The sequence below is a fragment of the Tachypleus tridentatus genome, chromosome 7 (assembly GCF_004210375.1).
Source record: "Tachypleus tridentatus isolate NWPU-2018 chromosome 7, ASM421037v1, whole genome shotgun sequence".
NCBI classification, from domain to species: Eukaryota; Metazoa; Arthropoda; class Merostomata; order Xiphosura; family Limulidae; genus Tachypleus; species Tachypleus tridentatus.
Genome location: NC_134831.1, coordinates 113074488 through 113146576, shown reverse-complemented (window position 1 = coordinate 113146576; position 72089 = coordinate 113074488). Strand labels below are relative to the sequence as shown.

The following is a 72089-nucleotide window of genomic DNA, read 5'->3' as shown; positions in this document are numbered from 1 at the left end:
AACACAACATTGTTTAACATTACTTCTAGAACACAACATTGTTTAACATTACTTCTAGAACACAACATTGTTTAACATTACTTCTAGAACACAACGTTGTTTAACATTACTTCTAGAACACAACATTGTTTAACATTACTTCTAGAACACAACGTTGTTTAACATTACTTCTAGAACACAACATTGTTTAACATTACTTCTAGAACACAACATTGTTTAACATTACTTCTAGAACACAACATTGTTTAACATTACTTCTAGAACACAACATTGTTTAACATTACTTCTAGAACACAACATTGTTTAACATTGTTTAACATTACTTCTAGAACACAACATTGTTTAACATTACTTCTAGAACACAACATTGTTTAACATTACTTCTAGAACACAACATTGTTTAACATTACTTCTAGAACACAACATTGTTTAACATTACTTCTAGAACACAACATTGTTTAACATTACTTCTAGAACACAACATTGTTTAACATTACTTCTAGAACACAACATTGTTTAACATTACTTCTAGAACGCAACATTGTTTAACATTACTTCTAGAACACAACATTGTTTAACATTACTTCTAGAAACATTACTTCTAGACACAACATTGTTTAACATTACTTCTAGAACACAACATTGTTTAACATTACTTCTAGAACACAACATTGTTTAACATTACTTCTAGAACACAACATTGTTTAACATTACTTCTAGAACACAACATTGTTTAACATTACTTCTAGAACACAACATTGTTTAACATTACTTCTAGAACACAGCATTGTTTAACATTACTTCTAGAACACAACATTGTTTAACATTACTTCTAGAACACAACGTTGTTTAACATTACTTCTAGAACACAACATTGTTTAACATTACTTCTAGAACACAACATTGTTTAACATTACTTCTAGAACACAACATTGTTTAACATTACTTCTAGAACACAACATTGTTTAACATTACTTCTAGAACACAACATTGTTTAACATTACTTCTAGAACACAACATTGTTTAACATTACTTCTAGAACACAACATTGTTTAACATTAAGAACACAACATTGTTTAACATTACTTCTAGAACACAACATTGTTTAACATTACTTCTAGAACACAACATTGTTTAACATTACTTCTAGAACACACAACAACTTCTAGAACACAACATTGTTTAACATTACTTCTAGAACACAACATTGTTTAACATTACTTCTAGAACACAACGAACATTACTTCTAGAACAACGTTGTTTAACATTACTTCTAGAACGCAACATTGTTTAACATTACTTCTAGAACACAACATTGTTTAACATTACTTCTAGAACACAACATTGTTTAACATTACTTCTAGAACACAACATTGTTTAACATTACTTCTAGAACACAACATTGTTTAACATTACTTCTAGAACACAACATTGTTTAACATTACTTCTAGAACACAACATTGTTTAACATTACTTCTAGAACTAACATTGTTTAACATTACTTCTAGAACACAACATTGTTTAACATTACTTCTAGAACGCAACATTGTTTAACATTACTTCTAGAACACAACATTGTTTAACATTACTTCTAGAACACAACATTGTTTAACATTACTTCTAGAACACAACATTGTTTAACATTACTTCTAGAACACAACATTGTTTAACATTACTTCTAGAACACAACATTGTTTAACATTACTTCTAGAACACAACATTGTTTAACATTACTTCTAGAACACAACATTGTTTAACATTACTTCTAGAACACAACATTGTTTAACATTACTTGTTTAACATAGAACACAACATTGTTTAACATTACTTCTAGAACACAACATTGTTTAACATTACTTCTAGAACACAACATTGTTTAACATTACTTCTAGAACACAACATTGTTTAACATTACTTCTAGAACACAACATTGTTTAACATTACTTCTAGAACACAACATTGTTTAACATTACTTCTAGAACACAACATTGTTTAACATTACTTCTAGAACACAACAACATTACTTCTAGAACACAACATTGTTTAACATTACTTCTAGAACACAACATTGTTTAACATTACTTCTAGAACACAACATTGTTTAACATTACTTCTAGAACACAACATTGTTTAACATTACTTCTAGAACACAACATTGTTTAACATTACTTCTAGAACACAACATTGTTTAACATTACTTCTAGAACACAACATTGTTTAACATTACTTCTAGAACACAACATTGTTTAACATTACTTCTAGAACACAACATTGTTTAACATTACTTCTAGAACGCAACATTGTTTAACATTACTTCTAGAACACAACATTGTTTAACATTACTTCTAGAACACAACATTGTTTAACATTACTTCTAGAACACAACATTGTTTAACATTACTTCTAGAACACAACATTGTTTAACATTACTTCTAGAACACAACATTGTTTAACATTACTTCTAGAACACAACATTGTTTAACATTACTTCTAGAACACAACATTGTTTAACATTACTTCTAGAACACAACATTGTTTAACATTACTTCTAGAACACAACATTGTTTAACATTACTTCTAGAACATTGTTTAACATTACTTCTAGAACACAACATTGTTTAACATTACTTCTAGAACACAACATTGTTTAACATTACTTCTAGAACACAACATTGTTTAACATTACTTCTAGAACACAACATTGTTTAACATTACTTCTAGAACACAACATTGTTTAACATTACTTCTAGAACACAACATTGTTTAACATTACTTCTAGAACACAACATTGTTTAACATTACTTCTAGAACACAACATTGTTTAACATTACTTCTAGAACACAACATTGTTTAACATTACTTCTAGAACACAACATTGTTTAACATTACTTCTAGAACACAACATTGTTTAACATTACTTCTAGAACACAACATTGTTTAACATTACTTCTAGAACACAACATTGTTTAACATTACTTCTAGAACACAACATTGTTTAACATTACTTCTAGAACACAACATTGTTTAACATTACTTCTAGAACACAACATTGTTTAACATTACTTCTAGAACACAACATTGTTTAACATTACTTCTAGAACACAACATTGTTTAACATTACTTCTAGAACACAACATTGTTTAACATTACTTCTAGAACACAACATTGTTTAACATTACTTCTAGAACGCAACATTGTTTAACATTACTTCTAGAACACAACATTGTTTAACATTACTTCTAGAACACAACATTGTTTAACATTACTTCTAGAACACAACATTGTTTAACATTACTTCTAGAACACAACATTGTTTAACATTACTTCTAGAACACAACATTGTTTAACATTACTTCTAGAACACAACATTGTTTAACATTACTTCTAGAACACAACATTGTTTAACATTACTTCTAGAACACAACATTGTTTAACATTACTTCTAGAACACAACATTGTTTAACATTACTTCTAGAACACAACATTGTTTAACATTACTTCTAGAACACAACATTGTTTAACATTACTTCTAGAACACAACATTGTTTAACATTACTTCTAGAACACAACATTGTTTAACATTACTTCTAGAACACAACATTGTTTAACATTACTTCTAGAACACAACATTGTTTAACATTACTTCTAGAACACAACATTGTTTAACATTACTTCTAGAACGCAACATTGTTTAACATTACTTCTAGAACACAACATTGTTTAACATTACTTCTAGAACACAACATTGTTTAACATTACTTCTAGAACACAACATTGTTTAACATTACTTCTAGAACACAACATTGTTTAACATTACTTCTAGAACACAACATTGTTTAACATTACTTCTAGAACACAACATTGTTTAACATTACTTCTAGAACACAACATTGTTTAACATTACTTCTAGAACACAACATTGTTTAACATTACTTCTAGAACACAACATTGTTTAACATTACTTCTAGAACACAACATTGTTTAACATTACTTCTAGAACACAACATTGTTTAACATTACTTCTAGAACACAACATTGTTTAACATTACTTCTAGAACACAACATTGTTTAACATTACTTCTAGAACACAACATTGTTTAACATTACTTCTAGAACACAACATTGTTTAACATTACTTCTAGAACATTGTTTAACATTACTTCTAGAACACAACATTGTTTAACATTACTTCTAGAACACAACATTGTTTAACATTACTTCTAGAACACAACATTGTTTAACATTACTTCTAGAACACAACATTGTTTAACATTACTTCTAGAACACAACATTGTTTAACATTACTTCTAGAACACAACATTGTTTAACATTACTTCTAGAACACAACATTGTTTAACATTACTTCTAGAACACAACATTGTTTAACATTACTTCTAGAACACAACATTGTTTAACATTACTTCTAGAACGCAACATTGTTTAACATTACTTCTAGAACACAACATTGTTTAACATTACTTCTAGAACACAACATTGTTTAACATTACTTCTAGAACACAACATTGTTTAACATTACTTCTAGAACACAACATTGTTTAACATTACTTCTAGAACACAACATTGTTTAACATTACTTCTAGAACACAACGTTGTTTAACATTACTTCTAGAACACAACATTGTTTAACATTACTTCTAGAACACAACATTGTTTAACATTACTTCTAGAACACAACATTGTTTAACATTTTAACTTCTAGAACACAACATTGTTTAACATTAACTTCTAGAACACATCATTGTTTAACATTACTTCTAGAACACAACATTGTTTAACATTACTTCTAGAACACAACATTGTTTAACATTACTTCTAGAACACAACATTGTTTAACATTACTTCTAGAACGCAACATTGTTTAACATTACTTCTAGAACGCAACATTGTTTAACATTACTTCTAGAACACAACATTGTTTAACATTACTTCTAGAACAACATTGTTTAACATTACTTCCAGAACATAACATCATTAACATTACTTCTAGAACACAACATTGTTTACCATTACTTCTAGAACACAACATTGTTTAACATTACTTCTAGAACACAACATTGTTTAACATTACTTCCAGAACATAACATCATTAACATTACTTCTAGAACACAACATTGTTTAACATTACTTCTAGAACACAACATTGTTTAACATTACTTCTAGAACACAACATTGTTTAACATTACTTCTAGAACACAACATTGTTTAACATTACTTCTAGAACACAACATTGTTTAACATTACTTCTAGAACACAACATTGTTTAACATTACTTCTAGAACACAACATTGTTTAACATTACTTCTAGAACGCAACATTGTTTAACATTACTTCTAGAACACAACATTGTTTAACATTACTTCTAGAACGCAACATTGTTTAACATTACTTCTAGAACACAACATTGTTTAACATTACTTCTAGAACACAACATTGTTTAACATTACTTCTAGAACACAACATTGTTTAACATTACTTCTAGAACACAACATTGTTTAACATTACTTCTAGAACACAACATTGTTTAACATTACTTCTAGAACACAACATTGTTTAACATTACTTCTAGAACACAACATTGTTTAACATTACTTCTAGAACACAACATTGTTTAACATTACTTCTAGAACACAACATTGTTTAACATTACTTCTAGAACACAACATTGTTTAACATTACTTCTAGAACACAACATTGTTTAACATTACTTCTAGAACACAACATTGTTTAACATTACTTCTAGAACGCAACATTGTTTAACATTACTTCTAGAACACAACATTGTTTAACATTACTTCTAGAACACAACATTGTTTAACATTACTTCTAGAACACAACATTGTTTAACATTACTTCTAGAACACAACGTTGTTTAACATTACTTCTAGAACGCAACATTGTTTAACATTACTTCTAGAACACAACATTGTTTAACATTACTTCTAGAACACAACGTTGTTTAACATTACTTCTAGAACACAACATTGTTTAACATTACTTCTAGAACACAACATTGTTTAACATTGTTTAACATTACTTCTAGAACACAACATTGTTTAACATTACTTCTAGAACACAACATTGTTTAACATTACTTCTAGAACACAACATTGTTTAACATTACTTCTAGAACACAACATTGTTTAACATTACTTCTAGAACACAACATTGTTTAACATTACTTCTAGAACGCAACATTGTTTAACATTACTTCTAGAACACAACATTGTTTAACATTACTTCTAGAACACAACATTGTTTAACATTACTTCTAGAACACAACATTGTTTAACATTACTTCTAGAACACAACATTGTTTAACATTACTTCTAGAACACAGCATTGTTTAACATTACTTCTAGAACACAACATTGTTTAACATTACTTCTAGTTTAACATTACTTCTAGACACAACATTGTTTAACATTACTTCTAGAACACAACATTGTTTAACATTACTTCTAGAACACAACATTGTTTAACATTACTTCTAGAACACAACATTGTTTAACATTACTTCTAGAACACAACATTGTTTAACATTACTTCTAGAACACAACATTGTTTAACATTACTTCTAGAACACAACATTGTTTAACATTACTTCTAGAACACAACATTGTTTAACATTACTTCTAGAACACAACATTGTTTAACATTACTTCTAGAACACAACATTGTTTAACATTACTTCTAGAACACAACATTGTTTAACATTACTTCTAGAACACAACATTGTTTAACATTACTTCTAGAACACAACATTGTTTAACATTACTTCTAGAACACAACATTGTTTAACATTACTTCTAGAACACAACATTGTTTAACATTACTTCTAGAACACAACATTGTTTAACATTACTTCTAGAACGCAACATTGTTTAACATTACTTCTAGAACACAACATTGTTTAACATTACTTCTAGAACTTTAACATTACTTCTAGAACGCAACATTGTTTAACATTACTTCTAGAACACAACATTGTTTAACATTACTTCTAGAACACAACATTGTTTAACATTACTTCTAGACACAACATTGTTTAACATTACTTCTAGAACACAACATTGTTTAACATTACTTCTAGAACACAACATTGTTTAACATTACTTCTAGAACACAACATTGTTTAACATTACTTCTAGAACACAACATTGTTTAACATTACTTCTAGAACACAACATTGTTTAACATTACTTCTAGAACACAACATTGTTTAACATTACTTCTAGAACGCAACATTGTTTAACATTACTTCTAGAACAACAACATTGTTTAACATTACTTCTAGAACACAACATTGTTTAACATTACTTCTAGAACATTACTTCTAGAACACAACGTTGTTTAACATTACTTCTAGAACACAACATTGTTTAACATTACTTCTAGAACACAACATTGTTTAACATTACTTCTAGAACACAACATTGTTTAACATTACTTCTAGAACACAACATTGTTTAACATTACTTCTAGAACACAACATTGTTTAACATTACTTCTAGAACACAACATTGTTTAACATTACTTCTAGAACACAACATTGTTTAACATTACTTCTAGAACACAACATTGTTTAACATTACTTCTAGAACACAACATTGTTTAACATTACTTCTAGAACTTGTTTAACATTACTTCTAGAACACAACATTGTTTAACATTACTTCTAGAACACAACATTGTTTAACATTACTTCTAGAACACAACATTGTTTAACATTACTTCTAGAACACAACATTGTTTAACATTACTTCTAGAACACAACATTGTTTAACATTACTTCTAGAACACAACAACATTGTTCTAGAACAACGTTGTTTAACATTACTTCTAGAACTAACGAACATTACTTCTAGAACACAACATTGTTTAACATTACTTCTAGAACACAACATTGTTTAACATTACTTCTAGAACACAACATTGTTTAACATTACTTCTAGAACCAACGTTGTTTAACAACATTGTTTAACATTACTTCTAGAACACAACATTGTTTAACATTACTTCTAGAACACAACGTTGTTTAACATTACTTCTAGAACACAACATTGTTTAACATTACTTCTAGAACACAACATTGTTTAACATTACTTCTAGAACACAACATTGTTTAACATTACTTCTAGAACACAACATTGTTTAACATTACTTCTAGAACGCAACATTGTTTAACATTACTTCTAGAACACAACATTGTTTAACATTACTTCTAGAACACAACATTGTTTAACATTACTTCTAGAACACAACATTGTTTAACATTACTTCTAGAACACAACATTGTTTAACATTACTTCTAGAACACAACATTGTTTAACATTACTTCTAGAACACAACATTGTTTAACATTACTTCTAGAACACAACATTGTTTAACATTACTTCTAGAACACAACATTGTTTAACATTACTTCTAGAACACAACATTGTTTAACATTGTTTAACTTACTTCTAGAACACAACATTGTTTAACATTACTTCTAGAACACAACATTGTTTAACATTACTTCTAGAACACAACATTGTTTAACATTACTTCTAGAACACAACATTGTTTAACATTACTTCTAGAACGCAACATTGTTTAACATTACTTCTAGAACGCAACATTGTTTAACATTACTTCTAGAACACAACATTGTTTAACATTACTTCTAGAACGCAACATTGTTTAACATTACTTCTAGAACACAACATTGTTTAACATTACTTCTAGAACACAACATTGTTTAACATTACTTCTAGAACACAACATTGTTTAACATTACTTCTAGAACACAACATTGTTTAACATTACTTCTAGAACACAACATTGTTTAACATTACTTCTAGAACACAACATTGTTTAACATTACTTCTAGAACACAACATTGTTTAACATTACTTCTAGAACACAACATTGTTTAACATTACTTCTAGAACACAACATTGTTTAACATTACTTCTAGAACACAACATTGTTTAACATTACTTCTAGAACACAACATTGTTTAACATTACTTCTAGAACACAACATTGTTTAACATTACTTCTAGAACACAACATTGTTTAACATTACTTCTAGAACACAACATTGTTTAACATTACTTCTAGAACACAACATTGTTTAACATTACTTCTAGAACACAACATTGTTTAACATTACTTCTAGAACACAGCATTGTTTAACATTACTTCTAGAACACAACATTGTTTAACATTACTTCTAGAACACAACATTGTTTAACATTACTTCTAGAACACAACATTGTTTAACATTACTTCTAGAACACAACATTGTTTAACATTACTTCTAGAACACAACATTGTTTAACATTACTTCTAGAACACAACATTGTTTAACATTACTTCTAGAACACAACATTGTTTAACATTACTTCTAGAACACAACATTGTTTAACATTACTTCTAGAACACAACATTGTTTAACATTACTTCTAGAACACAACATTGTTTAACATTACTTCTAGAACACAACATTGTTTAACATTACTTCTAGAACGCAACATTGTTTAACTTTCTAGAACACAACATTGTTTAACATTGTTTAACATTACTTCTAGAACACAGCATTGTTTAACATTACTTCTAGAACACAACATTGTTTAACATTACTTCTAGAACACAACGTTGTTTAACATTACTTCTAGAACACAACATTGTTTAACATTACTTCTAGAACACAACATTGTTTAACATTACTTCTAGAGCACAACATTGTTTAACATTACTTCTAGAACACAACATTGTTTAACATTACTTCTAGAACACAACATTGTTTAACATTACTTCTAGAACACAACATTGTTTAACATTACTTCTAGAACACAACATTGTTTAACATTACTTCTAGAACACAACATTGTTTAACATTACTTCTAGAACACAACATTGTTTAACATTACTTCTAGAACACAACATTGTTTAACATTACTTCTAGAACACAACATTGTTTAACATTACTTCTAGAACGCAACATTGTTTAACATTTCTTCTAGACAACATCGTTTAACATTACTTCTAGAACACAACATTGTTTAACATTACTTCTAGAACACAACATTGTTTAACATTACTTCTAGAACACAACATTGTTTAACATTACTTCTAGAACACAACATTGTTTAACATTACTTCTAGAACACAACATTGTTTAACATTACTTCTAGAACACAACATTGTTTAACATTACTTCTAGAACACAACATTGTTTAACATTACTTCTAGAACACAACATTGTTTAACATTACTTCTAGAACACAACATTGTTTAACATTACTTCTAGAACACAACATTGTTTAACATTACTTCTAGAACACAACATTGTTTAACATTACTTCTAGAACACAACATTGTTTAACATTACTTCTAGAACGCAACATTGTTTAACATTACTTCTAGAACACAACATTGTTTAACATTACTTCTAGAACACAACATTGTTTAACATTACTTCTAGAACACAACATTGTTTAACATTACTTCTAGAACACAGCATTGTTTAACATTACTTCTAGAACACAACATTGTTTAACATTACTTCTAGAACACAACGTTGTTTAACATTACTTCTAGAACATTACAACATTGTTTAACATTACTTCTAGAACACAACATTGTTTAACATTACTTCTAGAACACAACATTGTTTAACATTACTTCTAGAACACAACATTGTTTAACATTACTTCTAGAACACAACATTGTTTAACATTACTTCTAGAACACAACATTGTTTAACATTACTTCTAGAACACAACATTGTTTAACATTACTTCTAGAACACAACATTGTTTAACATTACTTCTAGAACACAACATTGTTTAACATTACTTCTAGAACACAACATTGTTTAACATTACTTCTAGAACACAACATTGTTTAACATTACTTCTAGAACACAACATTGTTTAACATTACTTCTAGAACACAACATTGTTTAACATTACTTCTAGAACGCAACATTGTTTAACATTACTTCTAGAACGCAACATTGTTTAACATTACTTCTAGAACACAACATTGTTTAACATTACTTCTAGAACACAACATTGTTTAACATTACTTCTAGAACACAACATTGTTTAACATTACTTCTAGAACACAACATTGTTTAACATTACTTCTAGAACACAACATTGTTTAACATTACTTCTAGAACACAACATTGTTTAACATTACTTCTAGAACACAACATTGTTTAACATTACTTCTAGAACACAACATTGTTTAACATTACTTCTAGAACACAACATTGTTTAACATTACTTCTAGAACACAACATTGTTTAACATTACTTCTAGAACGCAACATTGTTTAACATTACTTCTAGAACACAACATTGTTTAACATTACTTCTAGAACACAACATTGTTTAACATTACTTCTAGAACACAACATTGTTTAACATTACTTCTAGAACACAACATTGTTTAACATTAGAACTTCTAGAACACAACATTGTTTAACATTACTTCTAGAACACAACATTGTTTAACATTACTTCTAGAACACAACATTGTTTAACATTACTTCTAGAACGCAACATTGTTTAACATTACTTCTAGAACACAACATTGTTTAACATTACTTCTAGAACACAACATTGTTTAACATTACTTCTAGAACACAACATTGTTTAACATTACTTCTAGAACACAACATTGTTTAACATTACTTCTAGAACACAACATTGTTTAACATTACTTCTAGAACACAACATTGTTTAACATTACTTCTAGAACACAACATTGTTTAACATTACTTCTAGAACACAACATTGTTTAACATTACTTCTAGAACACAACATTGTTTAACATTACTTCTAGAACACAACATTGTTTAACATTACTTCTAGAACACAACATTGTTTAACATTACTTCTAGAACACAACATTGTTTAACATTACTTCTAGAACACAACATTGTTTAACATTACTTCTAGAACACAACATTGTTTAACATTACTTCTAGAACACAACATTGTTTAACATTACTTCTAGAACACAACATTGTTTAACATTACTTCTAGAACACAACATTGTTTAACATTACTTCTAGAACACAACATTGTTTAACATTACTTCTAGAACACAACATTGTTTAACATTACTTCTAGAACACAACATTGTTTAACATTACTTCTAGAACACAACATTGTTTAACATTACTTCTAGAACACAACATTGTTTAACATTACTTCTAGAACACAACATTGTTTAACATTACTTCTAGAACACAACATTGTTTAACATTACTTCTAGAACACAACATTGTTTAACATTACTTCTAGAACACAACATTGTTTAACATTACTTCTAGAACAACATTGTTTAACATTACTTCTAGAACACAACATTGTTTAACATTACTTCTAGAACACAACATTGTTTAACATTACTTCTAGAACACAACATTGTTTAACATTACTTCTAGAACACAACATTGTTTAACATTACTTCTAGAACACAACATTGTTTAACATTACTTCTAGAACACAACATTGTTTAACATTACTTCTAGAACACAACATTGTTTAACATTACTTCTAGAACACAACAAACATTGTTTAACATTGTTTAACATTACTTCTAGAACTTGTTTAACATTACTTCTAGAACACAACATTGTTTAACATTACTTCTAGAACACAACATTGTTTAACATTACTTCTAGAACACAACATTGTTTAACATTACTTCTAGACACAACAAACATTTGTTTAACATTACTTCTAGAACACAACATTGTTTAACATTACTTCTAGAACACAACATTGTTTAACATTACTTCTAGAACACAACATTGTTTTTAACATTACTTCTAGAACACAACATTGTTTAACATTACTTCTAGAACACAACATTGTTTAACATTACTTCTAGAACACAACATTGTTTAACATTACTTCTAGAACACAACATTGTTTAACATTACTTCTAGAACTTGTTTAACATTACTTCTAGAACACAACATTGTTTAACATTACTTCTAGAACACAACATTGTTTAACATTACTTCTAGAACACAACATTGTTTAACATTACTTCTAGAACACAACATTGTTTAACATTACTTCTAGAACACAACATTGTTTAACATTACTTCTAGAACACAACATTGTTTAACATTACTTCTAGAACACAACATTGTTTAACATTACTTCTAGAACACAACATTGTTTAACATTACTTCTAGAACACAACATTGTTTAACATTACTTCTAGAACACAACATTGTTTAACATTACTTCTAGAACACAACATTGTTTAACATTACTTCTAGAACACAACATTGTTTAACATTACTTCTAGAACACAACATTGTTTAACATTACTTCTAGAACACAACATTGTTTAACATTACTTCTAGAACACAACATTGTTTAACATTACTTCTAGAACACAACATTGTTTAACATTACTTCTAGAACACAACATTGTTTAACATTACTTCTAGAACACAACATTGTTTAACATTACTTCTAGAACACAACATTGTTTAACATTACTTCTAGAACACAACATTGTTTAACATTACTTCTAGAACACAACATTGTTTAACATTACTTCTAGAACACAACATTGTTTAACATTACTTCTAGAACACAACATTGTTTAACATTACTTCTAGAACACAACATTGTTTAACATTACTTCTAGAACACAACATTGTTTAACATTACTTCTAGAACACAACATTGTTTAACATTACTTCTAGAACACAACATTGTTTAACATTACTTCTAGAACACAACATTGTTTAACATTACTTCTAGAACGCAACATTGTTTAACATTACTTCTAGAACACAACATTGTTTAACATTACTTCTAGAACACAACATTGTTTAACATTACTTCTAGAACACAACATTGTTTAACATTACTTCTAGAACACAACATTGTTTAACATTACTTCTAGAACGCAACATTGTTTAACATTACTTCTAGAACGCAACATTGTTTAACATTACTTCTAGAACACAACATTGTTTAACATTACTTCTAGAACACAACATTGTTTAACATTACTTCTAGAACACAACATTGTTTAACATTACTTCTAGAACACAACATTGTTTAACATTACTTCTAGAACACAACATTGTTTAACATTACTTCTAGAACACAACATTGTTTAACATTACTTCTAGAACACAACATTGTTTAACATTACTTCTAGAACGCAACATTGTTTAACATTACTTCTAGAACGCAACATTGTTTAACATTACTTCTAGAACGCAACATTGTTTAACATTACTTCTAGAACACAACATTGTTTAACATTACTTCTAGAACACAACATTGTTTAACATTACTTCTAGAACACAACATTGTTTAACATTACTTCTAGAACACAACATTGTTTAACATTACTTCTAGAACACAACATTGTTTAACATTACTTCTAGAACACAACATTGTTTAACATTACTTCTAGAACATTGTTTAACATTACTTCTAGAACACAACATTGTTTAACATTACTTCTAGAACACAACATTGTTTAACATTACTTCTAGAACACAACATTGTTTAACATTACTTCTAGAACACAACATTGTTTAACATTACTTCTAGAACACAACATTGTTTAACATTACTTCTAGAACACAACATTGTTTAACATTACTTCTAGAACGCAACATTGTTTAACATTACTTCTAGAACACAACATTGTTTAACATTACTTCTAGAACGCAACATTGTTTAACATTACTTCTAGAACACAACATTGTTTAACATTACTTCTAGAACACAACATTGTTTAACATTACTTCTAGAACACAACATTGTTTAACATTACTTCTAGAACACAACATTGTTTAACATTACTTCTAGAACACAACATTGTTTAACATTACTTCTAGAACACAACATTGTTTAACATTACTTCTAGAACACAACATTGTTTAACATTACTTCTAGAACACAACATTGTTTAACATTACTTCTAGAACACAACATTGTTTAACATTACTTCTAGAACACAACATTGTTTAACATTACTTCTAGAACACAACATTGTTTAACATTACTTCTAGAACACAACATTGTTTAACATTACTTCTAGAACACAACATTGTTTAACATTACTTCTAGAACACAACATTGTTTAACATTACTTCTAGAACACAACATTGTTTAACATTACTTCTAGAACACAACATTGTTTAACATTACTTCTAGAACACAACATTGTTTAACATTACTTCTAGAACACAACATTGTTTAACATTACTTCTAGAACACAACATTGTTTAACATTACTTCTAGAACACAACATTGTTTAACATTACTTCTAGAACACAACATTGTTTAACATTACTTCTAGAACACAACATTGTTTAACATTACTTCTAGAACACAACATTGTTTAACATTACTTCTAGAACACAACATTGTTTAACATTACTTCTAGAACACAACATTGTTTAACATTACTTCTAGAACACAACATTGTTTAACATTACTTCTAGAACACAACATTGTTTAACATTACTTCTAGAACACAACATTGTTTAACATTACTTCTAGAACGCAACATTGTTTAACATTACTTCTAGAACACAACATTGTTTAACATTACTTCTAGAACACAACATTGTTTAACATTACTTCTAGAACACAACATTGTTTAACATTACTTCTAGAACACAACATTGTTTAACATTACTTCTAGAACACAACATTGTTTAACATTACTTCTAGAACGCAACATTGTTTAACATTACTTCTAGAACACAACATTGTTTAACATTACTTCTAGAACACAACATTGTTTAACATTACTTCTAGAACACAACATTGTTTAACATTACTTCTAGAACACAACATTGTTTAACATTACTTCTAGAACACAACATTGTTTAACATTACTTCTAGAACACAACATTGTTTAACATTACTTCTAGAACACAACATTGTTTAACATTACTTCTAGAACGCAACATTGTTTAACATTACTTCTAGAACGCAACATTGTTTAACATTACTTCTAGAACACAACATTGTTTAACATTACTTCTAGAACACAACATTGTTTAACATTACTTCTAGAACACAACATTGTTTAACATTACTTCTAGAACACAACATTGTTTAACATTACTTCTAGAACACAACATTGTTTAACATTACTTCTAGAACACAACATTGTTTAACATTACTTCTAGAACGCAACATTGTTTAACATTACTTCTAGAACACAACATTGTTTAACATTACTTCTAGAACACAACATTGTTTAACATTACTTCTAGAACACAACATTGTTTAACATTACTTCTAGAACACAACATTGTTTAACATTACTTCTAGAACACAACATTGTTTAACATTACTTCTAGAACACAACATTGTTTAACATTACTTCTAGAACACAACATTGTTTAACATTACTTCTAGAACACAACATTGTTTAACATTACTTCTAGAACACAACATTGTTTAACATTACTTCTAGAACACAACATTGTTTAACATTACTTCTAGAACACAACATTGTTTAACATTACTTCTAGAACACAACATTGTTTAACATTACTTCTAGAACACAACATTGTTTAACATTACTTCTAGAACACAACATTGTTTAACATTACTTCTAGAACACAACATTGTTTAACATTACTTCTAGAACACAACATTGTTTAACATTACTTCTAGAACACAACATTGTTTAACATTACTTCTAGAACACAACATTGTTTAACATTACTTCTAGAACACAACATTGTTTAACATTACTTCTAGAACACAACATTGTTTAACATTACTTCTAGAACGCAACATTGTTTAACATTACTTCTAGAACACAACATTGTTTAACATTACTTCTAGAACACAACATTGTTTAACATTACTTCTAGAACACAACATTGTTTAACATTACTTCTAGAACACAACATTGTTTAACATTACTTCTAGAACACAACATTGTTTAACATTACTTCTAGAACACAACATTGTTTAACATTACTTCTAGAACACAACATTGTTTAACATTACTTCTAGAACACAACATTGTTTAACATTACTTCTAGAACACAACATTGTTTAACATTACTTCTAGAACACAACATTGTTTAACATTACTTCTAGAACACAACATTGTTTAACATTACTTCTAGAACACAACATTGTTTAACATTACTTCTAGAACACAACATTGTTTAACATTACTTCTAGAACACAACATTGTTTAACATTACTTCTAGAACACAACATTGTTTAACATTACTTCTAGAACACAACATTGTTTAACATTACTTCTAGAACGCAACATTGTTTAACATTACTTCTAGAACACAACATTGTTTAACATTACTTCTAGAACACAACATTGTTTAACATTACTTCTAGAACACAACATTGTTTAACATTACTTCTAGAACACAACATTGTTTAACATTACTTCTAGAACACAACATTGTTTAACATTACTTCTAGAACACAACATTGTTTAACATTACTTCTAGAACACAACATTGTTTAACATTACTTCTAGAACACAACATTGTTTAACATTACTTCTAGAACACAACATTGTTTAACAACATTGTTTAACATTACTTCTAGAACACAACATTGTTTAACATTACTTCTAGAACACAACATTGTTTAACATTACTTCTAGAACACAACATTGTTTAACATTACTTCTAGAACACAACATTGTTTAACATTACTTCTAGAACACAACATTGTTTAACATTACTTCTAGAACACAACATTGTTTAACATTACTTCTAGAACACAACATTGTTTAACATTACTTCTAGAACACAACATTGTTTAACATTACTTCTAGAACACAACATTGTTTAACATTACTTCTAGAACACAACATTGTTTAACATTACTTCTAGAACACAACATTGTTTAACATTACTTCTAGAACACAACATTGTTTAACATTGTTGTTTAACATTACTTCTAGAACACAACATTGTTTAACATTACTTCTAGAACACAACATTGTTTAACATTACTTCTAGAACACAACATTGTTTAACATTACTTCTAGAACACAACATTGTTTAACATTACTTCTAGAACACAACATTGTTTAACATTACTTCTAGAACACAACATTGTTTAACATTACTTCTAGAACGCAACATTGTTTAACATTACTTCTAGAACACAACATTGTTTAACATTACTTCTAGAACACAACATTGTTTAACATTACTTCTAGAACACAACATTGTTTAACATTACTTCTAGAACACAACATTGTTTAACATTACTTCTAGAACACAACATTGTTTAACATTACTTCTAGAACGCAACATTGTTTAACATTACTTCTAGAACACAACATTGTTTAACATTACTTCTAGAACACAACATTGTTTAACATTACTTCTAGAACACAACATTGTTTAACATTACTTCTAGAACACAACATTGTTTAACATTACTTCTAGAACACAACATTGTTTAACATTACTTCTAGAACACAACATTGTTTAACATTACTTCTAGAACGCAACATTGTTTAACATTACTTCTAGAACGCAACATTGTTTAACATTACTTCTAGAACACAACATTGTTTAACATTACTTCTAAAACAACAAGTGTAAATGAAACCCACAATATCCTAAATGTAACAAACTTGAAAGTTAAAGAATAAATAAGATTCTCGAAAGGTGCTTTTAAAACAAATTCTCGCTTCTGAAAAGATAAAAGTAAAAATATGAGACGAATTCTTCTAATGTTAAGCATGCCTTTCTGGCTCACACAAAGTTTCAGAGAGAGCAAATCACGATCGAAAACACGTCAATTTCAGAATGAAGAAGTATTTATGTTTAAACACTGGATCTGAAATCAATTATTATTTGTGGTAGACAGTTCGCAGTATAATTAAAACCCTTCGGTTCTGTTTCGTAACGAAACAGTGGGAGTCTTTGAGAGTGATTTATTCTGAGTATATAGAGCTCGCCTACAGCATCAGTTCCGCTCTGTCTTCTAAATATGTATAAACTTCCCATATCACCCTAACTGGGTTGAAGAGATCTCATATAGTTCAAAACTGGAGTACTCAGCTGGTTTTGACATAGGATTTGTTATTCAATAGAAGGACATGTAGTCATGTTTTATTACAAGGTTAACAAAACACGAGAGCTAATGCGATTTAAACAAAATCTACCCCATTACAGAAGCACTCTTCACCAAACCTACCTCGGTTCGAGAGTATGAGTTTTGTCTCTTCACTATCAACAAACAAAATGGAGAAGCTGTCTTAGCACACATTAGATTTTGTGTGTGTGTGTGTCAAACAAGTTATATGAAGTGTTTGTTTTTAGAATAAGTTTATTGTAACTTTTTTATTATTTGATTGCTTAAGATTGTGTAGTCGCACGTGTGAGGTAAATGTATAAAAATAAAACTACAGCTTTAAGGATATATATTTTATAAGTACAGTTTAAGTTGTTTTAAATTTTGCGCAAAGCTACAAGAGGGCTATCTGCGTTAGCCGTTCCTAAGCAGTGTAAGACTAGAGGGAAGGCAGCTAGTCATCGCCATCCATTACTAACTCTTGGGCTACTCTTTTACCAACGAATAGTGGGATTTACGGTCACAGTATAACGCCTCCACAGCTGAATGGGCGAGGATGTTTGGTGTGACAGTGATTCGAATCCTCGACCTTCGGATTACGAGTCGAGTGCCTTATCCACCTGGCCATGCTGGATTGTAAGTACAGTACAGTACTCGACCTTTAACAGGAGGCAAGAGCAGCAGCGTGTTCAGAAAATAAGTAAAATGAAGACATTTCTTGGTCAGTTTGTGTTTGTGAACACGAGTTTTTGTAGAAACCAAAGTGAAGTAATAAACAAGTTATATTTAGATTATTTTTTAAGTTACCAAACCAAGGGTTGAAAAATTTATTGATGAAAAATAAATTAAACTGTTTGTTTGGCGTTAAGCAAAATGTTACACAATAGACTCTCTGTGCTCTCTTAACCACAGTTACCAAAACTAGTTTCTAGCGTTAGAACCCACAGACCTACAGCTGTTACACTGAGGGCAGGGCCTAACGGGAACCGAAATTCCGTTCAAACGTCATATAAACTGTATATTTTATCTTCATAAAGTTTTTTTCAATATTCCGTTTTGACTTTTAGTTATCTCAAAATATACGTAGAGAAGCATCACATCCAGAAATTACGTCTATAGACAAAATGAGAAACACTTCATTAAACATGTACTGAAAAAGCGCCACCATGTGTCATATTTATTCAAAAGGTGTTTTTTAATTACATACTTGTCTATTACAACACAATATGCGTTTTTCGAGATAGTTTCACGTGATTATAACGCTCTTCTCCGGTTTGTTAGCAATAAATCTAAGGGCTTATAAAACTAAAATATGGGTTTTGATTCTACAATAAGCGCATTATTTAATACTTACTGTAATAGCTTTCCGCTTAGCATTAAACAAACAAAGATATTTTAACCTCAACAGAAACTCTAGTGGAAAAAAAGAGCCGGGGGAATATGTCCATTCACTTATGAAGACTTAGAAGTTAGCTCTTTACATACATTATCATATCCCACACTATTGGCTTCTGTAGTAATATGTTTGTGTTCTACTGTTACACTTACAAGCTTTATCTTCCAAAACAACATGACGATTAAGGTTGAGAGGCCTTTAAATGCAAAGTCATGCTTTATTCTTACTGGAGCCGAAGTTTCGAGATAAAACTTTTGTGTTTCACTAAGATTTCCTCTATGAATATGAACTAATTTCATCACAAAACGCTGGTGTAATAATAAAGGTATTTAGTCGTTAAGTCGCGTCTATTGAGATTCACTAACTCCATTAAAAGAAGCGTTTCCATTCCCTTTTTTATATTCTTACAAGCTTCTTCTTTCAAACAGGATAAATTTTCACAGTACTAAAATAACCATATAACTACTTTTAAATTATTTCACAAAATTAACTAAATGTATACGGGATCGGTCTATTGGACCAAGCTGGTATCAGAAAAGTATTGTTAACTACAACTACGAATTTACTATGTTCATATTCAGGAAATGTTGGAAACTTTCAGCAAACAGTACAGGCAACTTGTACAGAAAAATAATCAGGGGCAGGTGGTTAGGGCACTCGATTAGCAATCTGAAGGACATGGGTTTGAATCTCCGTTCCAACAAGCATGTTCATCCATTTAGCCGTGGAGGCGTTATAATTTAACGTTCAATTCCCCTATTCGTGGGTAAAAGAGTAGTCCAATAGATGGCGGTGAATGATGATGACTAGCTAAAGCTGTCTTCTCTCCAGTCTTTCACTGCTAAATTAAGGACAGCCAGGGCAGATAGCCTTTGTGTAGCTTTGCACAAAATGCAAGCACAAACAAATTGGCTATGTTAATAAAGTTTTTGTACTAACGATATGTCTATGAATTGATAACGTCAGAATCTGGAAAGCTGGAATACAAGGTATTGTTCATGTGAAAATAAAAAAAAAAAACTTTTATTTGCCGTACCGTTTACAATTTACACTAGTATAACACTTAGAGTCTTTTCATTGCATAGTTAATTAGTTTAGTATTTTTATATGCTAACAAGAACTGTCTTAAACTCAGCAGTGTGGAGTAACATAAAAGGTTGATAATTCTAACAATAAATTCAACCTTGTTGAAGTACACTCTGTATAAGGTTAGGGCATGCACACTTTGACCACTACCCGTAATCACTCTAGTGGTTAAGGCACTTGACTCATAACCCGGGGGTCGCGGGTTCGAATCCCCGTAACACCAAACATGCTTGCCCTTTCAGCCGTGGGTCGTTATAATGTGACGGTCAATCCCACTATTCGTTGATTAAAGAGTAGCTCAAGAGTTAGCAGTAGGTGGTGGTGACCAGCTGCCTTCCCTCTAGTCTCGCGCTGCTAAATAAAGGACAGCCAGCACAGATAGTCCTCGTTTAATAAGTATATGGTAAATATTTGTAATGGAGAATTTCCTCACATTGTATATACTGTTTCTCAAATAACGACATAGTAACTGATCTCCATCTATAAGGTTTTGGTTATTTCGACCCAGTTGGTTTGATGAGTTCTTTTGTTCAATATTCTTATTAGACTTTATGTGTTTTAACATAGTGTAACGGATTTACCGTCATACATCTATTTTAATACCCACGTATGTGTGAGTTTGAAACACCTCCAAGATCAACTATAATGCGTAAATATGAATCAGAGACAAAATCCGTTCTCAATTAAAATTCAAACCTTAATTAAATCTATATTTATCAGTGGGTAGAAGATCTGATTATATCTGGTTATCAAGGTTTTCTTGAGTCACCCACCTTCGAACAAATAGAAAAATATAACAAAAATGATTTTCATCGTAACTACCAGAATTTTAGAATTAGAGGTTAAAAATCAGTAAGGAAAAATTAATTAAAAAGTGTATTGTTGAAATATTAGTCGATTATGTACCACTAGCCAACCAGAATTGAGTGATGAATATAAGATAGAAATCCAATTGAAACTAAAACAAATTGAACTTGTATCGAAGCGAAAAGAGAAAGTAGATGTCTCGAAAAAGAACAAGCCCGTATCGAAGCAGAGAAAGAACAAGCCCATATCGAAGCTGAAAGAAAGAGTGAACGTTTCAAGGCTGAATAAGCCTATATCGGAGCCAAGAAAAAATTAGGCTGAAAGAAATGGAAATTAGACTCGACTCCAATCAATCAAGAGTGTTCTAACGTCATATAAACTGTATATTTTATCTTCATAAAGTTTTTTTCAATATTCCGTTTTGACTTTTAGTTATCTCAAAATATACGTAGAGAAGCATCACACATCCAGAAATTACGTCTATAGACAAAATGTTTCATTTTGTGTTCTAACTGGTAAAGCACAAGAAGCTTATGCTGCTCTCTCTCTAGAAGATTGCACCAATTTTAGTAAGGCTAAAGCAGTTTTTTTCAAAACATATGAGTTAGTACCAGAGGCTTATCGCCAAAAGTTTCGAGGCTATCGTAACCAAAATAACCAAGCTTATACGGAATTAACCCAGGAAAAAAGGTTTATTTTGGTCGATGGTATAATTCTATGCATATCGACAACAGTTTTGACAAATTAAGACAATTATGTCTGATTGAAGAATTTAAATGTTGCTCAAGGAACAATCTAAATAGTTACTTGGATGAAAAGAAAGTTGAAGCACTACAGGAAGCTGTTGCTCATTTCGACAATTACACTTCAACACATAAAACCACTTTTCGTTAGAAGAAAGTCCTGCCAACTCAACAAAAGCCTATGCCTGTTCAATCCACTAAAGTTGAGGATTTTTGTAAAAATTTTATCTTCTCTAGTTCGAAATCTTCAGACAGTCAGGATAGAACTTCATCACAATCATCTAGTCCTGTCTGCTACTTCTGTAAAAAATAAACGTGGTAATATGATGTCCAACTGTTAGTGTTTGAAAAGGAAAAAGGAGGCAACACCTAGTACGTTCATGTCCACATATTGGTTTCACCAGATCACTCATTGTTGTTGACTTGGCCACTAATGAAAAGGCTGAAGGAGGAATTTAGACTTTTTGTTTGTTGTTTCTGTGTCTTTGACGAATGACACTACTAATCCCATACCAATGTGTATTTTACGTAGCACTTTGGCGACTCAATCACTGTTGTTAAAAGGTATATTGCCCATAGATTCAAGTTCTGCCAGTAGTGGGTCTGTTATTCTTCAGGATATTGAGGGTAGTTTTTGTTAATATTCTTCTTCATAACGCTTAGTTTCGAGACCAAATGTGGTTGAAATAATACTTATTCTGCCAATTAAGGTTGTTGGGAAACAATTTGCTAGGAGAAAAGTTGATGTCGAACCCAAGATGGTTAGCCAGCCGATCACTGTTTCGTTTAAGAATGGAGTTGTTGTTGAAGAGAATCCAGACGTATTTCCTTTGTGTGCTGTGACTCGAGCTCAGGCTATGAAGAAACGCCAGAAATAAATGATAAAAATGTGTTCAGAGAATTTTTTTATAGATTTGTCTCAGACATTGTTTGGACCTGACGAGGACCTAGTGAATAATTATCTTACTTACAATTCATTGGTGAGTGACAATGATGAACGTGAGGATATAGTTCACCAGTTTTGTTTGCTAGAAGCAAAGTGATTGGAAAACAAGAAAATGATCCACAGATTCACTTTTAAAGTGAACTCCCAAAAGACGAATTGGAGAAAGTTCGAAATAGTTACTTTTTCAAAAATGGTGTGCTCATGAGAAAATGCAGACCACCAAATGTACCACCTTTAGAGTATTGAGCTGTGGTTTATCAACTCATTGTTCCAAAAGCAAATCGTTTTGATATATTGAAAGTTGCTCATGAATTTCCCATGAGAGGTCATTTAGGAGTCAACAAGATGTGTGAAAAATTATGAGACATTTCTTTTGGCCAAAAATTAGGCAAGATGTTTCCCAGTTTTGTAAAACTTGTTAACTGGTTAGAAACCCTAACCAAAATTTTCCGTTGCTCCTTTTAAATCCAGCTTTCGTAGAACCCTTCAGTGATTTGATTATTGACTGTTTTGGGCCTTTACCAAAAACTCGATCAGGGAACCAGTATTTGTTGACTATCATGTGCGCATCCACTCCTCTTAAGAAACATTTTATCCAAAAAAATTCAAAAGACTTTGATTAATTTCTTTAGTTGGTTGGCTTGTCCAAATGAATTTGGTCTGATCAGGGATAAAATCTTACGTCTGGGTTATTTGAACAGTTTTTTTTTGTATGTTTTTTTACCCCCTCAGTGCTAAACAGACCAAATCTAGTGAGTACCTTCCCGAATCGGAAGGTGCTCTTGAGAGATTCTATTCTGCCTTGATAAATATGATGCGGACTTACTGTCTGGTTAACAAGAATGATTGGGATGAAGGAGTTAATTTATCATTATTTGCCGTTCATGAGTCAGTTCAGGAGTCGTCAAGGTTTAGCCCATTCAAGTTGTTTGGTCATTCATTTCATGGCTCTTTGAAGTTGTTGAAGGACAAATGGTTGAAAGATAGCCCAAAATAAATGTATTTACTGAATTATCTTTCTAGGTTTCAGTCTAGACTGTTAGGTGCTCGTGAAGATTATATTTCTAGGTTTCAGACCAGACATTTAGGTACTCGTGAAGATTATATTTCTAGGTTTCAGTCCAGAATGTCAGGTGCTTGTAAGATTATATTTCCATGTTTCAGTCCAGACTGTTAGGTGCTTGTGAATATTATATTTCCAGGTTTCATTCCAGACTGTTAGGTGCTCGTGAATTTGATGGAGAGAAAATTTGAAGTAATCCCAAGCTAGAATGAAAAACGTTTAGGACCACAAGACTGAAGAGTGCAAGTTCTGTCCTGGTTACCCACTGTGGAACATTCACTCAAAGCTAGGTACCATGGTCCCTATGAGGTTGTTCGGAAAGTCAATGAGACAGGATATATTGTAAAATGACCAAATCGTCGAAAGTATACCCAGCTGTGTCATATCAATATGTTGAAGCCTTTTCACATCTGAAAACACTTTAGCTGTTGAGTATTTTCATGATATTTATGACCGTCTCTTTAACAGTGAAATAAATTTGAAAATATTAGAGATAAATGAAACATCAAACTGAATAATTCTGAACAAGACTCTATCACTTGCCTCCTACAAAGAAAATCAACTTGTTAGTTTATTGATTGGATACGAGTGTAAATTTCCTAACGTTTCTAACCAAACTCACATTGTTGATCATGATGCTGACATAGGAGATATTTCTTCCTGTGAAACATCACCCCTATTGTATGAATCCAAGCAAGGCAGATAAAATGTATAAATAAATATCTTGTATGCTGGAGACTGGCATCAGGGAACCTGTACAGACTTTCACAAAGCGAACCTTTGCAAAGCAAGATTCCTATCCAATTCCAAGAAGGGAGTATTGTTCTGATAAAGTTAGAAATGCCAGATATATCACAGAATGTAACCTGGTGAAGAGATACTGTGCTGTTTCTCTAACTGGCACAGCAAAATCTCTGCTTTTGTTATTCCTGATGAATTATACCAGTACAATGTAATGTTCCTGATAGATTATACCAGTACAATGTATTATACCTGTTGATGCCTGCGATCATGGTGCTGGTGCGATTTTATTACAATCAGACGACAGAGGTAATGAACACATCGTTTGTTATTTACTGAAAGGTTTAATTATTCAACTATAGAAAAAGAAAAACTGGCTTTAGTGTTACACATTGAAATATTCGAAAGCTATGTATCTGGGTCACAACAACCTATTGTCATGGCCAGGTGGTTAAGGCACTCGTCTCGTCATCCGAGGGTCCCGGGTTCAAATCCCCGTTACAGCAAACATACTCGCTCTTTCACGTGTGGGGACGTTATAACATGACGGTGAATCCCACTATTAGCTGGTCTAAGAGTAGCCCAAGAGTTGGCTGTGATGACTAGCTGCCTTTCCTCTAGTCTTTCACTGATAAATTAGGGGCGATCCACCGCCAACTCTTGGGCTACTCTTTTACCAACTAACAGTGGGATTGACCGTCACATTATGATGCTCTCACGGCTGAAAGAGTGAGCATGTTTGAAGTGACTGGGATTCGAACCAGGGACCCTCAGATTACTAGTTAAGCGTCCTAACCACTTGACCATATAAGCCTTGGAAGCTGTAATTGTGATTGACGTTTGTTAATCGGAGAACTACAGAATTCGACCAGGAATGTTTGTATATTTCGAACATCACGAACCGTTCAGCTTTAGAGAATTAACTTCAGACGTTAGTATTTCTACGAGAACATTATACACCTATTTTCCCTTGTGAAAAGTAGGCTTGTAAACCGCGTTAGGCCAAACGAGAATAGAGCTAGCTAGCATTTCCGTTAAGTCTACATGTGTGTGAACACAAAAGTAATTTGCACTTTGTGGGCCTGAACGGTTGATAAAATATTCAGTTCCAGATCAGACAGAAGACTAAATATTGTTTGTGGGTGTGCAACATTTTTGTATATAAATAATTATTTGTATTAACTAGTTGTAAAAATTTTTATTATAAATTGTATTGTTTTTTTGTTTATTAAAACATATTTGTGCTGAAAAAGAAAATTGTGTAAAATTGTGTAAAAATGTGTAAAACTGTGTAAAAGTGTGTAAAACTGTGTAAAACTGTGTACAAATGTGTAAAAATGTGTAAAACTGTGTAAAAATGTGTAAAAATGTGTAAAACTGTGTAAAAGTGTGTAAAAATGTGTAAAAATGTGTGAAAATGTGTAAAAATGTGTACATCAGTCTTGTTGAGAAACATAATAAATTTGATTCATATCGAAATCCAATTAACTTTCATGTTCCTGAATTAAAATTTCCGGCAACATGAAATCGTAACACGTAACGTGTGCAACATAATAAATCGAAGACTCGTCCGAAATAAATTATAATACGTTACAATAATAGCAATATAAGTTCAAATTTTCGGTGTGTGCACACTAAGAAGCTAAGTTCACACTGAGAGTGATTTCACACCAATGAGACTAGAAACAAATCGTAACAAAGCGCCCTAACATTACTAAAAGCGATTACGTGTTTTTGGTTTAGCAGAAATACTGTTGGCGCAGGAAACTCCAATAGTTGGCTAGACTCTCACTTACTTGCCAGTTTAATCGATAACTGTTGACGGAGTTTGACACAACCTAAGCCTCGCAGAAAAGAGCACCTTGGAGAGCTCGTGAAGCTGATAATCAGATAATAAGCTGATCGTCATGTTTAGGCAAGTTTTGTGGTCCGTGGTTCTTTCCCTTACGTGGTGCGACGGTTATTTGTACCACATTAACGCCACTGAGGAACTGGATACGACTGACGGTAAAACCAACTGCTCAGATCCGGTACTGTCGCCAGTTTTCGACGATTCAGATCTTAGCTCGAACGTCAGTTTTCACGCAGAAAACGCAACGGCGATGTACACTATAGAGGTTCAAACCGCTGCTCAAGGAAACCTGTCACTGAACGTTAACGACCCTCTGGCTTCCCAATGCCAGGTGGTCACGAAAAACCAACTTACGGTGATCAAAAGTCCATCTTTCCCCGCCAACTATGGGCCTAACTTGAACTGTGACTACACAGTCCACCGCAACTCCTCTAATTCGTGTTCAGTAACTTTCTTGTTCAACGTCCTAGACCTCGAGGCCAGTGAGGGTTGCTATAAAGACTACGTGATCCTGAATGAAGAGAAATTATGTGGTTACGTCCCTTCCGCTGGAGTAACACGTAAGTCATCTCTAAAACTTGCTTCCTTCTCTCATTGTTCTAATTTCAAAATAAACAAATACTGACGTTGTCACTTGGACGCAACAAATACGTCCCAAAACAAGCCAATGTAATCTTCAGAGATTAACGCACTGTAACTTTTTTAAAGTGCCACGAAAGTCATATAAGTTTTCAACAGAACAAAATAAACCCAATTTCTCCAAAATTAACACACATCTGTCCCTATGACTTAGAAGTGACCTGCACGTCACATTAATTTTCAGTGTAAAAAATTAAACCAAATATCTAGGTTAAATTAACATTTTTTTTACAATAATTCAGAAAACATTTCTATAACTCGAGTCTTGACGCCAGCTGTGCATGTTTCTGTAAAGGAAACATTAATTAATGTTTGACCTAAACAATAAAGTGTAACTTCATATAATTATTTCTTTACAATAGTGAAGAAACCCAAAAATATCTTATGTAATTTCCAAACAGCCAAAAACCTTTTCATTAACACTGTAACAGCCATTACTGTATAAACCAGTAATTATTGTTTATAATATTGTATAAACCAGTAATTATTGCCTATAATATTGTAACAACCAATAATTATTCCCAAAATATTAATCTTTAATTAACCTTTATATGTGTAGGAATAACAATAACTTTAACTTTTAACTTTAACTACTCTCTCAGTAACATCAAAAATGTTTGGCCTTTAGTGAGATTTTACTTCCAACAGTTAACAGTCTACCACATATTAGCGAGGTTTTACTTCCAATAGTTAACAGTCTACCACATATTAGCAAGGTTTTACTTCCAATAGTTAACAGTCTACCACATATTAGCGAGGTTTTACTTCCAATAGTTAACAGTCTACCACATATTAGCGAGGTTTTACTTCCAACAGTTAACAGTCTACCACATTTTAGCGAGGTTTTACTTCCAATAGTTAACAGTCTACTACATATTAGCGAGGTTTTACTTCCAATAGTTAACAGTCTACTACATATTAGCGAGGTTTTACTTCCAATAGTTAACAGTCTACTACATATTAGCGAGGTTTTACTTCCAATAGTTAACAGTCTACTACATATTAGCGAGGTTTTACTTCCAATAGTTAACAGTCTACCACATATTCTAGAAGTTAGTGTTAATACTCTATTTCCTTCTAACTCTAGTGCGTTGTTTTTCAAGTTTCAGAAAGACGAACGTAAGCTCCATAATAATGATTAAATCCATCAGTAATCGATTTGCTTTTCTCTAAAATGCGCTTAGAGCCCGGCATGATCAGGTGGTAAAAACACTCGATTCTTAATCCGAGGGTCGCTTGTTCGTCACACCAAACATGCTCGCCTTTTCAGCCGTGGGTGCGTTTAATGTGACGATCAATCCCACTATTTATTGGTAAAAGAGTAGCCCAAAAGTTGGTGGTGGGTGGTGATGAATAGCTGCCTTCCCTCTAGTCCTACACTGCTAAATTATGGACGGCTAACGCAGATAACCCTCGCGCAGCTCTGCACGAAATTCAAAACAAACCAAACCAAACTAAGCTGAACTTATGAAGGCTAGTGGTCTAAGGCTTGATTTTAGTCTTACGTATTGGCCAAACACGTGGTATTCTCACAACGGAACTTATCTATCTTCTTCATACTGTTTTTGTTAATGTTAACCATCTCTAGTTACGTGTATGTGTGTACAACAAACAAATATATTGCCTTCGGATACTAAAGTTGGATATAATTATACGTCAAACTGCCACATTTCGGCTCTCTCAACTATAACGTTCTAACCAAAGTTGTTGTTTCCAAATTTAGACGTTTGTTCTGTTTTTGGCCAGAGGAAGTTTGACGTTGCTTGATAAGCGCGTGAGAAATGCGTCCGGATAATGCAGGTGTTCTCTTAACATGTGGCTTGTCATACATTTCTGTGGATTGAGTATTGCTTATGCATGCTTACTGGTAACTACAATGTAAACATGGTGTAATGCAAACTTAAATAGATTGACTTAGTGTTGGTTGTAATAAGCATTACCTAACCAGATACACATTGTACACTATACTAATATTTAAAATAATAACTATTAAAAAGTTAGAGGGCGCTACCTACAAAACTGCATATAATGTTCTGTCCTTGTTGTTTTACCAACATTAATAGTATCTCAGAGTTATATGTGTTTTATATCCTTGCCGGATATGTATTGTTACAAATACTACATTCTCTCAGAGGTTCTTATTAATAATTGTATTTCAAATACTATGATGAATAAAAAATAAAAAATAAGCCTATTAATATACGTGGTATTATCAGTATTAATTTTCAGATATTTGTATTCAGTCCATATACAATAAAGTTCGTGGTGCATGCACAGCTGTCCATATACAGTAAAGTTCGTTGTATATGCACAGCTGTCCATATACTGTAAGGTTCGTGACGTATGACAGCTCATATTACCCCGGTGCAAGAGAAGTGATGACTAGAAATTTGAGTAGAGACTAGATGACTAGAGTAGAGAATGGTTTGAACTGTATGGAAACGCTAGAGTAAAATGTTGAGATTACTGGTTTGATTTGGTTTGGTTTGTTTTGAATTTCACGCAAAGCTATAAGAGGGCTATCTGCGTTAGCCGTCCCTAATTTAGCAGTGTAAGACTAGAGGGAAGGCAGCTAGTCATCACCCCCCAGCGCCAACTCTTGGGTTTCTCTTTTACCAACGAATAGTGGGATTGACCGTAACATTATGACGCCCCCGCGGCTGAACGAGCGAGCATGTTTGGTGTGAGGGGAATTTGAGCCCGCAACCTTCAAATTACGAGTCGAGTGCCTTTCCCACCTGGCCATGTCAGTTCTTGAGATTACTGACTTAGTCAGCTACTTGGTCCAGTGGGGTAAATGCTGCGCTTGTGTTTTCAACTAAGTACAAGAAATGCCAGAAATACCGAGTTTATAAGATTAATAGACATATAAAGCTGTTATTAAATCTCTCATTACGTGTAAAGTTTCTATTGGTTGTTACATGGAACTTGTACAAAGAGTAGTTCTTAAAATTGTAGATGGAAAAATAAAAATAAAGCGTTTTCGTTATCAGAGGACAAGAAAATAGAATAAAAATCTCATCTTTCGAAACAGTTACAAAACGTAGTCAAGCAACTTGGATTCTTCCAAATGATTTCTATGTTGGCAATATAGCTACCAGAGATTAAACTTTAGTGAAGATACTGACAATAAAACATGATGTTAAATTTGTAAAATTAGCAGATGTATTTGGTCTGGAGGAACTGACAATAAAACATGATGTTTATTTAAACACTATTGATGTAGCGGGTTTGAAGGTGATAACAAAACCTGATGTTCATTCAAATACCAATGATGTAGCGGATTTGAAGGTGATAACAACAAAACCTGATGTTTATTCAAACACCAATGATGTGGCGGGTTTGAAGGTGATAACAACAAAACCTGATGTTTGTTCATTCACCAAAGATGTGGCTGTTTTGAAGGTGATGACAATAAAATTTGATGTTGAATTAAAAACCAAAGTTGTATCAGATGCGAAGTTCATTTAAACTCAAAGGATAAATGTTTGTAGAGACAACATAAATTTGTATTTATCATGTTTTTGTATATTATTCAAACATACAAATATATTCGATAAAATTGCGAAACACACAACGAGATGTGGCGTTAAAATTTTCTTTGACCGTAAAATAAGCAATACTGACAATGTAATATTTAAGTATTAATAAAGGATTACTGTAAGTCCAGGACCACATATATCAGTCCAGCAATTCGATTAATGAAGAACACCTTTTTATATGAGTTTTTTATCAAGAAGATAATATAAGAACAGAGTAAACCGATAGAAAAACATAAAATTGATATCCGTTATTCAGAAAAATTAGGCCTTTGTTTTCACTTTTGCAGTATATTTTGAAAAGTCTTAATAAATTGTAAAATGGCGGCTTTATTTGTCGATATTCTTTTAGTTTATGTTCATATCATAATATCTTGAGACGATAAACATTGTACATGAATAAATTATTTTATTTTTACATTAAAAAGGAGCAGACGATTGTTTTTGTGATTCGAAGGATTCTCATGTTACCTACAAATTGAGGAGAAAATAAAAATTGGTTATGAAACTCTCGTAAATTATTTCATTTTTAATGCCCCTAACGATCTAATCTACATGAAAAATCTTTTTTATATACATCCACCTAATATTTGCGTTTCATTTTATCCTGAAAATAAATGTTTATAGTGAAACATACAATCGATATAAACATTAAATATTGAACCCTGTGTAAAAATTACGAACTAGGATTACTTTTTATCTTTACGAAGGAAAATATCTAAATAATATAAAATAAAAATACTGACTGGATGCTAATACCATGATAAATATGTGAAGGCTACATACGAAGTTATCACGTGTATCGTACCAATGTTCAGTTTGAACAGCAAAATGTATTAATGTATTTTAAGAAATTCTCTGTGTAATGTGTGAAATATCACACTTTTATGTCGGGATATTAGTATACGATTAAGGCATGGTTTTTCAGTCACGAAAGTTTTAATGTTATAATGTAGTTCAGTTATTACATTCTTAATGAGCGGCAGTAAAAAACGTTAATTTGAAATAAGACGATTCTTACAATGACTATGTTGTTATTTCAGAGAGTAAACAATTACAGAACTGATTGTTATTACCCATTCTCATGCATGAAAACGAAATAATTATTATACATAATTCTTCGCGAGCACACTCTTACCTGTGATATCCTTCGAGGGGAAGTGTGAGATGAGCACATTCTTACCTGTGATATCCTTCGAGGGGAAGTGCGAGATGAGCACACTCTTACCTGTGATATCCTTCGAGGGGAAGTGCGAGATGAGCACATTCTTACCTGTGATATCCTTCGAGGGGAAGTGTGAGATGAGCACACTCTTACCTGTGATATCCTTCGAGGGGAAGTGCGAGATGAGCACATTCTTACCTGTGATATCCTTTGCGGGGAAGTGCGAGATGAGCACACTAGTGCTCTAGTGATTGGATTTGTTCGGACTCTAATGGAAAGGTCTGAGCCTGATACAGTTATATAGATAGATTTCCGCCATATGATATTTTGTACTTTGACCTTCTCCTTACTGAATCATATACATATCCTCGTATTATAAACAGTTTGTGTTTGTTTGTCTAGAGTACGTGATTAGCAGAATCAATAGATTAGCAGGAGAGCAACTAGTCGAATGTAATAGTCGGTGCTTACCACCACTCTTATAACGCACCCAGGAACCCACAGTGGGGAACGCTATTTTGCCATAGAGACCCTAGAATATACATTCGGGCACACTCAACCTAGTTATAAATAGATAATTTTAAAAAGTAAATTTGTGGTTCATTGTCCCAAGTTCAGAAAAGCAAAGACTTGACGCTGTAATGTACGTTGTCATTTTGAACCCATAAACGTTCGTAAAAATAATTTTTTTTATTTTATATTTTTCACTTGGTATAAATTGTTTCTCCAGGTGTCATCCAGTTTCAGGAACCAGTAGTAGTAATGAAGTTTCATTCAGACGGATATGGATCTGGCCTCGGCTTTCTGCTGACCGCTGTCCAGCAAGAGTGCCCGCCTCTTAGCTGTGATGGGAACTTCTCTAGCTCTCAGTTTAAACTTACCAGTCCCAATTTTCCATCGAACTACAACAATCGCCAAATATGTGATTACATCATTGCTAAAAATTCTAGCCTGGTATGCATGCTGCGCCTCCAGGTGGAGCTGTTCGACGTTGAATACGACGACAAATGTGACGCTGACTTCTTTGAACTGGGTGGAGAGAGATTTTGTGGAATTATGTCCGAAGGACAGACTGGTAAGATATGATTTTATTAGATAAAATCATTAGATCCTGTAATAATATGTAATTACAACTCACTGGTAAATTAAGTAGAATTACTTTACTTATGTAATATCGTTACTTATGCCTAACGTACGTACGTACGAATCTTGTTCATCACCCAGAGTTACATACAACTTACATACACACTTTGTACATAACTCTAGGTTGCATCCATACCTTGTCCATGCCTCAAAGATACAAAAGAACTTACACGCGTTTTGATGACTCAAGGTTACGTGCATACTTTGTTCGTGAATTAGGGATACATACAATTATATACACACTTTGTTCGTGACCCAAAGTTATGGACAATTTACGTAATGCCTTGTTCGTAGCTTGGGGGTACATTCAACTTATATACACACTTTGTTCGTGACCCAAAGTTATGTACAACTTACGTAATGCCTTGTTCGTAGCTTGGGGGTACATTCAACTTATATACACACTTTGTTCGTGACCCAAAGTTATGTACAACTTACGTAATGCCTTGTTCGTAGCTTGGGGATACATACAACTTATATACACACTTTGTTCGTGACTCAAGGTTATGTACAACTTACGTAATGCCTTGTTCGTAGCTTGGGGATACATTTAACTTATATACACACTTTGTTCGTGACCCAAAGTTATGTATAACTTACGTAATGCCTTGTTCGTAGCTTGGGGATACATACAACTTATATACACACTTTTTTCGTGACCCAAAGTTATGTACAACTTACGTAACGCCTTGTTCGTAGCTTGGGGGTACATTCAACTTATATACGCACTTTGTTCGTGACCCAAAGTTATCTACAACTTACGTAATGCCTTGTTCGTAGCTTGGGGATACATTCAACTTATATACACACTTTGTTCGTGACCCAAAGTTATGTACAACTTACGTAATGCCTTGTTCGTAGCTTGGGGATACATACAACTTATATACACACTTTGTTCGTGACTCAAGGTTATGTACAACTTACGTAATGCCTTGTTCGTAGCTTGGGGATACATTTAACTTATATACACACTTTTCTCGTGACCCAAAGTTATGTATAACTTACGTAATGCCTTGTTCGTAGCTTGGGGATACATACAACTTATATACACACTTTGTTCGTGACCCAAAGTTATGTACAACTTACGTAATGCCTTGTTCGTAGCTTGGGGATACATACAACTTATATACGCACTTTGTTCGTGACCCAAAGTTATGTACAACTTACGTAATGCCTTGTTCGTAGCTTGGGGATACATTCAACTTATATACACACTTTGTTCGTGACCCAAAGTTATGTACAACTTACGTAATGCCTTGTTCGTAGCTTGGGGATACATACAACTTATATACGCACTTTGTTCGTGACCCAAAGTTATGTACAACTTACGTAATGCCTTGTTCGTAGCTTGGGGATACATACAACTTATATACACACTTTGTTCGTGACCCAAAGTTATGTACAACTTACGTAATGCCTTGTTCGTAGCTTGGGGGTACATTCAACTTATATACGCACTTTGTTCGTGACCCAAAGTTATGTACAACTTACGTAATGCCTTGTTCGTAGCTTGGGGATACATTCAACTTATATACGCACTTTGTTCGTGACCCAAAGTTATGTACAACTTACGTAATGCCTTGTTCGTAGCTTGAGGATACATTCAACTTATATACACACTTTGTTCGTGACCCAAAGTTATGTACAACTTACGTAATGCCTTGTTCGTAGCTTGGGGATACATTCAACTTATATACACACTTTGTTCGTGAATCAAGGATACGTACAATGTACATACATACTTTGTTCGTAGCTTGGGGGTATATACAATTATTTACACACACTTTGTTCGTGACTCAAGGTTATGTACAACATACACATATCATGTTCATAGCTCAAGGCTATACAACGAACATACACTTTGTTCGTGACTCAAGGTTATGTACAACTTACACATATCATGTTCACAGCTCTAGGCTATACAACTAACATACACTTTGTTCGTGCTTCAGGGCTATAAGGTTTAACTTCTGCATTGCCTATAGATATCCTATCTATGAATCAGGGCCAGGCGGATCTTGTTCGTGATTCATGTAATTATTTTAACATTTGGTTACAGAATTTACTAGCGAGATAAACTGCACTGGTGGATCAGGTTTTACTGTGTCTTGTCACAAGATTAATATGTGGATCTTCTTTGTCATAAGTAACTTAGTGTTAGCTTATGATCATGAGATGATCTGATATTGTGTAGTCTTCATCTGATAGTATGTCGTCTTCAGTGCAACAAGGACTCGTTACAGAACAACAAGACAATGTGACACCTGTACAATAAACCGATTTCAGTGTTGTTATGAAATATCCTCTGAAGTAACCAACAAGACTAGATCGCTTGAAATACACTATTTCGGAACGTTTGCAGAGAGCTCCACAAAGAGCCATCTAAACTTAAGCTGAGGGGCTTAAAGGAAGACAGCTAGTGAACGTCATTCCTTCTTGAGCTAAGGAAGACAGCTAGTGAACGTCATTCCTTCTTGAGCTTTTTTTTTTCCTCTAAATAAATAGTGAAAGCAAACACGCGTCTCCAAGGTGATGCTTGCGTTTATGCGTCAACGTTCAACGAACCACGAACCTTCAGGTTGACAACACGTGAACGCTAACTAATGTGCTGAACTCAAATCAGGTTTGATATACATCTACTCTTTCCTTAACACCACGTGCGCACCAATGCACGATTTTTATAACTTGGTTCAGACAATCTAAACTTGCTTCTGAACCACTGTTTACCAAATTAATCATGTTCACACCGAGACAGTTGATGATGAAATACTTGACGATGTAGCGAAAAACACCTTAGGTGTGAAAAACAATGTTCGGCTGAAAAACGATTGATTTTGAGAGGTAAATGAATGAAATCAAAACTGGTGGCCAAACTGGTAGCATTGATAATAGTTTTACAGCAAATACTCGTTTATTAGTTAGCCAGGATGAGTTTTTTGTTGTTATTGAACTTGGGGCATGACAGTGGGTAGAACGAAATACACGGCAATGCTGACTCTTTGGGATCACTGGCTTCTACCTATAAAACACACGTGAGCAGAAATGGTAGTGGGGTGTGCAGAAATGGTAGTGGGGAGTTGGACCCATAAATTATACTTGTACCTTTCGTGCTGCAAACTGGCGGTGAGTGCTGCTCGTTAACTGCTTTCTTTCAGTTCAAAATTAGGGACCATTTTCTCGTTTAAAAGATGGAAATGCCTTAAACACCATAAAGAATTCATCATTTCAGTGAAAATATTTTAAAAATCCCAAGGGTGCCATGTCCCCAGCTAGTAAAGTAATAATTGTTTGTTTGTTTTTAATTTCGCGCAAAGCTACCCGAAGGATACCTGTATTAGCCGTCTCTAATTTAGCAATGTAACATTAGAGGGAAGGCAACTATTCATCACTACCCACCGCCAACGCTTGGGCTATTCTTTTATCAACGAATACTGGGATTGACCGTCACATTATAACACTTCCACGGCTGAAAGAGCGAGCATGTTTGGTGTGACGGGGATTCGAACCCGTGACCCTCAGATTACGAGTCGAGCATCCCAGTCATCTGCTCATGCCAGGTCAGTAAAGTACTGAAAAACGACAATTATGAGTGTGTGTGTGCAGGAAGTTACAGTTTGTTTGCTGTGTTCTCAATAAGTGCCTTTCTACCATATTGGGGGCTGGAATGCTGACTTCAAGAGGTAAGTTTTCAACTTACTTACCCCCAAATGGTAGGACCTTATTTTTATATTAATGAATTTGTTCTACGTTTCATCTTTACTTGGAAGTGCAGTCACCTTCTCACAACTGTCTGCAGACGGTGAAAGGCAATTTAGATGTGGGACGTGATGGGCTTGAGCACCCAGATCTCTCTCTTCTAATTTATATTTCTATATCTATTGCTACTCTTTTATTTCTCATGTGAGACTGGCGAATAGAGATTAACACTGATAAAAGGTGTATCCCTATCGCAATGTGGGTCCTACTTCCGCAGTCACCTCCAAAACTTGAGATACATTTTATAATCCCATATTACAGCTTGTATCCTGATATCTTTCCAATTAGTGCAGCGTTTCTTGTTGAATTTATTTTCGTTTCGGCTTGTTTTTTTAAGTTATAACTAATATGGTTAGTCAGAGGTTTGGATTCGCTGTTTTTAACAAAGTCCTTCTTTGTGGGTTTGCTTATTTAACTTTATAAAAGTGTATTACTTTTCATTCCAAATGAAGCCAAATGAATAAACAAAATCATGAGGAAGGACTGCGTTAAAAACAGCAAATCCCAACCTCTGACTGATTACATTATAACCATAAATTGGTAAGTCATAAAAAAAATAAGCAGCGTATTTTGTTTCATTTCAATGTGTTTTGTTTATGACTTAAAATTTATGGTTATATATATGTACAGACTAAAATACAGATAATTAAAAGAATCATTATTTGTGGTTCGACAAATACAGTGACGAAGATCAGTATATATGTGTCATGTACCATTCATACTCGATAAATAAATACTATTCTTCATACGATGGAGTATTCTTATGGAATTCTTCTTGTATAATACGTAATTGAAGATTTCTAGTTTTATTTACAGAATGTATTTCCAGCGAAGAACTTGCAAGTTTCCTATGCTATCCGCTCGTCCTACTAGCTACAACTATTCACTAAAGAAACACACAAGTATATTAATGTGCAGATACAAGTGTTTTCTTTTATTTATTTTGCTACTGTATCTTTTATAAGCTACAGCATATCGCCTCGCGCATATCAGCGGCTGAAAACGTCCTTAGATTAGAAACTACTATTTTGTTACTTCTAGAATATATATTAAGGAAGCGACGCTCATGAATAATTCCTATATGTGTTCCTCTGGGTCACGTTTTAAACGATAAATTCTGGTCACATAAGTAAGGAGAAGTTTCGGACGGGTTTTATTATTGTTGAGACGTCACCTATAAAGATTCGTGCAAAGATGTGAATGTGGAATATTTCAGATATGACAGTGTTGTCGCAAATAAGCTTCGGTACATTGATTAAAACTTGAAACAGTAATGAGAAAACTTCAACCCTAAGATATTGATCAAAACTTAAAACAGTAATAAGAAAACTTCAACCCTAAGATATTGATCAAAACTTGAAACAGTAATCAGAAAACTTCAACCCTAAGATATTGATCAAAACTTAAAACAGTAATAAGAAAAATTAAACCCCAAGATATTGATCAAAACTTGAAACAGTAATAAGAAAACTTCAACCCTAAGATATTGATCAAAACTTGAAACAGTAATTAGAAAACTTCAACCCTAAGATATTGATCAAAACGTGAAACAGTAATAAGAAAACTTCAACCCCAAGATATTGATCAAAACTTGAAACAGTAATAAGAAAACTTCAACCCCAAGATATTGATCAAAACTTGAAACAGTAATCAGAAAACTTCAACCCTAAGATATTGATCAAAACTTGAAACAGTAATTAGAAAACTTCAACCCTAAGATATTGATCAAAACGTGAAACAGTAATTAGAAAACTTCAACCCTAAGATATTGATCAAAACTTAAAACAGTAATAAGAAAACTTCAACCCTAAGATATTGATCAAAACTTAAAACAGTAATAAGAAAACTTCAACCCTAAGATATTGATCAAAACTTAAAACAGTAATAAGAAAACTTCAACCCTAAGATATTGATCAAAACTTGAAACAGTAATAAGAAAACTTCAACCCTAAGATATTGATCAAAACTTGAAACAGTAATCAGAAAACTTCAACCCTAAGATATTGATCAAAACTTGAAACAGTAATAAGAAAACTTCAACCCTAAGATATTGATCAAAACTTGAAACAGTAATCAGAAAACTTCAACCCTAAGATATTGATCAAAACTTGAAACAGTAATAAGAAAACTTCAACCCTAAGATATTGATCAAAACTTGAAACAGTAATAAGAAAACTTCAACCCTAAGATATTGATCAAAACTTGAAACAGTAATAAGAAAACTTCAACCCTAAGATATTGATCAAAACTTGAAACAGTAATCAGAAAAATTAAACCCTAAGATATTGATCAAAACTTAAAACAGTAATAAGAAAACTTCAACCCTAAGATATTGATCAAAACTTAAAACAGTAATCAGAAAACTTCAACCCTAAGATATTGATCAAAACTTAAAACAGTAATAAGAAACCTCAACCCTAAGATATTGATCAAAACTTGAAACAGTAATCAGAAAACTTCAACCCTAAGATATTGATCAAAACTTGAAACAGTAATAAGAAAACTTCAACCCTAAGATATTGATCAAAACTTGAAACAGTAATAAGAAAACTTCAACCCTAAGATATTGATCAAAACTTGAAACAGTAATCAGAAAACTTCAACCTTAAGATATTGATCAAAACTTGAAACAGTAATTAGAAAACTTCAACCCTAAGATATTGATCAAAACTTGAAACAGTAATAAGAAAACTTCAACCCTAAGATATTGATCAAAACTTGAAACAGTAATAAGAAAACTTCAACCCTAAGATATTGATCAAAACTTGAAACAGTAATAAGAAAACTTCAACCCTAAGATATTGATCAAAACTTGAAACAGTAATAAGAAAACTTCAACCCTAAGATATTGATCAAAACTTGAAACAGTAATCAGAAAACTTCAACCCTAAGATATTGATCAAAACTTGAAACAGTAATCAGAAAAATTAAACCCTAAGATATTGATCAAAACTTGAAACAGTAATCAGAAAACTTCAACCCTAAGATATTGATCAAAACTTAAAACAGTAATCAGAAAACTTCAACCCCAAGATATTGATCAAAACTTAAAACAGTAATAAGAAAACTTCAACCCTAAGATATTGATCAAAACTTGAAACAGTAATCAGAAAACTTCAACCCTAAGATATTGATCAAAACTTAAAACAGTAATAAGAAAACTTCAACCCTAAGATATTGATCAAAACTTCAAACAGTAATCAGAAAACTTCAACCCTAAGATATTGATCAAAACTTGAAACAGTAATCAGAAAAATTAAACCCTAAGATATTGATCAAAACTTGAAACAGTAATCAGAAAAATTAAACCCTAAGATATTGATCAAAACTTAAAACAGTAATAAGAAAACTTCAACCCTAAGATATTGATCAAAACTTGAAATAGTAATCAGAAAAATTAAACCCCAAGATATTGATCAAAACTTGAAACAGTAATCAGAAAATATAAACCCTAAGATATTGATCAAAACTTGAAACAATAATCAGAAAACCTCAACCCCAAGTTATTGATCAAAACTTAAAACAGTAATAAGAAAACTTCAACCCTAAGATATTGATCAAAACTTGAAACAGTAATCAGAAAACTTCAACCCCAAGATATTGATCAAAACTTGAAACAGTAATCAGAAAACTTCAACCCCAAGATATTGATCAAAACTTAAAACAGTAATAAGAAAACTTCAACCCTAAGATATTGATCAAAACTTAAAACACTAATCAGAAAACTTCAACCCTAAGATATTGATCAAAACTTGAAACAGTAATAAGAAAACTTCAACCCTAAGATATTGATCAAAACTTGAAACAGTAATCAGAAAACTTCAACCCTAAGATATTGAATAAAAATTGAAGAAAATACTCAGAATAGTTAAATCTCAACACATTGATTCAAATTTGAGACAACAGTCAAAACAATTAAACCTCAGAATGTTAATTGAATCTTGAGAAATTAGCAAGAAAAATTAAACATACGTCAGGTTTTTAATTAAAATTTGAGACATTAGTCAGAAAAATTAAACCTCAGATTGTTAATTAAACTTTGAGAAATTAGTCAGAGAATTTAACCTTGGAATGTTGATTAAATCTTGAGAAATTAATCAGAAAATTTAACCTCGGGATGTTGCTTAAACCTTGAGTAATTAGTCAGAACAATCAAACCTCAGGATGTTGAGTAAAACTTAAGAAATCACTCAAGATGTATTTGGCGGCCTTGGTTAAAAGGTTCTTAGTTTAGTATGTAATAAACATTTATCATATCGTGTTTTTTACTTCATACAACAGTCTGAAATTGGTGTTTAGTGCGTTATGATTTCACTGATTTAATGTTTTTAAGGTTTTTACAACAGTCTAAAAATCGGTTTTTAATAGACAATTATTTGAATAATTTCATGTTTTTATGGTTTGTAAAACAACTTCAAAGTAGTGTTTAGTGAATTATAGTTTTACTAATTTAATGTATTACAGGGTTTACATAACAGTCTGAAACCGATGTTTGGTAGTCTAGAATTTGGTTTGAAATGTATAATTCATGGTCATTTGGTTCCGTTTAAACATATAATTGAAGATGATAACATCATTTGAATGTAACTCACAACGTCCTTCATTGTTTTCTTTATTTAGTCTACTGAATTTTTTTTATATCATTGAAATGTTCATATCACAAGCTTTCGCTTTATTGTTGCTAGTTTAAACATCAGTCATCTAATTCTAAATGTAATATTAAAGTTAACACAAACAATAAAACTATATTGATTTTACAATATGAGAAAGTAATCGACATACATTCTTGTAGAACAAAATAGCGAATGTAAAAATAAAGTTTAAATTCTTTTGTGTCTCCAAAAGTATACCAACTGATGTATCCTTGAAAAGGATACAAAACTATGTTAAGTTCAATTATGAGAAACAAAGTAGCAATTACCTCTGCAAAGTTAAACAGCAAGGTATAGTGTTACTCACCATGTGTCCCCCGGAGGAATAGTGGTAAGTCTTCAGATTTACAACGCTAAAACCAGGAGTTCGATTCCCCTCGGTGAACTCAGCAGATAGCCCGATGTCGCTTTGCTATAAGAAAACACACACACCTTTAATAATACTGTTAACAATCTCAACATGATGATTTTTGGGCTGCTTTATTTAATAATACTGTTAACAATCTCAACATGATGATTTCTTTGGGCTGGTTTATTTAATAATACTGCTAACGATCTCAACATAATTTTTTAAAGTATTTCATTCAATAATGTTGTTAACAAGTGTTTTGGGTTCACAATATAAATTATATTGATAAAGGTTTTCTATTTTAACCAGAAGTATACTACCTGATCAAAGTTTCTTGTGATATTTGTCAAATCACTCCTTTAAACGGATATTAATGTAATCTTCAATTACATTATCTGGTAGATGCGTAAATTGTTACCTCAAACACTCGCATATTTTGTTTTGTATGATTTTTCTATTACTATAATAAAGGTACAAGTCATGATATTTCAACAATTAATGACTAAAACAATTAAAAAATAAAATCACTGTCCACACACTAAAAAAATGATTCGAAACTGTTCTGAAAGTCATAAAAAAGAACAACCTAGGTTTCGAGTTGTCTGAGATTTATCGCTAAGATTAGATGTTGATGTTGTGGGGTGGCAACGTTTAGTTTTATAGCTAACATTAGACTTTAATCGGTATTATTTTTCTGATTTTGGGGCGACAGGTTTCAGTAGGTGGATGTTGGTTTAAAGAAAATTCCTTAAGACACACTGAAGAAATGAATCGTCTAATAGTGGACTTACACTGATACTTACCAGCCTCTCACTTTTACGTCCGCGTTAATTGTAATGATGTTGTGAAGTGAAAGTTAAGTTAAAAGTAGTTTCGTTTCATCAGCACCGACACAAGATTTGTTATTTTTCCGCTTTCTTGTTGGTGTTGGTTTTAAAAACATTAAATCTTTTTGTAGGATCAAATTACAAAAGATTTCATAACAACCTTATTGTCATCTAAACCTTCTATTTAAAGTAATACGTCTTTCGAAACACGCACAAAGTGTTATTTTTTAAGGACTTTCAGTTACTGTCATGCCTAAATTTTGCAAAATACTTGACACTGTCAGGCTTAAAATGAAATATAGGTTAGATTACCTTCACGTTGCTGTAATAGGTAAAGATCTATAGGATTTAATCCTTTTTTCAAAATTTCTGGTTGATTTGGTGATTAGTTTCTTAATATACCACTAATACCAATAATTCATTGTTGTTGTTTGTTCACTTCCAATGCTCCCCTCAATAGATCAGCGATAAGACAGACGGATTATTACGTAAGCATTTGGGTTTTGATATTCGCGGTGAATAGACAACAAATAGCTCATTGTGTAACTTTGTATTTAACAACAGTCAAAACAAAGCCTCTTACAATATTGATATTTTAAGTATGAATGGCCCTAAGACACACACAGGCTAAAAATCCAGGCTAAATATGCTTATTGATAAGGTATAGCCATCCGTAATCTTGAAGTCCTGACTATAAGGAAAAGCAACTAATTAGAAACACCCACTGCAAAAAGGATCTTGACCATCTCCTTGAATTGAATAACGAGACTGGCTGTCACTTTTATTATGCACCACAAATGAAGGTGCGAAATGTGTTCAACAGCACCATCGGAGGGAGGGAGGATATGTGTCTCGAATCGTGGATCTTTCGTCCGTAATCCGACGCACTAACCACCAGGTTATTTTTGTGGATCTTTCGTCCGTAATCCGACGCACTAACCACCAGGTTATTTTTGTGGATCTTTCGTCCGTAATCCGACGCACTAACCACCAGGTTATTTTTGTGGATCTTTCATCCACAATCCGACGCACTAACCACCAGGTTATTTATGTGGATCTTTCATCCGCAATCCGACGCACTAACCACCAGGTTATTTATGTGGATCTTTCATCCGCAATCCGACGCACTAACCACCAGGTTATTTTTGGCTTTTCCAAGTCTGCTTGACTTCGTGTGCAGTAAGGTGTGTTTCTAGTAAAAAATGTTGTGTTCGTGGCAAAAATGTGTACTTAAGCTCTATCAAAATAGTTGTATTACATTAATTAATGTCTTAGTTTAATGAGTGAGAAAGCCTTCAGTAACAAGTTTTATTTACCTCCATATTTCATAACAAAAGTAACTGTACGTGTTTCTCTGTATTATAATACACCCTACGTTATGACACGTTCCACAAACACATTGTTACTGAAAATGTCAAATATTTCACTCGTTTAATATAACAATTTCATTTTCTGGCAAAAAACTGGAAAACTACCAAACAGTTTTACGAGTATTATGTAGAAAGTACTTTGCATTCAGCTGTTCTATTGGAGTTGTTCTAAGTCTTGAAATATTGTGTTTTATGTAAAAAGTACGTTACGTATTGGTGTTCTGTTGGAGTTGTTCTATGTCGTGAAAGATTGTGTTTTATGTAAAAAGTACGTTACGTATTGGTGTTCTGTTGGGGTTGTACTGTGTCTTGAAATATTGTGTTTTATGTAAAAAGTACGTTACGTATTGGTGTTCTGTTGGGGTTGTACTGTGTCTTGAAATATTGTGTTTTATGTAAAAAGTACGTTACGTATTGGTGTTCTGTTGGGGTTGTACTGTGTCTTGAAAGATTGTGTTTTATGTAAAAAGTACGTTACGTATTGGTGTTCTGTTGGGGTTGTACTGTGTCTTGAAATATTGTGTTTTATGTAAAAAGTACGTTACGTATTGGTGCTCTGTTGGAGTTGTTCCATGTCTTGAAAGATTGTATTTTATGTAAAAAGTACGTTACGTATTGGTGTTCTGTTTGGGTTGTACTGTGTCTTGAAAGGTTGTGTTTTATGTAAAAAGTACGTTACGTATTGGTGTTCTGTTGGGGTTGTACTGTGTCTTGAAAGATTGTGTTTTATGTAAAAAGTACGTTACGTATTGGTGTTCTGTTGGAGTTGTTCTATGTTGTGAAATATTGTGTTTTATGTAAAAAGTACGTTACGTATTGGTGTTCTGTTTGGGTTGTACTGTGTCTTGAAGGGTTGTGTTTTATGTAAAAAGTACGTTACGTATTGGCGTTCTGTTGGGGTTGTACTGTGTCTTGAAAGATCAGGTTTTATGTAAAAGCACGTTACGTATTGGTGTTCTGTTTGGGTTGTACTGTGTCTTGAAAGGTTGTGTTTTATGTAAAAGTAAGTTACGTATTGGCGTTCTGTTGGGGTTGTACTGTGTCTTGAAAGATTGTGTTTTATGTAAAAAGTACGTTACGTATTGGTGTTCTGTTTGGGTTGTACTGTGTCTTGAAAGGTTGTGTTTTATGTAAAAAGTACGTTACGTATTGGCGTTCTGTTGGGGTTGTACTGTGTCTTGAAAGATTGTGTTTTATGTAAAAAGCACGTTACGTATTGGTGTTCTGTTTGGGTTGTACTGTGTCTTGAAAGGTTGTGTTTTATGTAAAAAGTACGTTATGTATTGGTGTTCTGTTGGGGTTGTACTATGTCTTGAAAGATTGTGTTTTATGTAAAAATTACGTTACGTATTGGTGTTCTGTTGGGGTTGTACTGTGTCTTGAAAGATTGTGTTTTATGTAAAAAGTACGTTACGTATTGGTGTTCTGTTGGGGTTGTACTATGTCTTGAAAGATTGTGTTTTATGTAAAAAGTACCTTACGTATTGGAGTTCTGTTGGGGTTGTTCCTCATTTGGTTTGGAAAATTAATCAACGTGTTCACGTATGTTGATGTGCTTATTGAAATGGAAAAAAGCACAAATGTTTACTGAGTGAAATATGTGTCTCCATTGCTCAAGTTATAGACGTCAAAAGGACAAAGAACGTGTTCATAGCCAATAAAATGAAACCTATCGGTGAATTTGTGAAACACCGAGGTTGGTCATGATTTCTTGGTAGATAATGTATTTCTTGTCTCTGTTACTACCGTGTCCTTTCAAACAACTGAGAAATATATTCAGACAAATTGCCTGAAATAATGGTGATCAATCAAGATAGGTTCTGCTTGAAATGAAGACATATCAAGACGTATGATAATATAAAAATCAATGATATGTTAAAGTTCATAAACGACAGACGATAAAATGGGTAAAGCTTTTTTTTTATATCGCAACCGCCGATTTTCGGTTGGATGTGACTTGCAACACAAAACGTTCCTTACTTTAATAAACATGTTCAGCCATATTGTTATTATTATTACCTAACGTTACAATCTACTCATTAGACGACCCGACTTGAAAAATCTCAAGAAGTGTAAGAAAGGTTTAATATGCAAATTTTATCAGTATGTATCTGTGTTGTTTTCTAATGATTCGGGCTCTAGATATTCAGTACTCTAGCAAAGCGGGAACACGTCTTTTGATTTTGTGATTGTTAAATGTTTCTACAAGACAACAATTTCAAAAAATTAAGAGAACAACAATAACAAAGAAACATTGTTTTGAAACAAGTAACTTGTTAGCATGTTAGCCGCTTAGTTTCGTTTTGTTTTTTACAAGGATACTGAGGTTATCTGCCACCGTCCCTAACTTTGAACTACTGACCAGAGATACCATCCACGCTGACGAACTGATCATCTGTTTGTAATTATGCACAAAGCTACACAACGAGCTAACTTTAACCTGCTCACCGAAGGTATCGAAATCTGATTTCTATTGTTGTATGTTCGTGGACATTCTGCAACTGCGAAGGGGGGAAAACTCTTTGTTTTGTTTTAGAGCACACTATCTACTGTATCTATCGCATAAAATCGAATCGCAGATTTTAACGTTGTAATTCCATAGACTTATTGCTGTTTTGTTTGGAAAAACTGACTGTCACTCTTATAATGCACCAAGTTGAAATGCGAGAAATATTTTCTGGTGTCGCCAGAGCCGTTTTATCTAATGGGAAAACGAGTCCAGGGCCCACCAGGCTTTGCGAATATAATAATCTATAATAATAAAAGGGCGTGTCTGTTAGTCTGTGTGTGACCTCTATAGCTCAAAGAGAAAATAGCCTAGAAACACACATACTAAGTGGATCCTGAGGCTGTGTACCTGGGTATTATTACTTATCTATGTACGTGCGCATCTTTTTTTTATATAAACTAGCGAAAACCGACATAGAAAAGAAGTGGTTCTTTATATTACAAATAGAAATTGCATACAGCAAGACACACAGGTATTTGTCTGCGTACGCCTGTGCGCGTCTGGTGTAAACGTAACCGCCATAGCTCTCAAAGGTGGTGAGGAAGTGGCCAATAATATTCTACACATGTCCACTAAATTTCATCATAATCCGATAATATTCTACACATGCCCACTGAGTTTCATCATAATCCAATAATATTCTACACATGTCCACTAAGTTTCACCATAATCCAATAATATTCTACACATGTCCACTAAGTTTCATCATAATCCGAGTTATAGAGCAAAACTAGTGTGAAAAGTCTGTTGCCATGTGAACATGTTTTTTTTCTGGAATTTCGTGGCCTTAACTTTCCAACACCTAATCACCTCTAAATATGGTCATAGTCCAAATGTATACCAACTTTCGTCCAAATCTGCACATCCGTTTTCGAGAAACCTTGCTGAGAATCACACATAGGGTTGAAAACATAACCTCGTAACCATGGGATTGCTAAATAATTTCGCACAGTTTGAAATTACCTAACCAGCGTAAATAAATCAAACGATAAAATAATAATACTTGCAGAGCTCTTCGCTATGTATGAATTATTTCTTCTTTACTGAACTTTATACAGTAGGGTAAGGAAGATAAAAATTAACATGTAATGATAACGCGAGGTTGCAGCACTTGTTTTGGTATTATTTCACCTTTGTACCTAAACGTTATAGCCTTAAACAAATTAAATAATTTCTCTGCTTATTGTTATAAGTACACCAAATTGAAACATATAAGCATAAACTTATGTTTTTCAGTTTCACTGGCTACACTACTTTCATGATACGATAACTTATAACAGACATTATATCTGCTTGAGTAATTGCTCTTGAAAACGTAAAATACAGTTTTAGATCAATAGAAATACTGCGTATACTTATATTATTGTAAACAAATTGCGCGTACACTTGATTAGAGCGTTTAATATATCTGTTTATTACAATAACTTAGTCATCAAATTTAGCTAATTTGTATAACCTTAGTCGATAGACTTGCTGGGTCGCGGAACCTCGTGGGATATTTCGGGTTTAAGGCGAAACTATTGTTAATAGCGAGGTACCCAAATTATAAAACCGTACATTATAATCTTTATAAGTAATATAGTTTGAGCACTATATTTGATTATCTTTAGTGGTTAATAGATATATGTGTTTATTTATTGTATATGTAAGTAGCTTGGTTTAACCAGAAGTTAGAGATAATCCATTATGAGCGTATGTTAGCATCTCTCATCCAAACTTAACAGGCCGGATTACTGTAACTTACGGTATGGTAAATGGAAAATGTCCAACGGCGAACGCAGGCTATTTTGGTTTAGGATTTTTACCTGCGAACGGGTGTAAATAGAGAATACGTCCACCTTGTTTTAACCTTGAATTTAAATATTTGATCAATAAATTAGGGTACGTAATTAGTGAGGTTATTATGAGGTTAATAAAAACAAAGGAAGGAGAACATTACTTAACTTCCTCAGTTATAAATAGTTCTTGATTCTGTAATGTGTAACATCAACTAGTCATGTGTGTATGTGTGTGTGTGGCTTGAATTTCGCGCAAAGCTACAGGAGTGCTATCTGCACTTGTAAGGTTAGAGGGAAGACAGCTAGTCATCACCATCCACCGCCAGCTCTTGAGCTACTCTTTTATCAACGAATAGTGGGATTGACCGCCACATTATAACGCCCCCACGGCTTAAAGGGCGAGCGTGTTTGGTGTGACCGGAATTCGAACCCTCGACCCTCAGAGTACGAGTCGAGTGCCTTAACCACCTGGTCATGCCGTGCTGTATGTGTGTGTTTTCTTATAGCAAAGCCACATCGGGCTATCTGCTGAGTACACCGAGGGAAATCGGACTCCTGATTTTAGCGTTGTAAGTTCGTAAACATACCCCTGTACCAGCGGGGGACTCAGCTAGTCATATTAACGTAATATGGATTTTAAGTTTAGGCTCTTAAAATTAAACACGGTTTGGTTTGTTTTGAATTTCGCACAAAGCTACACGAGGGCTATCTGCGTTGGCCGTCCCTAACTTAGCAATATAAAATTTAAGGGAAGGCAGCTAATCATCACTACCCACCGCCAACTCTTCGCTACTCTTTTACCAACGAATAGTGGGATTGAACATCACATTATATAATCCCCACGGCTGAAAGGGCGAGCATGTTTGGTGTGTCGAGGATTCGAACCTGTGACCCTCGGATTACAAGCCGAGTGCCTTAATCACCTGGCCAACACGGTTTGGAGATTGTACTAATATACTGTCATGAGATAATAAGAAATACAAACATTTTTTATTACATTATTTGTGTTTTTTAGATCAAAGTCACATTGGACTATTTACTATATCCACTTCGGGGAATCTAACTCCGGATTTTAGAGTTGTGATTGCTTAGACAATTATTGTTTTCTTACCAGGTGACTGTGAATACGGTCCAAAGTTCAGACATTTGTTGAAAATTAAATATAAGGTCAATACCGTTATCACATTATTACAAAATTCACGTATGATAGTGAGCTGCCCGTACCGTTATTACAAAACTCACGTATGAAAGAGAGCTGCCCGTACCGTTATCACGTTATCTCAGTATGATAGTGAGCTGCCCGTACCGTTATTACAAAACTCATTATGATAGTGAGCTGCCTGTACCGTTATTACAAAACTCATTATGATAGTGAGCTGCCCGTACCGTTATTACAAACCTCAGTATGATAGTGAGCTGCCCGTACCGTTATTACAAACCTCAGTATGATAGTGAGCTGTCCGTACCGTTATTACAAACCTCAGTATGATAGTGAGCTGCCCGTACCGTTATTACAAGACTCAGTATGATAGTGAGCTGCCCGTACCGTTATTACAAAACTCAGTATGATAGTGAGCTTCCCTGAGCCTACTGATTAGTACACGTGTACTACCAATTCTAACGTTTATATTTTGCGTTCCTTTGCCTCGAAAATACGTTTCACACTTTAGGAAATTGACGCATTCCAAGACTGACCATCAAAATCAATAAGTTATTCTGTTACGTAGTACGGCGTGAGGATCATTTATTGGATAAGTTTGTTTGTTTTTTTAAATTTCGCACAAAGCTGCTCGAGGGCTATCTGTGCTAGCCGTCCCTAATTTAGCAGTGTAAGACTAGAGGGAAGGCAGCTAGTCATCACCACCCACCGCCAACTCTTGAGCTACTCTTTTACCAACGAATAGTGGGATTGACCGTCCATTATAACGCTCCCACGGCTGAAAGGGCGAGCATGTTTGGCGCGACCGGGATGCGAACCCGCGACCCTCAGATTACGAGTCGCACGCCTTAACACGCTTGGCCATGCCGGGCCTATTGGATAAGATAGAGGCAAAAAAGTGACTCGCTTTTGGTGTGTTTTTAATAGATTAGGAAATTATAGGAAATTGGAGTAAGTGGTAACTATCCTTGTTCAACTGTTGAAGAGATTACAAAACCCTTTTGATCATGAGTCGTTTTAATTTGATATAAATGAAAAAAGGAGTTCAAAGTTAGAAATAGAAGTTAATTTGGCGTGAGTTTAAGAAAATAATATAAAAGTAAAAAATACAAAGAAAGACCAGGTAATGTGAGAGAGAATGAATAAACCGAAAGAGGCGAAACCAGAAAATAACATACTGCCACTAGGACACAAAAACTAGTTTTTAACTCATGTTTTAATGAACATAGTAACCAATAGAACAATCCTATACTTCCAAAGAGATCGTAACATAATCAGAAAAAAATACCTGAATAGTTGACGGTGAATGTCTCCTCGACTCTGTCAGTTCAAACCAAAGAATGGTTATGTGCGAAAAAGGTTTATTTTTGTGGAAAGTTTTTAAATAAAATTGTTTCCTACTGTTAGTGTATATTTAGAAAACATCATGAAATTATTGCTTAAAAATGTTTCATCTAATCGTGTTCACATTCGCCATTCTATATTAATGTTTAAACATGTTTCTTGTAACCATATTAACACTCATCATTATTAATGTTTAAACATGTTTCTTGTAACCATATTAACACTCACCATTATTAATGTTTAAACATGTTTCTTGTAACCATATTAACACTCACCATTATTAATGCTTGAAGATGTTTCTTGTAACCATATTAACACTCATCATAATTAATGTTTAAACATGTTCCTTTTAACCATATTAACACTCACTATTATTAATGTTTGAAGGTGTTTCTTGTAACCATATTAACACTCACCATTATTAATGTTTGTAGATGTTTCTTGTAACCATATTAACACTCACCATTATTAATGCTTGAAGATGTTTCTTGTAACCATATTAACACTCATCATAATTAATGTTTAAACATGTTCCTTTTAACCATATTAACACTCACCATTATTAATGTTTGAAGATGTTTCTTGTAACCATATTAACACTCACCATTATTAATGTTTGAAGATGTTTCTTGTAACCATATTAACACTCATCATAATTAATGTTTAAACATGTTTCTTGTAACCATATTAACACTCATCATTATTAATGTTTAAACATGTTTCTTGTAACCATATTAACACTCATCATAATTAATGTTTAAACATGTTCCTTTTAACCATATTAACACTCACCATTATTAATGTTTGAAGATGTTTCTTTTAACCATATTAACACTCACCATTATTAATGTTTGAAGATGTTTCTTGTAACCATATTAACACTCACCATTATTAATGCTTGAAGATGTTTCTTGTAACCATATTAACACTCATCATAATTAATGTTTAAACATGTTTCTTTTAACCATATTAACACTCACCATTATTAATGTTTGGAGATGTTTCTTGTAACCATACTGATACTGAAACTCACCATTATTAATGATTAAAGATGTTCCTTGTAACCATACTGACACTCACCATTATTAATGTTTAAAGATGTTCCTTGTAATCATACTGACACTCACCATTATTAATGTTTAAAGATGTTCCTTGTAACCATACTGACACTCACCATTATTAATGTTTAAAGATGTTCCTTGTAATCATACTGACACTCACCATTATTAATGTTTAAAGATGTTCCTTGTAACCATACTGACACTCACCATTATTAATGTTTAAAGATGTTCCTTGTAACCATACTGACACTCACCATTATTAATGTTTAAAAATGTTCCTTGTAACCATACTGATACTGGTCATCCTTTATTTTTCAGTATGTTTAAGACCTAACAAATGGTTAATTATTTATGTTTAACTTTATGGATGTTTTGAATAGTTAGCGCAGTTATTTTAATTAATTTATGTATTTATTTGTTTTTCTATCATGTTCACTCTAGTCACGTTATTAATTCTGTACAGCTAAAAATAATTTTCCAAAAGACTGTTGAAAAATGTTTTAGTAGGGTCTTATAACCAGTTTCGGGTTGATTGCATCGTTTAAAATTCACTGTAAGCTAAGCCTTGATATTGCACAACGTTTGCATTTGAAAAAAAAAATCCGATTTTTAAATGAAAATCTCATAATCTGTGTGCAGAAAAGAAAACCTACTTTTACATACACACTGGACTATCTGCACTGTGTCCACCACGTGTATCGTAAACTGCTTTTGAGACACGAAACTGTGCCACTAGGGGAGTAGCACATGTATACATATACCTGTAGTTTAGAGTTTAGATAGTCTGCGTAGTAATATCAGATCGCATAGTGCTTGTTTTTAGGGGTGTTGTTTGTTTATACTGTTTTAACGGTTTCTTTTGTTGGACTATTTCTTAAGGATTATTTGGTAGGAAAATGGTGTAGAGTACAGTCATATTAATAATAAAGAAAACGTTTCATTTCTTTGACCACAAGTCTTACAACTTGTTTTCACAAATTAACGACAGGTTTAAATTAACAAAAAATGCTAATTAATCACATCTCACGCTCCCAGTACTTCACTGAAACACAAGTTTATTATCTTCAGTGTATGCAGCAGACACAACCTGCTAATACAATAATCAATCAACAAAAAACATTCACCTATCAATCACGCCACATTAAAACTCCCTCTAGCCAAACAAAATATAGACATCTAAATAACAGAAAAAAAAAACACATAGCTAACAACATTGCATACAACTATTTGATTAATTGTATTCCTAGTTATAAGTACACTGTACGTCTGGGGATGTTAACTAAGATATTTCTCTATAAAGTTTCAGTTGACAACGACGCTGTTTACAATTGAAAAATCAACAAGTAGTGAACTTGCAGAAAGAGAAAACTGTTACACTTTCTTGAAGTTATTGCTCTATCTATCTCTCTCGTCAAATTTATTTTAATTCAAATTAGTCATTCGTTCCTGCTTTGTTTGTTTGTTTGTTTGTTTTGGAATTTCGCACAAAGCTACTCGAGGGCTATCTGTGCTAGCCGTCCCTAATTTAGCAGTGTAAGGCTAGAGGGAAGGCAGCTAGTCATCACCACCCACCGCCAACTCTTGGGCTACTCTTGTACCAACGAATAGTGGGATTGACCGTCACATTATAACGTCCTCACGGCGAGCATGTTTGGCGCGACTCGGGCGCGAACCCGCGACCCTCAGAGTACGAAGCGCACGCCTTAACGCGCTAGGCCATGCCATGCCCTCGTTCCTGCCAGATATAAACAGTCAGAGTAACCTCAGTGTGAAAAGGAATTGATAGTTGAAACTCTGTGGTTTTACTGGGAGACTGGAATAAGCTTTTAGATTTACAAAAATAGTGTAGACACAACAACAAAATGGAAGTAACAAACTAAAAAGTAAATCCTCTTTTGTTTTCACCAGTACATAGAAAACCAGTTAGTGTGTGAACATGAAACGGACACGTTGAGCAAATATAGGTTTCCCCTTAATAACTTAACAAAAAACCTATCTTGTTAATATGCAATTTAAATAATAAAACACATGTCTCTACTCAGACAGACGCTTTTCATATTTAAAGAAAAAATGTATTACTGAACGACGTTTCATTCAAAAAATGTATCGCAAGAAAAACGTATCACTTACACGGTATGTCAGTGGAAGAGTGTATAGTAAAAACAGTGTACTATTTACACGGTATGTCAGTGGAAGAATGTATTGTAAAAGCAATGTACTATTTACACGGTATGTCAGTGGAAGAGTGTATAGTAAAAACAGTTTACTATTTACACGGTATGTCAGGGGAAGAGTGTATAGTAAAAACAGTGTACTATTTACACGGTATGTCAGTGGAAGAGTGTATAGTAAAAACAGTGTACTATTTACACGGTATGTCAGTGGAAGAATGTATTGTAAAAGCAATGTACTATTTACACGGTATGTCAGTGGAAGAATGTATTGTAAAAGCAATGTACTATTTACACGGTATGTCAGTGGAAGAGTGTATAGTAAAAACAGTTTACTATTTACACGGTATGTCAGGGGAAGAGTGTATAGTAAAAACAGTGTACTATTTACACGGTATGTCAGTGGAAGAATGTATTGTAAAAGCAATGTACTATTTACACGGTATGTCAGTGGAAGAGTGTATAGTAAAAACAGTGAACTATTTACACGGTATGTCAGTGGAAGAGTGTATAGTAAAAACAGTGAACTATTTACACGGTATGTCAGTGGAAGGGTGTATAGTAAAAACAGTGTACTATTTACACGATATGTCAGTGGAAGAGTGTATAGTAAAAACAGTGTACTATTTACACGGTATGTCAGTGGAAGAGTGTATAGTAAAAACAGTGTACTATTTACACGGTATGTCAGTGGAAGAGTGTATAATAAAAACAGTGTACTATTTACAAGGTATGTCAGTGGAAGGGTGTATAGTAAAAACAGTGTACTATTTACACGGTATGTCAGTGGAATAGTGTATTCTAAAAACAGTGTACTATTTACACTGTATGTCAGTGGAGGAGTGTATAGTAAAAACAGTGAACTATTTACACGGTATGTCAGTGGAAGAGTGTATTGTAAAAACAGTGTACTATTTACACGGTATATCAGTGGAAGAGTGTATTGTAAAAACAGTGTACTATTTACACGGTATATCAGTGGAAGAGTATACAGTAAAAACAGTGTACTATTTACACTGTATGTCAGTGGAAGAGTGTATTGTAAAAACAGTGTACTATTTACACTGTATGTCAGTGGAAGAGTGTATAGTAAACACAGTGTACTATTTACACGGTATGTCAGTGGAAGAGTGTATTGTAAAAACAGTGTACTATTTACACGGTATGTCAGTGGAAGAGTGTATAGTAAAACAGTGTACCGTTTACACGGTATGTCAGTGGAAGAGTGTATTGTAAAACAGTGTACCATTTACACGCTATGTCAGTGGAAGAGTGTATAGTAAAAACAGTATACTATTTACACGATATGTCAGTGGAAGAGTGTATTGTAAAAACAGTGTACTATTTACACGGTATGTCAGTGGAAGAGTGTACAGTAAAAACAATGTACTATTTACACGGAATGTCAGTGGAAGAGTGTATAGTAAAAACAGTTTACTATTTACACGGTATGTCAGTGGAAGAGTGTATTGTAAAAACAGTGAACTATTTACACGGTATGTCAGTGGAAGAGTGTATTGTAAAAACAGTGAACTATTTACACGGTATGTCAGTGGAAGAGTGTATTGTAAAAACAGTATACTATTTACACGGTATGTCAGTGGAAGAGTGTATAGTAAAAACAGTGTAATATTTACACGGTATGTCAGTGGAAGAGTGTATTGTAAAAACAGTGTACTATTTACACGGTATGTCAGTGGAAGAGTGTATTGTAAAAACAGTGAACTATTTACACGGTATGTCAGTGGAAGAGTGTATTGTAAAAAACAGTGTACTATTTACAACGATATGTCAGTGGAAGAGTGTATAGTAAAACAGTGTACTATTTTACACGGTGTGTCAGTGGAAGAGTGTATAGTAAAAACAGTGTACTATTTACACGGTGTGTCAGGGGAAGAGTGTATAGTAAAAACAGTGTACTATTTACACGGTATGTCAGTGGAAGAGTGTATTCTAAAAACAGTGTACTATTTACACTGTATGTCAGTGGAAGAGTGTATAGTAAAAACAGTGAACTATTTACACGGTATGTCAGTGGAAGAGTGTATAGTATAAACAGTGTACTATTTACACGGTATGTCAGTGGAATAGTGTATTCTAAAAACAGTGTACTATTTACACTGTATGTCAGTGGAGGAGTGTATAGTAAAAACAGTGAACTATTTACACGGTATGTCAGTGGAAGAGTGTATAGTAAAAACAGTGAACTATTTACACGGTATGTCAGTGGAAGAGTGTATTGTAAAAACAGTATACTATTTACACGGTATGTCAGTGGAAGAGTGTATAGTAAAAACAGTGTACTATTTACACGGTATGTCAGTGGAAGAGTGTATAGTAAAAACAGTGTACTATTTACACGGTATGTCAGTGGAAGAGTGTATTGTAAAACAGTGTACTATTTACACGGTATGTCAGTGAAGAGTGTTTTGTAAAAACAGTGTACTATTTACACGGTATGTCAGTGGAAGAGTGTATAGTAAAAACAGTGAACTATTTACACGGTATGTCAGTGGAAGAGTGTATTGTAAAAACAGTGTACTATTTACACTGTATGTCAGTGGAAGAGTGTATAGTAAAAACAGTGAACTATTTACACGGTATGTCCATGGAAGAGTGTATAGTAAAAACAGTGAACTATTTACACGGTATGTCAGTGGAAGAGTGTATTGTAAAAACAGTGTACTATTTACACGGTATGTCAGTGAAGAGTGTATTGTAAAAACAGTGTACTATTTACACGGTATGTCAGTGGAAGAGTGTATAGTAAAAACAGTGAACTATTTACACGGTATGTCAGTGGAAGAGTGTATTGTAAAAACAGTGTACTATTTACACTGTATGTCAGTGGAAGAGTGTATAGTAAAAACAGTGAACTATTTACACGGTATGTCAGTGGAAGAGTGTATAGTAAAAACAGTGAACTATTTACACGGTATGTCAGTGGAAGAGTGTATTGTAAAAACAGTGTACTATTTACACGGTATGTCAGTGGAAGAGTGTATAGTAAAAACAGTGTACTATTTACACGGTATGTCAGTGGAAGAGTGTATAGTAAAAACAGTGTACTATTTACACGGTATGTCAGTGGAAGAGTGTATTGTAAAAACAGTGTACTATTTACACGGTATGTCAGTGAAGAGTGTATTGTAAAAACAGTGTACTATTTACACGGTATGTCAGTGGAAGAGTGTATAGTAAAAACAGTGTATCGTTTGTTTGTTTATAAGATAAACCATGGATTATCTTCACTAAGCCCACCATAAGCCCGATTTTTAGCATTATAATTACACTGACTTACCGCTGAGTCATTGGGGTGATAAAAAGTACATCACTGATACAATGTATTGTATTATGTATATAATATATACATTAAGTGTATCACTCATTACACAATACACTCAGAAACAGTATGTCCCATGTTTGACTGGAAGGGTGTACTGTACAAACAGAATGTCACTCATACAATGTACCGTACAAACGTTGACCTGTTTGCCCACAAACCCTAGAGAAAATCACTTTTATTTGTTCTTAAAAGCCATGTAATGAAAATAATAAAGTTGTGGTAATTAGCTGGGAAATCACTCCAGCTGATCCCGGGGTTGTATATGGGTAGAAACTCCTTTAAAACAATTTTATACTCTGTTTTTAAAAATAATTTAATAAGATAATATATATAACAAAACTAAAACATTTTAAGCCAACTCGGAGTTCGATCCCTGCAGCGGATACAGGGCTAATTCCCTTTCGTTGAGCTTTTCTAGCCTACTCAGGCTAAACTTGTATTCAAGAGATCCATTTTTGCTTCCTTAGTAATTTTGTGTTGCATTATTGTCGAATACATGTTCATTATATATTTTATAATTGTTGTTTACTTTTGATCCATTGTGGAAATAAGATTAACCACAGAATTGTCTTGTCTGGAAATAACTGAACATTTGCAAAGAAAGTAAAATGGATTACGGTTCCAAGCAGTAAGCTTCCACTATAAAAGAACTTTTGTTATGTTCGTGTTTTTACTGAATGCAAGTCTAAAGAGGTTATAATTTCATTTTATGGGTCGTTATTTAGGTGACATTTGGTTTGTTTGTTTTTTTAATTTCGCGCAAAGCTACTCGAAGGCTATCTGCGCTAGCCGTCCCTAATTTAGCAGTGTAAGACAAGAGGGAAGGCAGCTAGTCATCACCACCCACCGCCAACTCTTTTACCAACGAATAGTGGGATTAACAGTCACATTATAACGCCCTCACGGCTAAAAGGGCGAGCATGTTTGGTACGACCGGGATTCGAACTCGCGACCCTCGGATTACGAGTCGAACGCCTTAACACACTTGGCCATGCCGGACCCGTGACATTTGGAATAATGCGTTTAGTCTTGGGGATCCTTAACTTCGGAAGGGCATTGACTTGTTGGAAGAGGTTCAAATAATGGTTATATGAAATTGTTCCTCAAATGGAGGAAGTTGTCATATGAGGAGAGATGGAACCTCTTTAACTGTTATCTCTTGACAAAACATGAGTTATGGTGATGTGATTAAGGCATTTAAGATTGTAAAGGGAAATAAGGCTGTAGATGTGTCATCTTTTCATATTTAACAGTGAGAACAGTAGAACTTGGGTGACACAAATATAAATTTTGGCAGAGTGGGAATCATCTTCAGCTCAGTTTTATTTTTCAAATAGGATGGTTGGCCTTTGGAACGGGTTACCTTCGGGTGTAATGGAGGCAGTATATTTAAATGCGTTTTAGAGAAAGCATAATTAATGATAAGGGTTAGCTTTAAGTTTCTTTCAAATTTGTTTATTTCAAAAAATAGAACAATCGAGATGGACTAATAGGCCCCATGTTATCACAAAGTATTATTTTAAAAACATCTAACGTAGTTTTCTTTCTTAATGCGGTGAAAGACTGGATTTTCCAATAATACAGTTTTAGCTAAAACTAACGTGGTTATCTCCTGATTAATAAACCTTGAGTACCAAAACGTACCTTTTAACTGAAACACATTTAGCTCACAAAGAAAAGCTGGAGTTCTAAAGCCATGTTGCTCTCCTTATATTGAAATAAATTGGAATTTCAAAGAATGTACTTTTAGTTTAAAGTAATCTGGTTTCTCCCAATAGATAGAAACATAATACACAAAAGAGAATCGATCATTTTAATCTATCATTTTTTGTTCTAATAATGAGGATCAAAACCACAAAGAATACTCAACATTGTTATTTCTTCAGCTTAAACATATTTGCGAAAATTGGGTAAAACATATTTCATTCTTTACAGATAATCAGATAAAGAAAAAAATTTAAATTTTGGGTGAATGATAATGTAAGGTTTAAAACGACAATGTGTCGAGTAGGATATGTTAAAACGATTTTAATACGTAAATCAGCAACTCAATTGACAACAATAGCCAATATAAAGTCGCGATGGAACGTAGTTCCATGATTACATGCTGCTATTGTTTGATGTTTCGTTGGTTGTGTAATATCCTTTACAAAACAGAATATTCAAACACTCAAAACATACAGACGTGTTTAGATCGAATATTTACATTTCTCAAGACAGGGATATACCTTGTACTTCATGTCTACTGAAAACAAAAGAAATATGAATTAACTTGGGGTACCAGAACCATTCAGAAAGAGACTTTAAAAAAGACGTACCTCAGTGTTGGTAAACAAAGTGCAGCGCTTTGTAACTGATGAAAGTCGACGAACATAAAGATCAATGGCGATAAAAACACAACGTGACGGTATTCGACACTATTTTGCAGTGCTTTTGTAAAGATACACGGTCGTTAGACAAATCATTGCCTGACTTAGCGACATGGAGAATAACAATGTGCCACACAGCTAAACGAGTTTTAGGTTTTACTAAAGTAATAATAAAAATCTGAAGTAGTCGTAAGACTGTGAAGTAGGGACATCGAGAGAAGCACCACCTAGTTGTTTAAAGAAGAACAAAATATAATATAGTAATTGTTCACATTAAGTAATATAATGAGTATAAAAGTTAAGTATTGAACACAATCCGCCATGTTACTTTATAAATCCATACTCATAGAATAAAGAATACTCTTTCTTCTTTTTTTTTTCCAGTTGAGATGAATTTCTCAGAGAGCGAGATTACAGGCAGATTTCGAAGTGACTACGCCACCACACGGAAAGGTTTTCTCTTCGTCGTGACGCAGGTTGAATGTTCACAGGAGACGCTGTTCGTAAATAAATCAGACGTGGAAAATTCTTCGGAATCAGACTCAAACAAATACAAGATATTAACTGAAATCAACACGACTTCAACCTAGTTTACAGCTGAGGAAGAGTAAATACGAGTTGGTCTTACTTGAACCTACACAGAAGTTCATTTAAACATTTTTCTCAGATTATGATCCACATACAAATACTTAAGATGGAATTTCTATTAAACCTTTTACTCTTGTTCATTTGATTTAGTTTTTATTTTACTGGGATTTTCCGTGTAACTAGTAATCTTAAATGAAATTTGATACAGTTTGATACGACCACTAATTGCCATACAGTACACCAGAACGATAAATGTATCTTATGTTTTTCAAATACATAGTAAAGTGTATTCGTGCAATGATTGAATTAAGTTGATATGTCACCATATTTTTATTTCAGCTTATCGGTAGTAAATGTTTTATTTATTCATTATTAAAAAGGACTTTGATCCCTCTATCACTAACTGTCCTTCTGATGTTTGATTATTGAATATTATTGTGCTTTTGTTGGTATATCTTTAGATCAAATAACTTTATGTAAGATTGGAAAACTTTTACAGTTCTTAGTCACAGCAGAACAATTTTGAGAGTCTCACGTTATATTATTTTTGGTGGTAAAGTTGGAAGTTTCAAACAATGTACTCATTATAATTTATTATAGGTTTGTAACGTTTGAATAAGAATTTAAACTTTCATTTCTTTCTCTGAACCTATTGCGTGAGGGAACAGTTCAGATGCAAGGACTCATCAGTGGTCAATATTCGTGTTGAGGAATCCAACTGTTTACATAAAGCTGGACAAAACAAAAATTCACTTGATTCGTGAGATGACAAGTCTTCCTTGGTTCACTTGCTTAAAATTAAATCTGAGTGTTGATGGCCACTGTGTGTTAAAATAATGAAGATTTAACACTTGAGGGACAGAACCCCAAATATGAAATTGTTTTATTAAAGGCGATATATAAGCTGTTTTGTTCTTTTAATGTAAAGGTTGTCAAACTGAACCAATTTATCTGAAACGTTTAAAAATACATGTTCTAGCATACTATACCCATTCTTCAAAGAATGTTTCCTCCTATTGTTTCTTTCGCTAAAATTGGTCATTACAACACATTCAGTATTATAAATTGACGCTTCTTATTATCACTCCCACATCTATTGTTTATATCTATTGAAATCTAATATCACAGAGTTAAATATACTGAAGTGAAAAGCTACTTTATCATGAATATTTACAAAATCGCTTAAAAGTAATTGTTTCACAAAGGAATAAAGACAACAAAGTTTAATTTCGAATGAAACTCTTCACAATTTATAATCCTAACGCTTAGTTGATAATCTATGTGTAACTGTGAAAATGTGTTCTGTCAGGTTTAGGCTTAAGATACTTGAAACTGTAAATATGTCGTCACGTATTTTTAGAGATATATTACACAGTAATAACAAGTACTGCACTGTAGAAATTTAGTCGTATTCACTGCAAAAGGTCACATTGTTGTTATCGTCTGTTGTATATCCTAACACAAATTTCTTTTACAGTTTGATTAAATAAATACTAGTACATATAAAAGTCTCGTGAGTTTTAGTACTAATTATTGAACACTAGGGTTTTGTTTAACTCAACAAGCTATTCAAACATAACAAGTCCACTTAAGCATATTTATTAATCAATTACTTTATTTAAACCGAATGACAGGATAAAATAAGTCAGGACTTAAACATATTGGTGGTGAGTTTGGCTTGTTGTGAATTTTTTGCAAAGCTGTGAAGAACTAGAGGGAAGGCAACTAGTCATCACCTCTCACTCTTGGGCTACTCTTTACCAACGAATAATGGGATTGACCGCCACATTATAATGCCTCCATGGGTGAAATGGCGAGCACACTTGATGAGACGGACTGCGAGTCGAACGTCTAACCACCTGACCATTCCAGGTCATTGAGGGAAAAGAAGTTTAACCCATTTTTCGAGATAGCTGGACTCCACAAAATTAGGTTATGTTTCGTACTTTCTTCAATAAAAACACATTGTTCTTATATTTTGAAATGTGCATTTGAAAAGTATAGATACTGTTACGAATTATAATTTATCTCGGACAAGTCTCCGACTTATTATGTTACGAAGAGCCGAAAATTTTAATTTAGAAGTTAACTGAATGCCATTATGTGTGAAATTTATATATTTGACACACATATTTTTCTTTCTTAACACAACTATAATTTAATATACAAACAATAATACAATTTATAATTACGGTTATTACAAATAATAATTAAATATACAAACAAACTTACAAACAATACTGTACCTACTATCTAATCCGAAAAGTGAATATTTTATCGTCGGTTCACGATGATCGAATTAATTCCATGTTAATACTCTTATACTTGGCTGGCCTCACGCCATTTACAAACTGACTTCTCTCCAACGAAGATATCTACTGTTTTCGTAGAAATACCTATATCTGAAGTTATTTCACTAAAGTTAAATGGTTTGTAATATTCGAAATCTATAAAGGTTACTGTTCAAATATCTGTAGTCTTCCGATTAATAAGCGTTTGTCACAGTTATAGCTTTCAAAGTTTACAATATACTAACTGTAGCAAAACAACAATATTGTATTGTCTCTTCACGTTACGTTGGTTACCTCTAACAAATTCAAAGAAAAGCCGAGTCTTTCACAATACACATTTAACAATATAAGTTACATGCACTTTTAAATATATATATTTAAGTAAAAGAAACATCGATATTAAAATAAATATATATATCAGAAAATCCGTTACAACTTATGAGATTGTAATAACCTAAAACTACAAAAATATCTAACAGTTGGAATAATGTCATATGTGAGGGCAGGCTATAAATACTCAATGTAATTATTTTAAATAGTGGACTACATTATACTCAAAATCATTTAATTTTAAACATAAATTATTTTTCAGTTTAATTAGTAGGTAAGATACTTTCAAATATGCCTACATCTGTAATGTAGGCTTTAACTTTCTGTAAATACTGTATGAAAAAAGGATTCTCTTTTTCTGTATTTCTAGCCTCTTTAAGCGTCTTGGGTGATAAAGTGTATTATATACCACCCGATACAAGCTATTGAGCCACCCATTGTTCAAATACGCTTCACCAACAACTTTTTCATCTAATTTAATAAACCAAAATTTTGTTGTTGTTTTTTTGCTACTATCGTTGTTATTAAAACACATATTAAGAATTTTCGTCACACAATGTATTCTATAGACAAGCGTGTATACAATTTTATATTAAGGGCTTGGAATTTTTTTTCGCTCCAGTGGTCTACGCTATCTTGGATTTCTGTTCAGCGCGGCTCCAAGACTATTGAGGTCTGAGGAAAAATTATATTTTTAAATACACCACGTTGAATTCACATATCTTACAAAGATTAAGTTCAAAATACATAATAAAAATATGTGGCATTAACCTACTTGAAATTTATTTTCTTAAAAGAAAATTGAAACCTCAACAAATTGCTTAAATTCTCAGAATCCCTAGCGAATTATACGCGTGCTCGGCTTATTAGTATACGTCGTCTGCTACGGCGCTGTTGTTATTTCTTTATTTGAGTTAGCTTCATTCGAGGCGAGACAAAGTTCTTTCAAGTCTGAATGAATATTTTAAGCCTAAAGGTATACGTCGCTTGACTAGTAAGTATACTTTGTTCTTGTGAGTAATTTAGGCTTATTAGTAGTCATTTAGATTGTGTATTTTTATATTTAGTTATATAAAGTAGCTAATATTATTATACTAACAAAATATAAATACTGTACGTAAGTAAATTAAAATATTTAAAGACGGTTAACACTAGTTTTATTAAACAGTTCTTTCGTCTGGATTTCAAGATTTCAAATATTTGTTTGTAATTAAGCACAAAGCTACACAATGTCTAGCTGTGCTCTGCCCACCACGAGTATCGAAACCAGGATTCTAGCACTGTAAGTGTGCAGACATTCCGTTGTGCCATTGTGGCGCTTCAAGGTGGAACGCAAATTTTTTTAAGACCAAAAATTCCGAGGGATTATAATAAAGTTACATTCCAGGTAATTATTAGAGAACTTATTTGCACCATAAATTCTGAAAGACGATTAAGAGAGACGAAAATGAATTTATAATGTAGATCCTTTAACAACAAAAGTTTAAATTACATTTTAATTACGTAAATAGAAAAAAGAGAGAAAAAAATGATAGATTCTCTCCAAAGTTGTTTTTTTTTATCAAAACTATCTCGAGTTTTGAACTTCACGCCCAATATCTTGTATACTTTAGTCGATCATCTACAAACTATTGTAGGCTGGACCGTATTTTTTAACTTCGCAGGCAGTTCATGTTGTTAACCCTACATTTAGGTAACTAAAATGATGCAATACTAACACAACCGAGCAATCTATTTTATTTATAATTTCTAGTATAATACAAATAACAAAATTAAATTTGAATCGATTTTATTTATAGTTTAAAATATGCAGGAACGTTACCTTTAAAAATAACCACTAAACTCTAAATTGTTCGATCATTAAGCATGCTGAAACGTCAACACTCGATACGCTAAGCTCTATTCTTACGCTAAAATCCACGTATACGTAATAACGATCAATATCATAATGCTTAAAATGGTGATTAGTCCTGAATATACTTCGATAGACCCCAAAGAAACTCATTACGACATCAATCTCAGGCCTCGTTGTGGATGCGAGATCTGCAGGGTTGTATTTCTTTTAAATATCATGTTGCCCTAAATCTTAATAATAATCATTATTACTAATGAACATAAAAAAAAAAACATCGCTGCTCAAAATACTTCAAAATTAAGGTAAAGGATATGCCAAGGCCTACTTCAGTTATCATAAAGTCATTCTATTACTAGTAACGGTTAATGTAGGATTTGGTTTATTTTGAATTTCTCACAAAACTACACGAGGGCTACCTGCGCTAGTCGTCCCTAATTTAGCAGTGTAAGACTAGAGGGAAGACAGCTAGTCCTCACCACCCACCGCCAACTCTTGGGCTACTCTTTTACCAACATATAGTGGGATTGATTGTCACATAATAACGCCCCACGCCTGAAAGGGCGAGCATATTTGGTGCGACGAGGATTCGAACCCGCGGCTCGAAGATTACGATTCAAGTGCCTTAACCACCTGGTCATGCCAGGCCAACAGTTAAGGTTTACAAAATACGTATATTATTCACTAAAAACAACGAAGTCAACGACTAATTTGACTGATTTAGGCCGTGTATAGGCCTACATAATTTATGCAAACAAAAAAAAACAATAACATAGGTTGTGTTTTACTTGTCTTATTATATAAATAAAAGATTAATATTATTTCACTGTATTATAATTTGTTTTAATAACCTGTAACTTTTTTGTGTAGCTGTATATATCTTTATCCTTTATAACTACTATAGCTACCTTTCGTTAGAACCAATGCCCAACCCTCTTGCAATTCTAGTTTAAACACCGTTACATAGTTTAAACTTTTTGTGTATATATGTATTTAGTCAGAGTATAAATTACCTGGTCCAGCATGGCCAGGTGGCTAAGGCGGTCGACAAAAAACATGGTAAACATGCGTCGGTGGACAACATGATCGTTGATGGAGTCGTCACTCTATTTCATGTTCATCCAATAGGCTCTTCAACTAATTTGGGCATGTAAACGGAAGAATGGATTTGAAACCATCTGTATACAAGTTTTTCACTTCTTACATCAACATTTGATATTATAAAATACATTGTCGCCTTTAAAGATTTCTACAGTTCAATAAAACTTTAATGGATATTAAACTTTATTAGAATTAATTGACTAAAGACTATTCAAACTGCTCGGTACATCCGACTTTTTCGTACAAAAACATATCTTGTCTAATGACTAACGAAAAGTGGTAATTAATGGACGATATATCTGAGTCCAGTAAAGCATCTGCGTCATAAACCATTCAAGTCACGGATTTCATTTCAATCTTAGTTTTACACGTCTCCTGATTAGTTTATATTTTTATAATTCTGTGAAAGTGTTCACATATTTCAATTTTATCTCTTATTTTTTCACTATAACTATATAATCACATTGGAAAGAAAAACTCCAGAAATTTCAAACATATCAGAATTGTTAAAAGTAATAATTTAACTACAGTTGTATTTTTTCCACATGCCTCGAAGTTTGTCCATTATGGCTCGAAACCAAAGGTTTATTAAAAATACATTTAAGACCTATATTTTTACCTCCCACAAGTTACTGTCCAATAACTTTCAGTTCAATAACAAAACTTACCTGATTGGGTAGTGGCTTGTGGGAAGTAAAAGACAAATCTGAAATTTTATTTTTTATATACTTCTAATTTTGATCTACAACAAATAAAGTAAGAGGAATAGAAATATGAAAAAAAAACAATTATTTTTTAACTTGTTTATAAAACATTTTTAGGCCTATCCAGTATTGAGTATCCAATATTTTGCCGTTGGCTTTAGACGATTGAACCATCTCTAAATTGTCATTAATTGTATTGTTTTTAGCGGAACCAGCAGATAAGTAAAACAGTTCAATTCTTTAGAATATTCTATGTGGTATGGAGACTGTAGTTTATCAAACATAAAGTTCAAATATCCTAAGTTAACTTGATCAAATCTGCCATTTAATTTAGTTCTGTTTACATTGTTTATAATTCAGACTTGTTTCTTTCTCTCCCCTATTATGAAGAAATATCTAGAACCGATTTATCGATCAATCCGAGTTAAAGTATGAATCATTATCTTGAGGAATTACCATTTCTGGAAATTGCATGTTCCCTCACGTGCTCACGAAGACATCCAATTATAGCAACGCAGGCCAGTGATATTTCTAAATGACGTTGAAACGGTCAGATATAGAGAATTTTTCTTGAAAGTAAAAATAATTCTGAATTCTTACAAGGGACTTATATACACGAACATGTTGTTTCCTTGGGTGCACATGTTTATTAACTCCATACTTGTATCTTTATTACCAGTTCAGCGCAAGAGATTTGAGCCACTTTTTTGTTGTTCAGTTGGGGTGGAAACAGAGGTTTTTTTCACACGTTTTTCTACAAACTTTGTAAGGAAACTAATCTTAAATAAAAATAACTATTATAGAGTTCCTCTGTGGCATTAAAATTGAATTTGTATATTTTTTACTTAATACAAGTTTCATTGTTTTACTATATTCGCAAGTGCAAGTTTTCGATTTACGGAGGTTTGACTAATTCATTGTATTCGCGAGTTCTAATTTTGTTCACATTCATTAATAGTTTAACAATAGTGCATTATTTTAGACATTACTGTGATTTCTATGTTACGTAGTGTGCTCCATTTTAAGAATTCTGTCGCTACGGGCCACAATCTGTTTATCCAGGGTTCATGTAATCCAACTTCCATTTGAATGTTAAGTACTCTACATTTATATAATACAAGTAATCAGTTCTACGGCTCACTAACCATGAAAAGTTATTTATTTTATCATAAATGTACATGGAAATCGAAGATTATTCAGTTATTCATAATTGTAAATATACTTTAACATTCTGCATCTCCAAGTTCATCTTCAATTGCTTTTTGGAAGTAAGTGTGTTCGTTTTCTTACAGCAAAACCACATCGGGCTATTTGCTGAATCCACCGAAATCGAACCCCTAATTTTAGCGTTGTAAATCCGTAGACTTGCCGCTCTTCGGAAGTTCATTTAATGAAGAAAGAAAGAAATTCGGTAGAGTAGGTCACAGGAAACTTTGTACAATGGAAGGCAACTGCTTGTTGTGGAGACGCAAGTGCAGAGCACAACGTTTCGAAAGACTTCCGCCTTTCGTCTTCAACATAAAGTTTCATCATGAATACTCTGCCTAAACAAAGAAGGTAACAGGAAATTTAATAATTTGGTTACTAATAGTTCATTATTTAAAAGAAAATTATACTACGTGAGGAGTAGTTGTTACCTTCTCTTCAAATCGTGGAAGACATATTTGAGGGGTAACTTAAAATTACTTTGTATTTGTTCACTAGCAAATAGTTCAGATATGAGCGGCGTTGCTCGTTCACCATCAGTACTCGTTTTCAACTACCTTGAAATAAAGTAGAAATAACTGCAGAAAATTTGCTATCGGTGTCGCATAACATCCCAGTATTAAGCACAAGTGAGCGTCTCCACTCGTGTTTAAATCACAAATTATCTCTTGCCACACCCCTATTATTAGAGCCTAGTACAAAACACAGGTGCCAAATAAAGGAAATATGTAAGAAATCTGAGCTGGTTCCTAGCTCGATCTCCGCGTGAAAGATATCGTTTTATAGCTATTTTATTAACTAAAACCTTCCCAATAAGTTCTGACCAAAGTTCCCTAAAAATTAACCAAATAGTAAGTTTAGCTATTTCAATATACTGTTCTTACGAGCATTATGAAAATTCATAACTAATTATATTAATAAAAAATGGTGCAGGTGCTGCCATGTATACAAGAGAACACATGGTATATCTGTTCACAGCCACTAGTTTTCAATCACTAAAGAAGAGAACACGTGGTATATCTGTTCACAGCCACTAGTTTTCAATCACTAAAGAAGAGAACACATGGTATATCTATTCACAGCCACTAGTTTTCAATCACTAAAGAAGAGAACACATGGTATATCTATTCACAGCCACTAGTTTTCAATCACTAAAGAAGAGAACACATGGTATATCTGTTCACAGCCACTAGTTTTCAATCACTAAAGAAGAGAACACATGGTATATCTGTTCACAGCCACTAGTTTTCAATCACTAAAGAAGAGAACACATGGTATATCTGTTCACAGCCACTAGTTTTCAATCACTAAAGAAGAGAACACATGGTATATCTGTTCACAGCCACTAGTTTTCAATCATTAAAGAAGAGAACACATGGTATATCTGTTCACAGCCACTAGTTTTCAATCACTAAAGAAGAGAACACATGGTATATCTGTTCACAGCCACTAGTTTTCAATCACTAAAGAAGAGAACACATGGTATATCTGTTCACAGCCACTAGTTTTCAATCACTAAAGAAGAGAACACATGGTATATCTGTTCACAGCCACTAGTTTTCAATCACTAAAGAAGAGAACACATGGTATATCTATTCACAGCCACTAGTTTTCAATCACTAAAGAAGAGAACACATGGTATATCTGTTCACAGCCACTAGTTTTCAATCACTAAAGAAGAGAACACATGGTATATCTGTTCACAGCCACTAGTTTTCAATCACTAAAGAAGAGAACACATGGTATATCTATTCACAGCCACTAGTTTTCAATCATTAAAGAAGAGAACACATGGTATATCTGTTCACAGCCACTAGTTTTCAATCACTAAAGAAGAGAACACATGGTTTATCTGTTCACAGCCACTAGTTTTCAATCAATAAAGAACTTTTATTCTTTAAGATCAAAACTTAATTAAAACCAAACTCCAGTACCGTTCACACTGAAAACGTAAGTACAAATTATTTCTATTGAATCTCACGAAAGTCACTTGATGTATTACGCTCATAACCCCAAGGCTTAACATAAATAAAGCTATTATTCTCTTAGGACTAAAATACGACTTGATCTAATTTACAATTAGTTATAGTCATGTACAGGTAGTTACATATCAGAGCACACTTTATATTATTTTACAATTGAACAGTCTATAAAAACTGGAATAAAAATCAGTAGAGAAAACGAAATGGTTAGATACAGAAGATAAAATTTTAATATCTTTCTTAGTGTAGTTAATATTTCTAACAGAAAGCTTTTTATACCATTAAAATCTATGTATTTCATAATGGTCCAAGCTTCGTAACTGTTTAAAATATATATTCTTCCTCACTGTAAACGCTGTGACTTGAAAAGAAAAACAAAACATAATCAGGACGTAAATTCAAACGAAAATATTAAAGTTTTATTGTAGTTTTTATTTTGCATTTCCACCAATGGAAAATCGAAAAAGTAATTTGTGAGGTAGAGGGCTAATGTATCCATGCATGCTTTAATTAGCCGTATCCACTGCTGTGGACTCAAAAACAAAACCCATAAATGTGTCAACATGTCCGGCTCACATTACGGGGTTTGATATTTATCGTTTGTTTGTTTTGAATTTCGCGCAAACATACACGAGGGCTATCTGCGCTAGCCGTCTCTAATTTAAAAGTGAAAGATTGCAGGGAAGGCGACTTGTCATCATCACCCACCGCCAACTCTTGGGCTAATCTTTTACCAACGAATAGTGGGATTGACCGTCACATTATAACGCTCCCATGATTGAAAGAGTGCGAATGCTTCTTGGAACGATAGTCGCACCTGCGACCCATAGAATGCGAGTCGAGTTCCCTAACCACCTGACCATGCCAGGTTATTTGATGTTAACAACAGGGCTTCTGAGTAGCAACGTGTGGCAGACAATAGAGAGTTGTAAAACGCTGTCTTTATTGTGTATGTGTGTTTTTATGGCAAAGCCACACCGAACCATCTACTGAGTCCACAAGAGGAATCGAACCCCTGATTCACTATCTTTATATGCCTCTGACATAAAATATATATGTACTAATTGAGAGGAATTTCCAATATTTATAGTCTATCGTTATTTATATCGGAACTAATAAA

General features: G+C 32.9%; 1 protein-coding gene across 1 annotated transcript; it reads left to right on the top strand.

Moving 5' to 3' along the window:
- The first annotated feature begins 27677 nt into the window (after positions 1–27677).
- On the top strand, positions 27678–63011 carry LOC143256420 (embryonic protein UVS.2-like). Its single transcript, XM_076513637.1, has 3 exons — positions 27678–28298; positions 33812–34156; positions 61300–63011. Exons 1-3 carry the CDS (start codon positions 27794–27796, stop codon positions 61503–61505), a joined length of 1056 nt encoding a protein of 351 aa, XP_076369752.1. The 5' UTR covers positions 27678–27793; the 3' UTR covers positions 61506–63011.
- Positions 63012–72089: the final 9078 nt, after the last annotated feature.

Excerpts from the sequence above, each read along its gene's own strand:
- LOC143256420 (XM_076513637.1), top strand. The coding sequence starts at position 27,794 with ATGTTTAGGCAAGTTTTGTGGTCCGTGGTTCTTTCCCTTACGTGGTGC. Across the intron at positions 28,299-33,811 it reads CCCTTCCGCTGGAGTAACAC|GTGTCATCCAGTTTCAGGAA; the intron begins GTAAGTCATCTC and ends TTGTTTCTCCAG. Across the intron at positions 34,157-61,299 it reads TATGTCCGAAGGACAGACTG|TTGAGATGAATTTCTCAGAG; the intron begins GTAAGATATGAT and ends TTTTTTTTCCAG.